The sequence below is a fragment of the Dipteris shenzhenensis genome, chromosome 3, assembly GCF_047967505.1.
Source record: "Dipteris shenzhenensis isolate YYH24624 ecotype China chromosome 3, Dip_SZ_1.0, whole genome shotgun sequence".
In the NCBI taxonomy this organism is placed as follows: Eukaryota; Viridiplantae; Streptophyta; class Polypodiopsida; order Gleicheniales; family Dipteridaceae; genus Dipteris; species Dipteris shenzhenensis.
The window spans coordinates 58,196,134-58,268,222 of NC_141598.1; the positions used below are offsets into that span (position 1 = coordinate 58,196,134).

Below are 72,089 nucleotides of genomic sequence, written 5' to 3' on the forward strand. Positions count from 1 at the left end.
GTTTTATAAGAATTTTTGGAGCTTACCTTCTCCTTCATGGAAGGAAAGTGTTGCTGCACAATATTTTCCCAAATGTATACATAAGGGCAAAATAAAGCTAATTTCTAAAGATATCGCAAAGAGGAATAAAGAAATGAGGAGAATAATGAGGACGATTCCTCATATAAGAAGGATGATTTGAAGCCCAAGCTCAAGAAGGCCTTGAAGGAATTGGGTATCCATCATAAACATGGTTTGAGCAAGAAGTGGTGTAACAAGTGTTCTTAGCAAGGATACAGTAAAGATAACTGTTGAACCAAGTACTACAACACCTCTACTAAATTTTGGCATGATGATTCCAAGTGTGGGTATGGTAAAACACACAATATGGTGTCAACTAGGTGGCATAGGATACTAAGCTCAAAGATGGATGCCTACCGAGGTAAAGGCAAAGGTAAAAAGGAAAAAGAAAAAAAAGAGAGACTACCATAGATCTAATGCTACTTTTGGGGAGAACACGGTCATACTAAGGCTAAGTGGAAATTATGGTTGGAGCACCTCAAACTACTCAAAAGAAATGTAGGATGAAGGGAAATTGATTTTGAGTTCCAAGCTATGTTGGTAGAAGTAACATACTCCCTCGAAGCCAATGCAACTACTAGGTCTTAAGGCCTAGTGGAGGGTTATGAGAAGGGCCCATCGAAAACCAAGGATATCAACTAGAAGGAGAAGTAATAGGTGGCATCCAAGCTTGTTAGAGAATTAAAAGGGAAGGCACCTCCAATGGACTTGCCATCAAACCCACACTTGGTCCTACAATCCACTAAGCTAGACAAAGCCTCATTGTGCACGCCCATGAGATTGAGTCAAGTATTGCCAAGTACCCAAGTTCAGAGATGATCCAAGCATGGGAAACCATCTATAGTATGAAGGTTAGCCTTAGGATTGCTGAAAATTTGTAGCTTGCTCCATGTTCTCAATCATTCTTTCTATAGAAGCTGTAAGCCAAGGAGAAACAACCCCAACATGTGGGTTCACTTGTGACCATTCTGGTCATTGATGCACATATAGTGGATGAGGATTTTCTAGTCATTATTTTTAGAATAAAAACATAGAATGTATCGGATATGATTGTGGATGCCTTGTGGATGGTGGCTTAGAAGTCAATATTGTCATCAAAGACATGTCCAAGTAGTTGAAGGTCAAGAATTTGAAATTTGATCACTTCTTAGTGTTAGTGTGCATTGGAGAGCAACCACTAGTAGAGCCCAAAAGTATGCTCTTGAATGTAGTCATCGATATCATTGGAATACATTACGCTATAAGTTTGATTGCCTTCTCAATGGAAATGAATGACTATCCAATTTTGTTGGGTGGACCTTAGTTTGAAGCTACATGCACTGAGGATCTTGATTGTGCAGTTCCGAATATCTTTTCATCAGAAATGTATTGAGATAGCATGGACAAATGTGACATCACTGCAGCATTGTGATAGCAAAGAGAATGTTGAAGACATCTTTACCAAACCACTCGGTAAAGAGCTTTTTGAGAAACATCGACAAGCTCTTGGTTTGACACAGAGGAAGGACATTCCCATTAAAGGGGTGTGATGGAATGTAATGCTCAGTCCTTCTTCGATTCTCCAGAAATCATCTTGAGGGAAGTCCTACTTTATGATGTTGATCTTGAGGGAAGGTGTTGAGAGACCACACTCAACATCATGTGATTACATGTGCATAGCACTAACACATATAGAGTGCTATAAAGGAAAGGGTTAGATGCCCTAACCCTAGACCTAAATGGGTTTGTATATGTGCATAGCACTAACACATATAGAGTGCTATAAAGGAAAGGGTTAGATGCCCTAACCCTAACCCTAAATGGGTTTGTATATATTCTACATTTTCAACTAAATCTAGTGTACAGTTAGTCGTACAGTTAGTCATTTGTGGTGTTCTCTCTAGTTGTGCCCTCTCTCCTCATCTCCACTCTTCTCCTCTCACCTCTTCATATTTTGTCAGGGTCAACATTATCTCAAATGAATTTCAAAACAAGATCAAGATGAGGCAATTGAAGGCTTCCCATTCAAGATCAACATGGTAGATGTAAGACTAGTTTTGACAGTGGGGATGCTCAAGGACATCTACATCAATATTTGAGGAGCTTACTTCATGGTGACATTCCTCGTAGGAAAAATCGAGCACAAAGAAGGGTAGTCGATGCTATTGGGGTAACTATGGCTAAAGGTTGCGAAGGTCCTTCTTGACTACGGCAACAAAGTCTTGACCACAACTTAAGAAGGAAAGGAAGTGTGTATACCCATGAGTAAGGGCATGATAAAGGAGTGCAAGCCAAAGTGTCTTGATGTTAAGGAAGACTATGACTTTGACATCAAAGAGAAGCCACTCACTATGAACATTGTATCAATCACAACGATGGATGCATTTAGAGTACTGGTACAATGGAGACATAAAGACAAAGAGCCACACATGGCTTTTCTTGAAGGTTTCACCAATGAGGAAGGCCATCTCAAAGTCAAAGAACAATCTGCTAGCCAAATCCAACAAGTTAGTGATCATGGGCGAGCCTTGAATGACATGTAGTTTGCAAAATTAATGTGGGATCAAGCAAGAAACTAAATGCAATTTAGATCAATGAAGAGCTTCCCTTTGAATCCCTCATAGTTGCCAAAGTACGCTTTCAAGAGTACAAAGTTTTATTCGCATCAAAATGCACGACCCTGAAGGGGATTCTGCCGGTCCTAATGCAAGATCAAATCCCACTCATCCTCCATGTGAAATCCATTTAGCAACTGATACCGAATGAATCCCAACTATGTGAAGTTTGTGAAGGCCAAGATAGACAAATTGCTCTTGAGGTAAGGTTTCTCTATTATAGTGATTGGCTATTCCCAATCGTTATCGTGCATAAGAAAAATGGCAAACTGTGAGTCTCCATCGACTACAACAATTCAATGAGTAGACCATCAAAGAGCCATTCTTGGCCTCAAAATGTATTCATTCATGGATGCATGCAATAGGTACATCCAAATAACCCTGGCCAAAGAATACTGGGAGAAGATGATGCTCATCACTAAATGGGGGCTGTATTCGAGCAAGCTCATGCCATTTAATTTGAAGAACATGCCATTGACATTTCAGTGCTTCGTGGTGGAGATAATCCATGACTAGGCCAACAAATTTTTTGCAATCTTCTTGGATGACTTTTGAGTCTTTAATAGAAAGTGGGCACACTTAGAGTGGAGCTAAAAGGTATTTAAAAAATATGGAGAAATAAATATTTCTCTTGGAACAGTTTTGGGAATATGAATGTGATCTGCCTATCGATAGCTATATTGCTTTGTTTCTTGGAAAAGGCTGCCAAGGTGTAGCTCTGAAGGGTTTTATAATTAGTTATTTGGTCACACTTCTTTGTTTGACAGGGCTCCCGATATTGGCAATCCCTTGAAGCCTATTTTTTAAAGATTAATGAATATTTATCATGACTGCAATGTATGGATCGATTTTCTAAATGTAGCTACAAAGCTAGGGGGACTGATGTTGAATGGATTACATGTCCTTTGGAAAAGGGTCTCCTTGTCTTACATGTGGGGGCAAGTCGGATTCTTGGCTCTAAGTGTGTGGATTTTATGGGATAGATCTCAAGACACTTTATATATTGTTGAGTTCAATCTAGTGAATGGGAAGGTCTATCTACAACAAATTTGCTCTGTTTCCTTCCCTTTGTTTTACTTGTGGGGTCAAGTAGATTCCTGGCCTTAAGTGTCTGTGGATTTTATGGGAGAGATCTCAAGACACTTTATATTTTTTTGAGGTCAATCTAGTGAATGGGAACGTCTATCTACAACAAACTTGCTTTGGTTACTTCCCTAATGAATGGGAAAATATGCCATTTTGCCAAAAACTACCTAGATAGAGCCCAATATGTGGCATTGGCACTTGAAGAGAAGAAAAAAGGCATGTAAAGGATGATGGCAATCTAAAGAAGTACTAGGGTATAAAAGCAAGTTCCATCAAAACCTACTCATGAGTAGGAGAGGAGCGACTTTTGCGAAGATCCTAGTAAGATATTTGGGCCTATTAAACATGAGTCATGGAAGGTTGTTGGAAAAAAAGAAGGCAAAGCTAGACTCAAGTAGGCTAATGTCAGATGTAGATTTGGAGTGATGGGAAAAGTTTGTGCTTGAATAGGGTCTTGTTGATTGCAGAGTTTGATATAGAGGGATTAAGTAGATTCTCTTGGAATGATCATGGGAGGGGGGAGGTTAGAGTAGGGAAAATCTATTAGTTCTAGTCCTTCGATGAGCATTGGTGGATGTGCGCTCCCATGGGAGGTGAGATTTTGCTATTATCTTGTATCTCAGATCATGTTTTGGTATTTTGGAAATTCTCATTTCCTCATAAATTGGGTGGGTCCTTTGATGCCCCATTCAAACTTAGTAAGAAGTATCTTTGTAGTGTGAAGTTTTTTCAGATGGTGCATAGCACATGGATGGCCAAAAGGTCCAAGATCAGTACCCCTATGCCAGATGGGATGCTGTAGTTCTGAGTTTGGGATATTGTGACAAAAATTAGGAAATGGGATGCTTGTAACCACTCTTTATCATTAAAGATGGATGCGATACTCACTTAGACTCAACAAGGAGGCCCTGATGGTTTTGCAATCAGATTCTATTGTGGGCCTAGTTCTAGTTGAGGTAGAGGATGTATTGCAGAAAGGGGAACTTGAACAAGGTGATAAGGCCCATATTCAAAGCAAAATGTCTTAAATACTATTTAGAAAAAAGGGAGTTCCATTCATTGCTTAATACCATGTGAGCTAATAAAAACAACATTGTCGCACTCAAAACACACGTTCCTCTCCCACATCCCCTCATGAACACACATTCTTCTTCTGCAAATGGGTTAGATCCATTATGGATCGTACGTAAATAATAGTTGGAGTTGGCGGCTCCCTTGAGGTTACCTCATCCGGATCCCTAGGGAAAAGGATCGAGCTGGATGTTGCAAACAACCTGATGGACTATCTCTCTTCAACACCCTGAGCACGATGTGGCAAAAGGAACTAGAATCCATGGACCAATCCCATTGCCCCCACCCCGTAGGAACTACGAGATCGCTCGGGGGATGCTAGAGGCATCCAAGGGTCATAGTTGTTGAAGCTACATACCCACCTTTCTCTCTACCCCATCTCTACAATGTATTGTGTCATATTTATGCATGTCACCCACTGAGTACAATGCTAATGCATCAACAACTCATACCAACTTGGAAATGGCTACTCATCCATTAAATCTCTCTCTCTCTTTCTCTCTCTCTCTCTCTTTCTCTTTATGCTTGTAATCCTAGCCATGTATTTTGGCACTGAGATAGCCTAACTTCCTTCAAATATTCCTGCTACTATGACTTCAACGAGAATTTCCATAGAGACTATTATTGAAATTCCCTTGTGACTTTCTCACCTGATGCACAAACTATTGCTCCTATGGCTCTATTATGCTTCAATTCAGATGATTTGGACTTTGGCCCATGGATTACTTCACCCTTATTTTGCTTTTCCTTCCTCACCTTTCAACTTTTCTTCATCGTTGGCTCCCTTCAATGTGGGGGTTCAATAATTGAAAGCTTCTATAGTCTTTGAGCTCACTAATAAGGTAGGAGCTCCTTTAGTCTATAATGAAGCACCCAAAAATTATCTCTTGGCTCCATAAGATGTGTGAGACTTGTAAGTGACTTCTATTCCACAACAAGCTCCTTTTCAAATGTTAATGACCTCAATATCTTCGTTGCTTCCTTTAGGCTATCCTCTTGAATTGTTGGAGATCTAACTTTTCCCAAACATGGTTTGCGATGATAGAGACCTTGGAAACAATAAAGAAGTTGTAAACATGAACTTGAAGTGGATCTATGGAAGAGGTCATGCATGTATTCAAGATTTAAAACATCAATGTGTAATGAAATTGAGGAAAGGTTTCCTGCAAGTAAGTTATTAGAGGCCTTTTCATTGTTTATTCTCAATTTTTAGAACGATAGGAGTGTAAGAAATTTGACTCTCTCTCTCTCTCTCTCTCTCTCTCTCTCTCTCTCTCTCTCTCTCTCTCTCTCTCTCTCTCTCTCTCTCTCTCTCTCTCTCTCTCTCTCTCTCTCTCTCTCTCTCTCTCTCTCTCTCTCTCATGTGCACATGCATGCATGCCCATATATAGGAATGTACATGAGTGCATGCGCACGTGCACACACACACGCACACACACATGTAAGAAAAACTTGAGAGAACTTGAAAACCATTAAAGTGTCAACCAATCATAACTTAAGATGTCAAATTATGGAGCTTTTTGGAGTAGTTTAGAGGATTAATCCTCTACAAAAATTATCTACATGATAATGGTGAAAGACAAGGCCTTGCAAATTGATTTGAGACCTCATCAAGATGAAGGGTGGGGTTAGGATTTGTACAATTGACCCACACACAATATGGAAAATTACATGTGAAGGAGTAGATGCAAAGAGAAGAGAAGACAATAATATGCTACTCTACACATTGTTTTATACTTTGAACAAAATGTGGAATTTATTTATGCCTTAATGGGCTTAAGTGATGCTCACATGTCCTTAAAAGACTCTTTTCATACGTTCTCTTTACACATAAACAAGAATGATATTGAGACTTGATTCCTCATCTGAAGGTAAGCTACATTAAACATATGATTCAAATGTGCATTGTCAAAGATAAGTTTGTAGACATTGGCTCATGATTAGAAGATCTAGAGTTTGTGGCGCAGATTGTGAGAAGTTTAATCCCCATACATTTTAGATGATCTAGAGGTTTTGGAGAAGATTGAGATAAGTTCAACCCCCTTTATTTAAGAAAATGAAGGTAGCAATCATTGATAGAGGAGAAAATTGCATCAAATGATCTTATGGCACTTTCGTCAACTCAAGAAGAACCCATAAGGAATGGACTTGTTAGTAGAAGAACAATAACTTAGAAAATTGTAAACCGAACATGATATGTTACAACTATATAAAAAAACGCTACAAGGCAAAAGATTGTAGGTCAAAGCCAGCGATAATCAATATGGCTTTTGGTAGAAGAAGCAATAAGCAATAATTATTCATTGACATGTGCACTCAAAGGTATGGCATTAGAAGAGACATGGACAAGAGTCAAGACAATGGTGAACATGTCCAAGTTTTTGGTTTTAAAGAAAATTTCCATATTCACAAGGATCAAAGATATTGCTTTGCCTCCAAGAGTGAGAATTGAATATTTGTTGAATACAGAGAGGAGAAAAAGAAATACAAATTGTATTGTAATTCACAACCAAAACGGAGTATAAATTGTATTGTAATTCACAACCACCACAAAGGTGTTTTACAATAGAGATGTCTGAACAAAGAAATGTATGATGTAGCTAAACATAGGAGAAGCAATCAAGTAGATGTGTAAGTTATAGGCAACTTAGAATGTTGCCCTAGATCAGCTACCATCTCAAACATTGGGTCAAGTAAGGCAACATTAACTCGTCTTCAAAAGAAAGAGAAAAACATGGAACGTCTTACATCAACCTCAAAACCTAGATAAGCCTATAGCCTCAATCCAAATGGGTTGGAAAAGGGTTATAAAGCTGGCAAAAGAAGGAAAGGCTTTACGTGGAAATCATGATCTATTCTAACTATTGTCAAATTTGAAAGAGGATTAGCCTCAATCCAAAGTGGATATGCCTACATTAACTTCAAAACCTTGATCCAAAGTGGATAAGCCGACATCGACTTCAAAAACTCAATCCAAATGGGTTAGAAAACTGGCAAAAGAAGCAAGCGCTTGACATGGACATGATCAAGATCTATCTATCTATTGCATGGACATCAAGATCTATGCTACTATTGTCAAATCTAAAAGAGCTAGCATCTTTTAAAGGTTTAGGCCATGGGGTAAGAATATAAAAGCATAATGGAGAACAAGTCATGGGAGCTTGTAGAACCTCATCTATACAAAAACATTACTAGTTGCAAATGGGTTTATGAAATCAACAAACTTAAGACAAATGGCATAGCAAAAAGATGCAAAGAAACATTGGTTTGCAAAGTATCATTATCAATCAAATCAGAATATTTTAAGGCAGCTTTTCACGAACAATTATAATGACAAGAATTAGATTGAAATTGCATACTTTAAATTTGTCAATCCATCAAAGTGATTTTTCTCAATGGAGATCTTCAAGACGAGGTAAACAGTGCGATAACTACGAGGATGTGAGGTGGAATGAAAAGATTTAATGGTGACATGAAAAGAGCATATGGTATACACATTGAAGAAAGCACATTATGGTTTAAAGAAAGTCCCAAGCTCTTCGTGCATCAAGTTTGATGCATGCTTCAAGTCAAATAGGTTTGTCAAAAGTGAATATTAGGAAACCCATATACAACTTTTAAACCCTCAACCTCATAAATTAGGAAACATATAAACCCTTTCCCACAAAGTTGGCATAGTAGGTTATGTCTTATCTCTTACTCTTGTACCTCCTTATGAACCATGGATGCTTTGACAAGTTTTGGAATCCTTTATCTTTCTTAAACCCATACCTTTGAAGGCAAGAGTCCCAACCTACACCTTATGAACCATGGATGTTTCGACCAATTTAGAATCATTTATCTTTCTTAAACCCATACCTTTGAAGCGAGAGACCCAACCAAGACCCATGCTACAACCATTAACGTGTGTGAGCCATCCTAATGATTCTTTTCCCAACTTTTCAACTGGATATGGTCCAAGGGTATATGTACCCACGTTGCATTATAAGCAACAAAAGTCTTGACATCACATAAGCATGAAAGAGGTATCAATTGATACGGCTTGTGAGATAGATACTTCGAAGTAGAAATGAATGCACCTACAATGCCAAATTTAGTTGCCCTTGTCTTCATCGTGGATTGACCCATTGTACCTTCTAATGGAGACTATATCAGATGATAGGGCTTCCCCTCCCAAACAAATGTAAATGAAGCTCCCCATCCAAAGAGAGAGCTTGAATGAGTCCCAAGGTATCAATCTCTTCATAGGTAGACTTGATCGAATTTCCTTTAACTTTTAAACATGAGACTGTTGTACTAAATTAACTCTTTTTTAGTATTTGTGATAGTTAGGACTCCCCTTATTGTAAACTTGGACATTGATGGTAGTGTTACAAAGAAGCTGATCAAAATGTTACAAAGAGTTATATTAATAAATCTTTCAAACAATGCGTAACACCTTGATGTGCAATATGACATTGATGGTAGTGTTACAAAGAAGCTTATCAAATTGTTAACAAGACTTGTATTAATCAATCTTTCAAACAATGCAAAACATCTTGATCTGCAATATGCTTCTACTTCACCCCAAAAAAGGTTGTCAAAAAGGGACATGTAAACCTTCAAGGTTCTTGCCAAGGATGTGCAATATGCTTCTACTTCACCCCCAAAAGGGACATGTAAACCTTCAAGGTTGTGAAAAAGGGACATGTAGACCTTCAAGGTTCTCGCCTAATGGGTGGTTGGTTCTTCACATTGTGGTGGGTACTTGTGCAATTCATTTCAAAAAAACTCATCATGGTAGACCACTATTCTGATGAGTTTTTGTATTAAAACCTTTTTTGCAATGGGAGTTGTCTTCTTTTAAGTATAAGTTTAGTTGTGGGAAATCAACTTTTGGCTCCAAGTGTGGACTCTAATTGAGTCCAAAGTTAATGTTAATTATGATTTATCTTCTCTTATACTTTGATACTTTAACTTTTAGCTTTTAGAATGGTGTTGGCAACCTTAATCTTTGTCAATGCATGTCACTCTTTTTATTACTTCCAATCGTCACCCTTACTTTTTCGAAGTGAAGTGCAATAATTTGCACATAATCTGGGAGTGGACAGGTGACTGACTGGAAGTCTAAAGGTTGTAGGTCCTTTGTTGGACATAAATGAAGTTTACAAGTGGATATGGATAAGATGTATGACAAGAGCTACAAAAGTGATCCAAGTGAGGTGTGCACTGGCCAAGAGCGCTTAGCCAACTTGTCATCAATAGGCTTTGGAGCCGACTTGGTTATTTATGTGGCTTTGTCCTTCTCACATAACCTAGGCCTACTTGAAACATAGAGAGAAGACTTTCTCATGATGATTTGATGAGTTTCCTTCACCATTTTAGTCTCCAAAGGGAAGGCCGTCTCTAGCAAATATATGCCATGTATGTAAGGAGCTCCTCTTGTAACATTGCTCTTTCTCAGATTTGATTGTCCTCAAAACTAAGAGCTTGTGGTTGCAAATAAAAGAAGGGAACCTAATAGAGATACAACAAAACTTGAATCCCAAATTACTTTAGAAGTAAGCCCTATGTGATTGAGATCTTGTGAGGTGGTATGACAAAAAGGGCAACTGTTTTCTAATGCTAAGAGCATTCACAGAAAACCTGCAAACTATGTACAAAGAACTTGCAACATTTTCATTTCAATTTTGTAAAATCTGCAAGATTGGTAGGCAAATAGAGTTAAGATGCAAGCTAAAAAATCTGCAGAATTTTCGTCAAAATTTTGAGAATGTTTTCTGTGCAAAGCACGTGAATGGAAGGTGGCCATGTGGGAAAGACTAAAGAAAGGAGGTTGCTAGTTGTCAAGGCAAGATCATATCAGTCTGAACTGTACTTGAAGCTCCTGGCTATGGCGGACCTCAACAATCTCAAAGCTCTGGCATTTCATCAAGCTCACTGTCATGGCTTCTATGGAATCCACAGTTGTCTTCTCACCATCCCTTGCCCTTGCTCAGCCCTCCCCTCTCTCCTGCTTTCCCCTCCCCTTCCTCCCTTCATTCCCAACTTTCTATTGCTCTCACGCTTCTTCGGCACTGGCAGCTCCCTCATGCCGCTTGAGCTCGACAATTTCGTTGCGAATTTCGGGTTTGGAATTCTCTGCGCGCTGCTATGCCTGTATCCGCGGGTTCGGAAGTCGGTGGAGTAGATTCTGCCTCCAAAATGCGTAGGTTGGTTGTAAGAAGCTCCATCGCCCGAGCCCGATTTCTGTGACTATGGCAAGATTGGGATTTGCGCCGAAAATGGAGTTTCCTCCGTACGGCTGCGGGGTACGCACGGACAGCAGCGGGTATGCTCAGGCCTGATCGGTGAGAATGCAAGGAGGGGCAATCGACAATTCCTTGGCGGATATGGAGTCGCCTCATGATCTGGCGAAGCAGGCCCTGGCCGCGACAGGAGGCAAGTCAACTCTGAAGGCCACGAAATGGCTGCTGGACAGGCGATCGGGAGCGCAGCAGCAGCAATGTCCTGCGGAAGAAGCCGAGGGGAGCGAGTTGGGTGGTGCGAAAGGGGGAGAAGAGGAAGAGCTCGAATCGCCTCTGTTGCCTATGGAATCTCTGCTTCCGAGCTCGTCTATTCGGGGCAACAGTCTGCTGGGTGGAGGAAGAGGAGGAGGAGAAAAGGCAGCCCCTTTTGGAGTCGGATTTTCGGTGGGAGTGGCATCGACCATGGAGAAACGAGTGCACAATTCGCTTCCCAGCTCCATGGACTGGCTTGTGTCAAGCGGGTTGGTGCAAGATGCTCATCACAAAAGGAAGCGGCAAGATGAGTCTGATACAACCAACGTGAGATTGCAGTCCACTCCCTCGCCCATTGCAGTTGGGGTCAAAGGAAAATGCCTGGCATCACTGGCGGAAAGGATGCGGCCGACCTCCATTGCTGAAATACTCGGCCAGGAGCATTTGCTCGGGCCACAGGGCGTCCTTCGTTACTTGCTAGATTCGGAGAGCATGCCCTGCATCATCTTTGGTGGCCCTCCGGGCACGGGAAAGACCTCTCTTGCCAGATTGATCGCTAGAAGCGCATCATGTAGATTCGTGGCACTTTCTTCGGCAATGTCAGGGACTACTGAAATCCAAGAGATCCTAGACGAAGCCAAGCACGCCAGAAAATTTGGGCAACGCACCGTCTTATTTGTTGAACAGGTGAGCAGATTTAGTAAATCCCAGCAGGAATGTGTGCTCCTTGCAATTGAAGAAGGCTATGTCATTTTCATTGGGGCTACAGCGGAGAATCCTGCTGCTGAATCAATCTGTACTCTGTTGTTGCGATGCCGTATTTTCACACTGAAGAAGCTGCAGCCAGATCATCTTTGCACGGTCTTGGAGCGGGCAATTTGTGATAAGGAGAGAGGTGTGTTAGTGTCAGTGGGAGACGTTTCTGGGATAGAAATTGTGACAACCGAGGATGAAGTCATTCAATTTCTTGCCTCGGCTGCACAAGGGGATGCCCGGGTAGCTCTGAGCGCTTTAGAAGCTGCTGTGTACATAGCTCTTGGCAAAGTAAAGGCCAGGCAGAAAACTGAGGCTGAATGGAAAACCACAGCACCTTTAGATGCTGATGAGATCCCTCACAAGGTGGCAGCTGAGAGGGAGAGGATCACCGGAAGCATTAGCGTCACAAGGAGAGATGTTCAACTGAACGTGTTGGAACATTTAAAGGGACATTTTCAGTTTAGTGAGGAAGAGTATGCCAAGCCTTTCAAGAGGTTTGAAGGTGGAAAACAGGTGACGTATGGCATAAGCAGGGATACAGAAGCACAAATTTCAAACCCTGATATGGACAAGGAAGGGAGAGGAGGAGGAGACAAAGGGGACAAAAGGGGTGTAGGTGATGATTTTGGTATGAGAACTGCCACTCAAGCAGGTGTTGGGACTACTTTAGTAGTGACTATGGCAGATGCCAAGGAAGCTGTTCAATGGCCTCTCGTGGTTCTTGAAAAGCTTCACGAGGAGAGTGACACAGATCTTATAACTGCCCTGCTGAAGTCCATCAGGGGGGGAGACGGCAATGCTGGCATATACTGGCTTGCAAGGGCACTGGAAAAGAGTGATGGGTCGCTTAAGGTAGCTAACAGCCTTTTGAAATTTGCCAGTGAAGAAATAGGCATGGCAGATCCTCAAGCTCTTGTGCAGGCAGTTGCTTGCTATCAAGCTTGCCAGTTTCTAGGCATGAAAGACTGCAGTTCACATTTGACTCAATGTGTAGTCTATCTGTCAATGGCCCCCAAATCTGTTGCCATGTCCCAAGCTTTCCAATCAGCACAGAAGGTGGTCCAAGACGGGCACAATGAACCTGTGCCTTCTCATCTGAGGTCTACATTTGCAGGCCTTGTGAAGGAGTCAGGCTACCTCCCCACATCTTTGCGGAATCTAACCTTTCTAAAATGACCAGAGAATTAATAACAAATGGGCTCAAGTCATGTTATAATGCAATAAGGATTGCGCGTTCTGGTTAGTCAACTGTAGTAAAGTCTCCTATGCTGGCCAATACAGAATGCCTTATTCAATCCCTTGGCAGAAGCTATTACTTTTTTTTGGTCATGATACCTACCTGTTTAATATCAGGAATTGGTTGTTCCATCGGCTTACACATGGATTCTGTTTTATTAAAAAACATTGTAATTCTGAGAAGCTGGCTTTGTTGGGCAGTTCTGGCACGTGGATGAGGTTTGTCTATGGCACTGCATCTTTTGATTGGAGCCAGGATTCTCTTCCCTGACAGTGTTCAGTAAACAGTTGGGCTGAATGTGAGAGATGCTGGCAGATTTCTGTCTGAGATGTCAAAGGCAATATGTACAAAGGCCGGAACCCGTATTGACATCAAAGCAACATACTATCCCCAACGATTTTGATTTACAAGTGAGCAAATATATTGGGAAGGACCTTGGGTGTTTGTTTTCTTTTGGAAATATTTGAGATGGAGTAGCCTAGAGCACCTCCCCAAGTAACACAAGCACCACCAGTTTGGTGGGAAGTTTTCCAGGCAATGCAAGTTCTGTTGTAACTAGCCCATTGATGCTACAATACTACCCCTAGGTAGTGTTAAAAAAATACTGGAAGAGGAGGGGTGACATAGTTCGAAAGGACATCTTTGACCACTATTTCAGATTTTATTTCACTCATGTAGCGAATTTGGAAAAATCGTTGTGATCTCAGGCCACCTCTTAAAAAAACCAGGTGTGCTACAATCATGTGGAGTAAAGATGGCTTTAGTGGCTTTTGCTAGCACTCATGGCGGGGAGGTGCTCTCTTGGCACATGGGTGGAAATAGGGTAGGAATGGAACTAAGTGCTCCCATTATATGCAAATGGTATTTCTGTTTGCCCATCCCACCATCATCTAGTTTTTGAAAGTGCAGGGTTGGGTGATGTGGGGAACGTCACATGGCAACATTTCATTCTTGATAGCGGGTGCCCTTCTAGTTGGTCTAGAGGCTAGGGTATATGGAATTGGAGGATAGTCCTAATTTAAACTTATCCTAGACCACTTATCTAGGATAGTAGTAGTAACAGGAGTGAGATTCCCATTATCTCTTGGTCATGCTTAGTTATGAAGTGGCAAAGAAATTCTTTGAATGAAGCGGAAGAGTAGAAGAAATTGCTCCACTTTGTATTGCCCATTGCATAGCCCATATTGGTGGTATGAATGCTGTCCATTTCTGGGCAATGTGGCATGGTTGAAGAGGCTGCTTTTGTACGACGTCCTATTTTGAAGTGGAGATCTTCGATTACTTGTCAACAACATGAGGTGCCCAGTAGCACTGCCTGTACTCCATTAACTTTTTATTAGCTACATGAATTGCATGCCTAAAGTGAAGACGAATGAGCATGAGTATAAGCAAATATGGTCAATGGTCTAAGAATGCAATATGTGAAACATATATATATGTGTGTGTGCCCACGACTATTGATAGAATGTAAGTACAGATGCTACATTAATCTTATGTATTGCTACGTGTGTCTAGAACATCCAAGAAAGGGTGCATGTATGCAGTCATGCATATGTCCAGTTGCAAAAATGCATCAAGAGACCTATTAAGTGTAATAGAACTCTTGTAGGAAAAGAAAGCATACTGACAATATGATTTACATAATCATATATATTATTTGAAAAATAGCACGATAAAAAGTGGCTCACTTGTGTGTCCGTTTTTTGGGTCAAGACAACATTTGCTTGCTTCTTCTCACAAAGTTTTATTAACTCTCTTTCTGTTTGCATGTGTTGCAACGCCATTGGCTTTATAAGAGTTCATCTTGCTTTTCCTTATTAACTTTTTATGTGTAAATGTGCATGTAATTGTAAGCTTTGAAAATAATAAATCAAGAAAAGCTGAGCGAAGAAAGTAAGCCATCTTAGAAAGATCTGGAAGAAAGACAACAAGAAACAGACAAGCCAAAAGCTAACAAAATAAAGATAGTAAGATGCTTACAACAATAGAATTGGTCCATAAGCTAGGAGTACATGAGACAAAGTAGCCTCTTCAGCAATGCCATAGTGCTTGCCTTGCACAAGAAAAGCAAAGAAGATGAGGACAATAGAGCTGTCTCTTATATGGTTGTAGGAATGTCAAAGAAATTGCATGGCTTTCTTATTTTATTTTGCTTTGGCTTGTCTGTTACTTGCTAGCTTTCTTGTAGATCTTTTGGTAAACATCTTACTTTCTTGCTTCAGCTTTGCTTGAATTATTATTTTCAAAGCTTACAATTACATGCACATTTACACATAAAATACAGTCAATGGGAAAAGGTGCAGTCAACCAAGTGTAGGACACGTGCTTGTGAAGAAAAAGTCAGAGAAAAGACAAGGACAATAGAGCTGTAGGAATGGAAAAAATGCACATTGAAAAAGAACTTAAGACGATCTATATCACATCAATTTCAGCCTTTAAAACCATGATAAAAGTGTAGAATGATGATTCACAGATCATCTACTGATGGAAATGAAGCAGTTGGATTTTTCAGATGTCAATTGGTTTGGGATCCTAGCACAAGGAAATCCACTTCTGGATGTGTCCTTGATTAGAGGTGGAGTAGTGAGTTGGTCATGCAAGAAGCAAGGATGTGTCGCATGAGTCTAGCACAGAAGCGAAGGAAATATTAGTGAGTCAAGCTGCTCATGAAGTTGTATGGCTCATACATTTTATTGAAATTTCATGCAACAACATGATCCTATATATAGGTAACCAAGAATCCCTTTGCTTTGTGGTGATGGACCATACCAAAGAACCAAGCACAGGAACCCCAAAGAACATGCTTTGCAAGTTTGATTCAAGAGAGAGTGATTGCAGTAGCAAAATGACGATCAGAGAATAATAAGTGCCGAAATTGAACCCGACAACCCACCAAGGGTGGAAGAAGCATTTCAAATGGCATTCTCAGATGACTCGGACATGAAAAGACCAAAAGATCGATTAAGGAGAAATTTGAAGACCACTATCATTGGTGGAATGAGCATCTTGGATCTAAGAAGAATCAATCGTCTATTGCCATTTAACCCCGCTCAAACAACAGAGGAAGGAATACCACCACAACCTACTAGCCTTGGAAGATTTGGATTACGTGGCCACTGAGGATTTTGAGGAGGAAGCAGAGAACTTGGACAAAAGAGCCACTGAAAAAGAAGAAATTTCAGACAAAAGATATGGTGTCGAGCATTTCCATAATTATGATGTAAGACATTGTTCCTCGTACGATTCAAGAGGGGAAAGACTCCCAATGATGTCCAGAAAAAGCTACAGGAGCTAGAAACTTTCAATTGAAGATTATGTCCAGTAGTAGTTCCAAAATTTGGATGCACGAGTGGATGCAGCTAAAGACCGACCAACGAAACATTGGCGGAATATTTCTGCAAAGGACTAAACCAAACATCCGGGCTGTTGTGGGGGACATAGAGTGAATGCACGAGTGGATGCAGCCAAAAAGACTGACCAACGAAACATTGGTGGAATATTTCTGCAAAGGACTAAACCAAATATCCGGAGTGTTGTGGCGGGCATAGACCTTCCAGTAGGTGCAAATCAGTTGTACAAAGTTTATTCTATTGCAATAAAGAGGGGGTGTACTATCTTCTCCTCTATCTCCCAGACGCCTCTTCTTGTGCAATTCACTTTTTTCTTAGATCTTCCACGCCTTCCCCTCAGTGATGCGTGGCTGATTCCAACACGGGAATTCTCTCCAATTATTATTGCGATTCATTTTCCAGCGCCCAGAGCCTGGCATGCTGCTGCGATTAGGGTTTCTCACTAATCTCCATGTCCAAAACTTGAGTGCCATTAGTACTAGGAGATTGTGATTTACTCCAGAAGGCCAGTATCAACTCCTATTTGATCCTAGTGTGCCAGATTGGATTGCGAATTGCCTATCAGAGCTCCTAGCTGTTGCAAATCTATACCCAGGTTCGATTTCACATCTTCAAACAAGTCCGGTGATTCAAGGGCAGCTCTTGCTCAAGAACTGACAGCAGCCCCTTCGACTGAAATCTAGGAGATAAGGTAAGTAAAAAAAGGAGCCATGGGCTAGATGTGTGTGAAATTCATTGCTTATACATAGCTTAGGATGTGTACTGAGTTTATTGTTCTGGACATGATGTGCTTACCAAGAGATATTGGGCATGGTTTGCTCTACAGTTCATCATTCTTTACTTGAAATTCATTGCACACTGGTATGGGGAAATCAAAACCAAGAAAATCTCTTACTGTTTGTGGTGGCATTGTGTTTTTGGGGATCATGATTCTAGTATTTGCGGTGCTAGAGGGTCAATGGTTGCATCTTCATCAGCTTTCTTCTTTGGACTATGTGCACATTGTGAGTTGCAGAGAGGCTATTAGAATTTAGGTCATCTCATGAGTGAAGGCTTCTCTATGGATGTGCCCGTCCTGGACATGAGGAGTATTTTCTCCAAGTTTGGGGCTTGTTTGAGGCTGTATCTAGGGATATTTTCCCAAGGATTGGGCCAGCAGGCTGGGGCTATAACCAAGCCACCAAGTTCGGCTAACCCTAGTTGAGTTAATCAACTGACCAAGGTCTTGTCAACCAACCTGACCAGGGTCAGGTCAACCAACCTGATCTGACCCTAGGTCGACCACTTGGTATCCCCAGGGTCGGCCGTTTGGCAGCCCTATTTATAGGTCCTTCCCCCAATGGAGGTATCCCATTCCACGCGCACACATACACTGTTTGTGCACAATTTCCCTGCTATAACCAGAGCTTCTTACCTCCTAAGTCGCAATTTCTCTTACTCTTGCTGTCTTGTGAAACATTTGACACGTAGTTGCTACCTGCCATCTGATTTTGTCAGCTGCTCTCATATCTACAAAGTACCAGTGGTGAACAACTACTTTTACCAGCTAAACTAATTGTTGAGATCAAGAAATCTGCTACTAATTGCACTGATTAGTGAAGGACAAATTGATGTAATGGGATCTACAGTCCTAAGGTCTAAGGTTGTGAGTGCGTGAACACATGGTGTGCCTAGATAGGTGTCAGTGGGTGTGATTGAGTGAATCTAGGTGTATGGTGTGTGATTGAGAGAATTATGGACTGATAGAGAGATTTGTGGATCTAGATGCTCTACTAAGCTCATGTGATGTCACTACTAGATGTAACTGGAGCCTATATATTGGGTCTGTCTCTCTTGAATAAACTCTCTTTTGCTTCACTTGCTCAATCCTCCTTGCAACTCCAACATGTGGTATTAGAGCCTTGGTTCACTCTCCTTGATACCTCCTTGAGTGCCATGTCATCATCTTCTTCACCATGAAGTTTTTGAAGCTTTTCTTTCTCTTCTTCCCACGAAATTTCCAAGTGCTTGTTCTCTTGAGCCATTGCTCCAGTCCTTTCAGGTGTAGATTCCCCTAGTTAAGGCGCACTTCCACTTGAGAGGAATTGAAGGATTATGCCAGCCTCTACAGCCCGTGCTTACACTCGCCCTATCCCGCACCATTTCTAATGATACAGCTTGCTGGAGCCACCATTTAAAAAACGGTCTGAGGTGCACTTAGGCGACCCTATGGGCTACTTGCTGGTGAATTTTGAGGGCAAATGGTCGAGGGAATGAGGAGAAACTACAGAAAAACCAGTCGGGTTTTAAAGAAGACATGTTTTTGGAGGCAGAGAAGATGCTGCTGCCCCTGGAGGTGTGAAGCTTCATTTGGTCTGAGACTTGCACTGAGTCTTCTACTTCCAAGTACCTTTGATTGCGCAGCAAATGCCCTCTACTTGATGATGCTTTGTGATGTGAGGTAGCAACCCTCCAAAGTTCCTCTGTTTTCTGCAAGCATTTCTAGACTATTTTTGAAGGTTGATGCTACACTGAGAACCACGAGAGCAATTAAGTTACGCCAATACCAATGGTGTGATTCCGAATACGGAATTCTATTTTGGTTAAAACATTAGATGAGTCACTGTCACAAGACATCAGACAACCTCCTGCCACGGAAACCTCTTACAATCTTACATGTAGCAGGGCATTACAAAGCCCTGTAGGCAGCCTGGATTGACCATGTCAGACCAAATTGGCAGCAAACCTGGTCCAGATCTTGGGCCAATCAGGCAGGTTTTACAGACAAGCCTGGTCTGCCAGGGGGCAGACCAGTCCCTAGAAAAGGGCCCTTTGGGGGAGGCATTCAATCAATCATTTCTGCAGTCCGTCTGTAGGCATTCGTCAGTCTACTAGAAATGCACACTGTACCACTTTCAAAATTTGATATTCAAATGATGCAGCTGTCAATACTATCAATATCACACAAACTTTTCAATTCGCTTCTCACTATGTTAAGAGACCAAAACCAGGAGTCTTACAAAAAGCAAGTAGACTTCAGAGCACAGAACCAAATTAATGCCACCAATGGGCTATTTCACTAGCTTACAAGTGCAGGCATTCTCATAGTGCCAATGTCATCATGAGTGTTAGCATATGTCATAAGAAAGCTGACAAAGCAACTGCCCCTATAACTATCTCCTCAACCCTCGGAATATAAAACTTAGTTCTGCTGCAGGCACAGAAACACATGTAAATATGCAGCTTCCCAACTCTGTGTGTTTGTGGATGACACAAACTTTCTTTGGACTCCATGATTGGTGTAAATTTCTCAGTATCAATGAGATTAGATACGCGGCTAGCCTACATGCCCAGCCTCACCATATAGTTCAAAACTTTGATTGAAGCTGCTTGTTGCCACATGTAAAATACAGGAACACACCTCCACCTACATGGCCGCTTTGGTTGTTTCTGTTATTCTTCTGCTCCTTCTGTCTCTGTTCCGTTTGCAATAGTCGGAAGGAATCATCCTTAAAGACTTCCTCGGTTTGAAACCTTCAAGTCACACTTCTTGAAACATATCTACATATTCTACACGACTATAGTTTACACCAGCCTAAGCTGACATATGTTGTTTACCCTGAGAGAACCAAATGTACACGTGCCACTGAATCAAAGATTGATTTCAAACTCCTTGCTTACAAAAACCACTCACATTCCTCAACGATAAACACAGCATACATTATAGTGCACAAGGCTCCGTCTTTTGAAAGACAAAGCTACATAAATCTGAAAAAAAGGACATTACAAACCGAAACCACATTGATGTAAATGGGCTATTGCAATGGCTGGAAGTAAATAGACTTGCATCATGCCACAATGTTGTAATGAGTGTCAACGTATGTTTCCACATCCCAAAGAAATCTGCCAAAAGTAACTGCCTCTAAGATTAGTCTCCTCAGCCCTGAGAAGCTTAACAAAATGATTTCATCTTTGGCCACAGCCATTGAGCCACCTCGAGTCATCTTGATCTCTGGCTTTCCAAAAAGAGCTTCTGTGTGTTTCTCGATGACACTCACGCTTTCTTTTGACCTAATAGTTGCAGATCGATGTAAAGTTTCAGCACCAAAAGACATCACATACGCCCGCAAGCGGCTTGCCTTCATGCCTGGTCTTCCAGCCCCAACAGAGAGTGGATCTTGCTTCAATGCACCTGTTACCACAATGGAGGAAATGGCAGTAACAACTTCAGCCACCAGGCCATCATGCTCGTTGTTTTCGTTACCCTCCAAGTCATGTGAATTTGCTTGATCTGCCTCAATCAAGTGTGGGGAAGGGACCTTCATACTCTTCTCCAACTGAAACCGTTGATCTACCCGTCTTAAAAAGTATCCATAAACTACTGAAGCTGCATATACACGTCCCATGCGCAGCTTACTAATCTGTGCCGTCGTACTCTGCTCAATAGCGTCAGATGCACCTCTTCCCCCCAGAACAATAACCAAGTGCTCCCGTATCATCTCAAGCACTTCATCTGAGTGTACAGCTTCAAGTTCTTTATCTTGCACCGGCCAATTATCAACTCGCTGATTTCCTGTGACTGAAGCAATTGTTGGGACCATGGAAATTCCAGCTTCAACGAACCTTTGAGAAACAATTGCATACATGATTTCCTCAAGGCTTTTGCGCCTTTCCTGGGCTCTCAGCTCTGCTATCCTCCTGTAAAAATCCATAATAATTTAGGCAAAAAGAAAGACATAAACATACAACGCAATTGTTTCCAAACAGCTTAAGTCTGACTTCTTTAGCTGTGTGAAACACTTTGCGCAATTGAATGATGGTAGCCACTTGGCAATTCTAGCCGTTCTTCTTCAAAAATTAAAAACTTCATTACAAGCGTGGCAAACCAAAGGGCCCAGGTGCTCAATCGCAAGCTTGGCGCCCAACTCGTAAATTCAAGAGCTACATTAACACTAATCTGGAGAACAGAGTTAGGTTTCCCTACTTATATAGGATCAGCTCACTTCCCAATGTATTGGATTGCTCTTGACCATTAGTAGCATCTCTATCTTCTGCTAGCTTCTCCAGCTGTTGCTCTGCAGCAGCAGAAAAGAGATGGGGATGACTCTGAAGCAATTCCACTAGAAACTGTCCACTCGGGGATTCCGGCTGTAGGGGTGCAATCGGTTTACTGCTGCCATTGGTTGTAGCATCTGCCATTGCAATGATAGGCCTGAAAACCCCTGTGGTCGTCCCAAGTACAGATTTCTCTGACAATTTTCTTTGAAGCAAGATGGTCTAATAGTACAGAAAGTAAAGAGCGTTAGGCCAACCACCCAACATAGCCGTCGACAGCAAACTCAGTATTAAACCGTCAGTCAAATGACACCTTTTGATGAAAGACGTGATTTCTGGAGGGCCAAAAATATGAGAGAGTTTGCGTAACTCCATCACGAAGCCGAGATACTGAAGCGGCTGTCGTAGCATTCAAGCCTGATGAGCTTCCTAGGGTCACAGCCCCCTGCATGCTTTAATCCAGCACCAGGCGAAGCTTCAAGAACCTGCATCACAGCCTTAGTCAGGAGATGTCAGGAATTCATTAAACTATGCGCATAAACTCGACGTGGAGCAAAAGCTCTGCGTTTCAACCTCAACTCATAACGACTTCCTAAACCCTCACGCAGATGAGGAATCGAGTTGAATCAATCATCTTGTGATTGATTGAATTGACGTTGAAAGCAAAAGCTCTGCGTTAAAAAAACAATTGACGAGGACACTCACAAGCCACCCTCGATTGACCCAATCCCTTCGCTCGCCCCAGACGTCTACTACCCGATTGGCTAGGGTCTCAAAAGCCCATAAACGAGAGAACCCTCAAATCCTATATCTCAGAGCAGCTCGCCAGCAGCAATTCATCCTAATAATTTTCTGTACCACCCGCGAAAAACGGAGCATGAATGAACAAGGCCAAGGCATTTCTAGACCAATTGTGAGGAAACGAACAAGCCCAGAGATTACCTAAGGAGGAAAGCTCAAACATGAAGGGGCAGGCGAGGCTATGGTGAGCCTGCTGCAGCTCCGCAGCTCCCGCAGCAATCCGGCTTCTTGTGAGGAAACGGGAGGCCCTATGTAAATAAGCCCTTCTTCTAGAAAGCCCTTCCAAGTTCCACCCCCTCTGTGCCACGTCAACCCACCCCTTCCAAGGGGTTTGTCTCTTTCCTCCCCTCGAATTTCTTCACCCAGCATCATTCTTCAATTGGACGCCCTTAACGCCCGGCTTGGGGCACTTTCCAACTCTTTCGTTCTGGAGCACTACCTTATCATTGTCCTGCTCCTTCTCGTCCACTCTCGGCATGTCATGCTCTTGCACGCCGTGCCCGCGCATGCACGTTCACGTGTGTGTAAGCGTGTGTTATAGTCGGATATAGCCATGTGATCAATTTAAGTCACATGGGTTAAAAGATTTTGCCTATAAGGTCATTGCATCATAAGGGCTTCTTACCTTGTTACTCTTACTTTTAGCCTTATCCATGTGAGTTAGCCACATCAACAACTTTGGAACAATAGTATAATAGGCGCATGGGTGGACCATACTAGCAACTAATGATAGGGCTAAGTTTGTGTTTTAGTAACTTGCCAACAAAGATGCTTGCTTTAAAGTTTTGCTTGAAGGCACTTAGCATCTTTCTTGTCTTATCTATAAAGAAATTTGTCCTCTTTTCTAAATGCATTTAATGTGCGGATAATATTTTCATTGCTGCTCACCATGTATCATTTTAGCTTTGATAATGATTGCTCTTTAAAGTAGTTTTTAAAATAGGCGTTATGTTTTTCTGAAGAATAATGGTATTTACAAAAAAAATCAGGTATAATAATATTGATAGTGTATTGGCCTCTTCTCTTTTTCATCTAAGCCATCTCCACAAAATTTTTAGATCAAATCAAGATTTGATGCATTCGAAGCTTTTTTTATTCACAATTGTAGATTTGTGACTTTATGAAACTATAATTACAACCTTTTGGAGTATATTTCTAAATTTTCAACCCCAAAAGCAATCGTTCTTATGCAATATGCAAATACTTGAACACGAATAGCTGAATGCCAATTCCAAGGCATTTGAGCAAAAAACCTATGCTTGCTAGAGTCATAAAAAGAATCTTAAGGGGGTTGGCAAAGAATCGCAATATGTAGACCACCAAGCTATGAAGAAGTAGTAATAGGTTAGATAAACTATTATCCTCGATCACAAAAGTTGGGAGCGATAGCTTTTTTGGAGTAGGGGCCTTGTAGGATGGTGATGCATAAGAGTTTTTTAGGGAATGCAAAGCACAGAGGGGAATCATGACTTATGGTTTTTTACAAACTAGGGCTTAACATCGTGTATCTCAATGGAGCCGATGTCTTTAATACATCATGCTTTTACAAAATTGGCTCAAATCTATTGTATCACTCAATTGGCACTTGAAGCAAAGCCTTTTTTATGTGTTTCGCATCCTAAGTTCTCCGAGCTATTGTCTATAATGAAGCTAGTAATGAGTGCTGGAAATACCACCATGGCAGTGTATTCATTGGAGTCATGCAATTTAGTAAGCACAGATGTTTATATAGAAGTTATACTTATATATTAGTATAAAATACTAGTAAAAGTTATTGAGCTAGCTTTTTCAGTTTCACAATATTGACAAAACATAGCATGAATTTAATAAGCCACATGGATTAAGTTAAAGAATTACTAACGAGGGTTGGATTCGTGTGCACTTCTAACCCTAGTTGGTGACAAAAAGTAAGTGAACTTGACAATGATTTATGTTTAGCTAAGTATCACCTATTAAAGCTCACAAATTAAAACCCTCAAATTCGTCCATATGTACAGTTTCTAATATTTAAATTACAAGATTTTTCCACTATGTACTTATATAAACATACCTTACTTATAACTGTATCCATAGAGCGCACATGTGCATGTGCACGCGCGCGCGTGTGTGTGTGTGTGGGGAAGACTTTTCAAAACCCCTTTTTGTAGTGAAATGAAAACAATTTAGGCAATGGATTCATAAGAGAAAACAATTGTATATAATGGAAAAGTCTCAACATGTAGGTGAAACCCCACCAAAGATGATAAAAAAGGTCATCAAGAGGTAAACATTTTGCAAAATTTTGCAGTATGCATAATTGCACCAAGGGTTAGGGTTAAGGTTTCTAACCTTTTCCTTTTTATCACTCTTTTGGGTTAGTGCTATGCACATATAGGTGCACCTCCATATAACCATCTCCAAGATCCCAGGGCCAAGAGTAGAGGGTCGGGGTCTGAGTACCACTGCAAGCCTGCTCCATGATCCACAAAGCCAGAATACTGACAAGCTAAAAGGCAACCTCTAGAAGAATATCATCCATGGATCTAGAAAGTATACCCCCATCCCCAATTTCAAAGACAAGTGCATCCTCCCCAACACTTCAAAGAGCGATCACCTGAAGAGGAACTATTGTCCGCGAGAAAGATCCCATCCAAGTGGCAGAAGTAATAGGCATATCAACTGTCCAATCCATCGAGATGGTTGCATCTATCTACTGAATCCTGCGTGCTACCCCTTTGAGGTGACTCACGGACTATAGTCTTCGATCCTCAGGTAGCCTGATAAATGCTTTCCAAGTGCCTACTGTGAAGGTGGGGCCTCTCTCCCATCTAGACCATTGCATGTAATGCAAAGTGCCTAGTGGTCTGCCATGCTCATCAAAAATACTATCATTCCAAATGACCGGTTGCCTATCATCTTCGAGGGTAGAGGGTAGAACCCTGCGAAGTGTATTCCTGAAGCTGCCCCAAGCTTTCAGGATGGCAGCCATGAGAGGAGATGCAAGAGATCTGAGAGGGGCAGAAGTAAAAATCTAGCAAGGGCTATCCACCCAATCATCTCCCAAGGTAGGTGTGCAAGCATGAATGCATCCAAAAAAGAAGTCCTTCCAAGGTTCCTGCCCAGGCATGAGACCCCACCTTACAAAGCAATGCCCTGCATTGCAGGTCTGCGTCAATGATATTAAGGCCCCCTTCACATGTAGAGAGAATAATGGTCTCCCAGGCCACCCTTGCTGCAACATCTATTGTGCCATCAAGTCCACTCCATAAAAAATTACCGATTGGTCTAATGAGCTAAGTGATGCACTCTCCAAACTCCGGCACCAGCATGAACACACAAACTAGGCACTGGCTAAGAGAACCTGGTTCACTACTACCACAACTCTAGTTGCAAGGTCAAGTTTGGCTGAGCTCCAAAAGAGAATTTTTTTCCTTATACTCTCTAGTACTAGGGTAAATTGCTGTGCTGGAGAGATGCCCAACCCTACATGGCATCCCAAATATCTGATAGGAACACCCCTTTGAATCTAGGAGAAGCCAATGTCAACTCCCCAACCTGGAGTGTCCTCATTGTCAGCTGATCCAAAAGCCAAAGGATTTATGCTAGTTAATGTGTGCTCCTGCAGCTAAGCAAAAGATATCCAAGGCTGTCTGGAAAGCATCCAGTGACTATGAGGAGGCCTTAATAAAAATGGCAGTGTCATCAGCCAACTCATAGTCCAAAAGTTCTTGCTCCTATCTCAAGGGCAATCTCAACCCATATAAACCAGCTTGAGATCTAAAAAAGATACTCATAGCTTCAGCCACAAAAAGAAAAAGGAAGGGGGCTAAAGGGCATCCCTGACGGACTGATTTAGAAATCTGAAACCCATCACCCCTTACCCCTCCAATCAAAACCTGGCTGTGGGCTGATCTATAAAGGGAGGCCACCCCTCTAATCCTTGCATCTGAAAATCTGAATCATAGAAGAGTGCCCTCAAGAAAACCCAGTCTAGGGGATTGACATAGGGTTCACTTGGATTCAAAGGGGAGTATCCACCATCATCTAGGATGCCAAGTTGGGGTGGGCATCTCTCCGGCACATCATGTTGAGATGATTCACCAAAACCTTCCCTCAAGATCAACATCATGAAGTAGGCCTTCCCTCAAGATGATGGTTTTCAGGAATCAAAGAAGAGCTGAACATTACATTCCATCAAACCCCTTTAATGGGAATGTACTTCCTCTGCGTCAAACCAAGAGCTTATCGATGTTTCTCAAAAAGCTCTTTGCTAAGTGGTTTGGTAAAAGTGTGTGCAACATTCTCTTTACTGTCACAATGTTGCAATGTGATGTCACAAACTAACACTCTTTCTTTGATGAAGTGCTCTCTGACATCAATGTGCTTTTTCTTGGAGTGATATACAGTATACTAGATTCTTGGCTAATGCTTGAGCTGATTGATTATCACAATATATTGTTGTTGGCTTTGATTCATCAAAGTAATCTGCTTTTGACAATAGTCTTCTGAGCCATATAGCCTCACAAACACTTGTTGTGAGTGCCCTATATTCTGCTTCTATTCAAGAAAAAGAATTAGTTGGCTGTTTGTTTTAACAACCATGATATAGCACCTTGACCAAGGAAAAATGCATATCCTTGTGTGGATCTCCTGGTCTCATGATCTCGTGCACAGTCACGGTCACAATATCCATGCAACCTTGAATGACTTCCTCTGTATTCTATTCCAAATTGTCTTGCACCTCTGATGGATCTCAAGACTTTTGGCTACATTCCAATGAGATTGTTTTGGATTTTCCATAAACTGTGCTAGTGAGCTTACTACATAACAAATATATGGCTATGTGATAGTCAAATATATAAGTGATCCGATGAGCTGCCGATAGTACTTGTCATTGACTGTAGGATTTTTTGGATCTTTGGTAAGTTTCAATCTCTATTCCATGCGAGTGGCTGTAATCTTGCAATCTTGTAATGTCTTCCCCTTGAACTTTGTAGTAGAGAGTATGATCTACATTGGACTTCAAAGTATCCCAGATTAGCAAAATACTTGTCAATTCTATTGTACCAACTTTTGGGTGCTTGCTTTAAGCTGTAGAGACTTTTCTTGAGATGGCAATGCTCTTTCCCTGGTTCAACTTACCCTGATGGTTGTTGCATGTAGACTTCTTCGTAGCTAACCATTGAGAAAAGCATTTTTGACATCTAGCTGGTACACATTCCATCTGCTAAGTGTCGCTAGTGATATCAAAAATATTATGGAATCCATCTTTGCTACTGGGGCATAAGTCTCATCATAAGGCTATGAAAATCTTTTTGCAATTAGTCTAGCTTTGTATCTTTGAATGCTTCCATTTGGGTTGTATTTCACTTTATAAACCTATTTCTTTGCTATGGCCTTCTTTCCTAGTGGAAGGTCGCATAATTCGCTAGTGTTGTTTTTGTACAAAGCTTCCATTCCTTCATTCATAGTAGTTTGCCATTCTGGTTTGTCAAGTGCGTCTTCAAAGTACACTATCTCTTTTGTAATTAGTTTGGCTATGAAAATCCTTTTGCAATTAGTCTGGCTTTGTATCTTTCAATGCTTCCATTTGTGTTGTATTTCACTTTATAAACCTATTTCTTTGCTATGGCCTTCTTTCTTAGTGGAAGGTCGCATAATTCCCTAGTGTTGTTTTTTTACAAAGCTTCCATTTCTTCATTCATAGTAGTTTGCCATTCTGGTTTGTCAAGTGCGTCTTCAAAGTACACTATCTCTTTTGTAGCCATAATGGTAGTCATAAGACCATAATTGGTGGTTTCAATCTGAATTGCTTTACCTTTCTGAGCATACGTCAATCTGGCGCTGGTCTGCTTTGCCTAGTAGATTGTCTAGGTTGATACTCTTCTCGGGGTGTCTTTGGCAATTCTTGCTCTTCCGCATCAACCTTTATCTAGCTAACTGAGTAATCGGTGTGATCATCTCCTGTGTATTTGATGTTTTCCATTTTGAGTCTTCATAAAAAATTACATCTTTAGAGATTATGACTTTTTGGTTGATGGGATTGTACAACTTGTATGCTTTGCTTTAAGCTTCACTATAGCCAACCATGATGCATTTATGTAACTTCACATTCAATTTTATGCGATGATCGTCATGTATGAGAGTATATGCTATGCAACCAAATATGCTGAGATGTCCAATGCGTGGCTTATATCCAGTGAATGCTTCATAAGGTGTCATACCCTAAATCCGTTTGGTCGAAAGTCGATTAAGCAAGTAGTTTGCAGAGGCAATTGCTTCCGCCCAATAATGCTTCAAATGATGCTTCTCACTAAGCATTGCTCTAGCACTGTCTGCTAAAGTACCGTTCTTCCTTTCAACTATTGCATTCTGCTAGGGAGTATCAGCTCATGTGAATTGTCTTCATATGCCATTACTTCTACAAAAGTTTATGAGCGCTGAAGACATGTATTCACCTCCTTTGTCAGATCGCATGACTTTGATCTTTCTGCCTATTTGGTTCTCTACCATAGCTTTGAATTCTTAACATCTAGAAAAGACTTTAGATTTCTCCTTCAGAAAGTAGACCCAATAATATTTGCTATAGTCGTCCGATGAAAGTCAAGTAGTAAATTGAAACATTGATGCTACAGGTCTGTGCATAACCCCATACATTCGTATGAATCAAATCGCAAAAACCTCATGCTCGAGAGAGGTGCTTCTGCCAAAATTGGTTCTCTTTTGTTTACTGAAGTAACATGCTTTGCAAACTTTTCCTAGAAATTGTAGTTTTGGAATTCCAATTGCCATATTCTAATTTCTTAGCTATATCAAGCTTTTGAAATTGACATGTCCATATCTCTTGTACCATACTACAAAAAGTGGCATCGGTTGTTGCTGCTGAGCTAACATGGTATGACTAAAGCTAGCATTGTGAATAAGCATTCTTCTTTGATTGCTTTTCATACTAGCTGATATCCTCTATATTTATCTTTGATCGTGCATTCATCCCTATCAAAGATGACTCTGTAGTTGTGTTCTGTCATTTGCCCAACTGACAAGAGGCTCTTGGTGAGCTTTGGAACATAGAGTACATCTTTCACCAATCCTTTCTCACCAGTGAAATTGCTCATAGGGACAATGCCTTTCCCTTGAATATGATTTGGTGTGTTATTTGCCGTGTAGATAACATTCTTCTGTCCTTCTAATGGTTTCATCTCTGTGAACCAATCCTAATGCTTTGTCATGTGAGATGATGCACCGCTATTGATGTTCCAAGGATCTTGATCTGCTTGATTGACTTGATAACTACATTCCCCTTTTGAATTGCAATCAATGACAAGATACACTGTATCAGTCTTCTGTGTATCCTCACTTACAAGATACATATTTTGAGGTTCATTGGAATAATGACTGTGACTTGGATGTCCACCATGATGACTTCTTCTTCCATGAAAATTCACTTGATTGCTGCTAGATTAACCTCCTTGGTTGTAGTGCTTCTTGTGAAAATCTCTTTCAAAGTGTTCAAACTTATGACAGTAGTTGCACTGAATGTTTGACACGTTGGTGGATGCATTCTCTCTTCCTTGAAATCTTCCTCTATTGGAATGATTTCCTCTTGGATGCTGATGCTATTGCTGCGGATGCTAATGTTGATGCTAATTTTGCTAATGATGACCACTTCTCTGAGATTCTCTACCTCTACCTTTACCTCTATCTGAAGCTATGAATGCCTGATCATTAGAATGACCTTTCTGTGCTAAGTCATGAGTTCTTCACCAAGTAACACTGAATGTAATTCTTCCAGTATCGAAATTTGCCGTTGAATGGCAATATTTTGGATTATATTCTCGAAACCTTCTCCTAGTCCATTTACGATGACTTGAACCATTTCTACGGGATTCATAGTCTCTCTTGCTACTACAAGTTGATTGTTGTAATCCTTGATTTTGATTACGTAAGCATGACCAGTTTCATAGCGATTGCAAAAACTCTGGTTAATCTGGTTTCTCATTGTGAGAATTCTGGATGTGTTCTTAGACTCGTAAAGAGCTACAAGCATATCCCATGCTTCTTTGGATGTCTTCAATGTGTTGAGTTGTCCTAGCATAACATCTTTTGATCGTTGCAGATGTGGACATCATTGGTGCAGGTGTAGACGCTTTGACTTGTGTTGCAAAAATGGTAGGAATTGCATCAGATGGTCTAGGTGTACATGTGCTTGGGCAATGGCAGGATCTACTGTAGATGTGGACATTGTTGGTGTAGGTGTAGACCCTTCAACTTGTATTGTGGAAATGGTAGGAATTGTTGCTAAACCAGTAGATGGTCTAGGTGTAGACCCATCGACATACTTCCATTTGTCTTGAAGTACAAGAATGGTCTCTATTCGTATTTCCATGTGCTGTAATTTGAGTAGTAGATGCCTCCAAATTGAGGTTGCTAGTGGTAGACATGGTGCAAGAAATGTACTCAAAGTGTTGTGAAAATCATTGACTAAATCAAAGTGTTGTGAAAATCATTGACTAAATCAACTGCAAAATGCTGTCTATATCAACTAAAATCTGGACTATCGGCAGTGAAGATAGAAATACAATATATATTCCAATATGTTACAAGGCTTTGTGGGGCAAATGATTCTGGAATAGCCAAGAGGCTTTACAAGGCTTGAAATTATGTGCACAAATGGCAAAAAATAGCCAATAGGCTTTACAATGGTGACATGTGAGTGCAACATGAACAAATGTGCAATCTACCCTCTGATCAATTGGCTAATGCCTTTGAATGCTCTGGACTCTCCTCACTGAACTGAAGGTGGGGTTTCAGGAGATGTAATGATGTGAAACCGCATGTGAGCGTATAAGGGACTGACTCTGAGTAGGAGCTATTTGGGATTTTTTCAGCATGACTTCGATTGATTGCTTTGAAGTTCTCTCCTTTAAAGGCGATATACTATGATCTAGATCTAGACCAACCATCGAGCGATGAAAAGCAACTAATAATTCCTTTTCTTCGGTTCGTTTTAGGTGCTGGGCTAGATGCCTCATATGTAGAGGCTTATGTGCATGCAAGAAGTGGATTTGACGACGTTGAGGCTAAAAAGTGTGTGACACATGCGTCAAAATGTGCGTGTGATGTGACGACTGAATACAGCGCAAAAAATTGAGCGTTTTTTCTTTTTGGAGCACCCTCAAATTCTTCCTGGGTCAAGAGATATGGCTTGATCTAGGTGCAAGGGCAAAAGAGGATGAAATGATGATGTGGTAGTGATGTGGCAATTGTGTTCACATGGGAAAGTGTGCCTGTGAAGGGATGTGGCTATGGAGCACTGTGCTTAGTGTTGAGGGGTAGTTTCACCACCCTGCCAGGTCATCATCTCGAGATAGACTAAGATAGAATAGAATATTCTAATACGCTATCTTGTGTGGTAGTCGGTTATAACAATTCAAAAACCACCACTTTGGATTTTGTCCCAACAATCATGTTGTCAGGGCCGATTGTTATCAGACTATTGTAATGTCTCTTGCTTCATTCAAGAAGGATCTTCTTATGTTTTCCAAGACAGAAAATGAATGAGAAGTTTTGTATGCAGCAGTTGCTGTAGTTTTAGACTCTCAAAATACGTGTATAGTTGTTCTTCTTCTATTGTCATTTCCTTTTCGATTATGTTCCGACTGAATACTTAGTTCTCAAGTTCTTATGGATTTCTATACATGGTATTATTAAGTATTATGTATTGTGCATACCAAGAATATATTTGGCTATCCTACTACATGTTCAAGCTCAGAAAGACGATGAACTAAAGCAAGAAGGTGACCAGACACAATATGACTCCTTTTTTACTCAAAGACCAACACAATTACTCAAGGAAATAGGTCACCGATATAAAGAAAGAAAAGACAACCACTAAAGAGCTCAAGGTGATGAAACATGCAAACAAAGACGTGACGAGCAATTCGACAGCTACAACAACAAAAAGACATCTTCAACAATATAGGAGGAGCTGATCATTAGATACAATTCAACCTGCCCCCAATGCATGACAAAGAATCATAAGAAGGTTGCGCCAGCTGACCTTGTCAAGCCAAGAAGGAAATCCAAGTCACGAAGACCATGAAAGAATCTGACAATACTTCGAGAATCGTCTCTGACAAAGTTGGTGGATGACAAAGCAAGACCATGACAAAAGACACAAAGAAGCAAGACTGAAGCTTGAGGATGTTGCCACAATGTGCCCAATGCACAATGGGCAAGCGAAAGAGATGCGAAGGTGCTAAGTATCTTGGGCCAATACTTAAAGAAAGAAAAAGAAAATAAGGCAAAACAATGTCCTACTCAGTAGTCCTCCAAGCCAAAAGTAAAGAAGCTCTCAAGAAGATCAGGATGGCAAATTCACCAAATGTTGGCGAACAAAGATGACAACAACACTAGAAAATCTTCTACCTGTGCAAGCCAACTATGCTATATGCAACTAGCATCGGCATATATGCTGTAGACTCAAGTTAAAAACATTCCGACACAGTCAATCTGGTTCATGGAGGCACTCCAATGAATGTCGGACAAAACTAAGTACCCACCATCACCAAACCGAGTTGGCTCACTATACAAGAAATAGAGCAAGTGATAAAGCTGAAAGTCAGAGAGATCCAGATGGTGATAGAATCTTTAAAGATCCTGACTACATACCAAGTGGAGAAATTTCGTCAACAAATTCAGCTCACAGCTCGAAAATCCAAGAAGCAACAAATGAGCTTGAGTGTAGAGTGGTTCAACATTGACTGAAACTTTCCTACGAACTACACTCAACACACATTTAGCTACAGACATATACATCACTGCTCAAAGACAACTGAACTTCAATCCCTTGCCATAAAGGAGAGCACCTGTTCCACCACCTGTTAGATGTAGGACCCTTTCGTCAAAGTAGCAAAATTAGATGGGAAGAGAGGACTAAACCTAGACAACCATGTCGAGTAGTTCGACCCGTTGAACTGCTAGCAGATTTGGGGCACTACCTAATGCAGTAAAGAAGAAACAATTCGCAGCTACCTTTGAAGTTAAGGTAATGAGTTGGTGGTCTTGCTCATTTTGTAGATTATGATGCCTTAAAGACCTCATTCTTGAGTAGATTTAGAAAAGAAAAAAACTCTAGAAGCAGTGCTTAAGAAGATTCAGAATATGAAGCAGAAAGACCTATTGGTGGAGGACTATGTATAGAAGTTCAAGAATTTGAACCAGAGGCTAGTTGCCCCATAAAGGCCTACTCAAGAACAACATGGTGACTACTTTTGTAAAGGACTCAACAAATAATTGAAGACTGTAGTGACAACACGAGACCAGTTGGCAAGAGAAAATGACTTCAACAGCTTGGTGGAAGCATCCCAAGGAGCTGAGAGAAGATTTGGCTCTAACAAAAAATCAAAGAGAGGAAAGAAGAAGCAAGAGAAAATGACTTCAACAACTTAATGGAAGCATCCCAAGGAGTTGAGAGAAGATTTGGCTCTAACAAAAAATCAAAGAGAGGAAAGAAGAAAAAAGCCCATGACTCTGACATTGATTCAGACACAAAAATTGATTCTAACGTAGAGGACGAGGATAGTGAAGACTCACAGATAGATAGCTCTGATGAAGATTTTGATGATGAAGAATCTAGCAAAAGCAAAAGCATAAAAAAAGACAAGAAGTCAAAGGCCAAGGAGACGGAAAAGAACAATAAGAAAGAGGACAAGAGCTCAAAAGGAAACTCTATATTGGAACAAATGATAAAAGAGCAATTGTAGAATATGAGGTTGTCACCAAATAAGTTTCTTGTGAGTATTGTGGCAAAGAAAATCATGACAAAGATGATTGTTGGTAAAACCCAAACTTCAGAGGGAGGGTATCCCATCACATTCAAGTAGCAAACAATGCAGTCCCACACCTGTGTCAATCAGATTGGAGTGGGAGGACGAATGCAACAAAGGTTCAATAATATTACACCAAGAAGGTAAAATAGCCATTATTGGGTAGCTCAACAATGACCCAACATGAATCAAGCCTGTAATTATTGTGGTTTGGATGGTCATAGACAAGGTCCACAATGTGAAATATGGTGTTAGCATAGGGAGGAAAGAGGCATTCCAATTTTGTAGTACAATGCACGAGGAAACCCAAATCCCCCAGCACAACCATCAACAAGAGTTGATATGGTGTTCCTAATGGGCATTGAAGAGTGTAAAGAAACTATGCATCAAGAGACTATTCAAATTGTCACAACAGTCCATACCACAAAACAAAGCAAATCATTCCCCGAAGTGGAATGTGAAGAGGAGATTATTGAAGCTCAAAAGGATGTGGATGCAATGGCAGTAACAAGATCAAAGGGAAAACAACCAATCCCAGGTTTGGGAGAATCTCCCAAGAATGCAATTAAGCCAATTCATTGGGTTGAACAAGAAGACATTAGAAACAAAGTCCTAGAGCAAATTTTGCAGATCAATGCAGCAAAGGAAGCTGTGATACACAAGAAAGGGAAAGCAAAAGTAGATTAGACTCCAAAAACATAGTTTTTGGCTTCAAACTACCAAAAGTGTTACCACAAATCAATGAGAGTTACAGATTCCTATCAGAAACACATTGCACAGTAATCACAGAGCAGAGAGCAATAGTAGTAGACAATTAGCAAAGGATTTGCAAGACGATATGCCTGACATGCATGGCAAATCTATGGTCTTAAAAGGAGACAATGCTCACAAGGCAAAAGGACATGGTTGGCATGATGCTTTCTTCAAAGAATTACAACACTCAAAGGTACAAATTACCTTGGATCAATTCTTGAATCTCGTACCTACATTCAAAGAACAATTATTTCAAGGTTTATAGGAAGACAACCTACATAAGGCACCTAAAGAAATGCTTGAGGAGGAGGATGAAGAAGCTGCAGAAATCTATACCTCAACTATGGAAGAAGTGGATTATAGAGTACCCACAATTGATGTGGAATACAAAAGACAAAGAATCCTTGATGTACTTGTTGATGGCGGATCTAGAGTAAACATATTGTTTGAAGAATTGTTCAAGAAATTCTACTCTAATGAATTAGCTCCAGCACCCTTGCAAGTGAGAATGGCTGATCAAAGAAGGATAGAGACACTTGGCATTCTCAGAGGCCAAGAAATCAATGCATGGGGATTAGGTTTTATTGGGACATTTTTGTTGTTCTCCAGATGGAGAAAGAGATAGCTCGTACTCCATGCTCCTAGGTAGACCTTGGCTCAGGGATGCAAAAGTGAAGCAAGATTGTGGAGCTGAGAGGATTACAATCAAAAAGGGCAAGAAAAATTTCAAGATCTCCCTGATGACAAAGAAGAGTTTCCCTAGACACATGCAGCCATTAGAGGCAAAAGGAGTCAACATGCTGGTTGAACTAGAGGAAGATGAAGAGGAAATGTTCCTGAGAAGGAACCCATCAGTTATACCTCTATTTGTGAAGCAACACATCATTATAGAAGGAAAATCACAAAATTCTAATCCGATTGTGGAAACTTCACAGACACACAGAATCAAATAGAAGTCGAATGCAGATTCTATCACTACACAACATAATGATGCAAATGAGTCAGACAATGAGGATACTGCATTGGAGGACAATCACAAAACACGTGTTCAGGCCATCATTGAGGTATAGCAACAGTTTCAAGAACATATGAAAAGAAGTGCAAGAGTAAAAGAGGATGATCAAGAGGAGATGAATCTTGGAGACCCTAATGACCCAAAAACATTGCTTATGAGCACTAGACTTCAAGATCCATTCAAAGAACACCTCTAACAATTGTTGATTGAATTCAAAGATGTGTTTGCATGGCATTATACATATATGAAAGTAGTAGATCCTACATAATGTCAACATAGGATCAAACTAAGGAAGGATGTAGCTCTAGTGATCTAGCATAGGTATAGAATGAACCCCAATTATGCCAAATAAGTAAAAGAGGAGTTGGATAAACTGCTCAAAGTTGGATTCATATATCCATTGGATCACGTGACATGGTTGTCACCAATTTTCATTGTTCTAAAAAAGAATGGAAAAGTGAGAATATGTGTGGGCTACAGAAAGTTGAATGCTACCACAATTATTGATCCATTCCCAATACCATTTTGTGACTCAGTCCTAGATGTTGTTGCAGTCCAAGATGGATTCAGTGGCTATAATCAGATTAAAATGTCCCTAGAAGAAAAGGACAAAACAATAATTGTGACTGAGTGGGGAGTCTTTGCATATAATGTAATGACATTTGGAGTCAAGAATGCACCACCAACTTTCCAAAAGTACATACAGGAAGTATTTGCAGAATACTTAACAACGTTCGTGAGAGTAGTTTTAGATGATTTCTAACTCTTTGGAAAAATACATGATCACCTTAATTAGCTCAGACTATGCTTTGAGAAATGTAGAATGGCTAGGCTCACCCTCATAACCCTGGTAAATGTGCATTTGCTGTAAAAAAAGGAGCCCTTTTGGGACATATCATCTCAGAAGAAGGGATGGAAATTGATCCCAAGAAAGTCTCAGTGATACAAAAGGCAAACCCTCCAAAGATTGTCAAACAATTGCAAAAATTTGTTGGTCAAATCATATGGCATTATAGGTTTTTGAGGCATTTATTAGAAGTATGCTTCCCACTCACCAAGCTGACAAGGGAGTCAAAACAATATCTATGGGGAAGAGAGTAGCAAGAAGCCTTTGATATCTTGAAAAAGATGTTGGTCAAAATACCTATACTCCAGCCACCTGATTGGACATTACCCTTTGATGTTTTCGTGGATGCATCAACTGTGGTTGTTGGTGTAGTTTTGATGCAACAAAAGAAAGATAAGTGGTTCAAACCAGTGTACTATGCAAGTAGGATTTTGTCCAAACATGAGAAGAATTATGTAGGCACTATCTACTTTAGCAACAAGGTTATCTTCCATGTGGACCATGAAGCACTACTATATTTAGTTAATAAACCTCAACTGACCAGTAGACTTGCAAGATGGATGCCTTTGCTATAGGAATTTGATTATTCAATTGTGCACAAACCTTGAAAGAACATGCTCTTGTAGATTATTTCAACAGATTGACATTGGGAGAAGATCTAACAAGAATACTAGATGAATTGCTTGATGTGGGAATATTCATGATTCGAATAGATAATCCTCCAGACTGGTATGATAAAATGTTTTTCTTTCTTACTTATGGTTTTATCCCTAAATCTTTGACCAAAGATTAAAGGAAAAAGCTTGTTTTGCAAAGCAAACCATGCTTAGTCATTGTTGGAATTCTCTACAGGAGGGGGATGGATCAAGTCATAGAGAGATGTGTACAAAGTCATGAGCAAAAGGCTGTCTTGGCAAAAGTTCATGGGGATCAGTAGGAGGATACGTCTCAGGTGAAATTGCAGGAAGAAAGATAATGCAAGCAGACCTATGGTTGCCAATAGTGCTCAAAGATGCTCATAATTATGCAAAGTCTTGTCTGACATGCTATAGAGATGATAGGCCACACGATGATGATAGAATGCCACACTAGCCCATCCTTCCATTTGGACCATTTCAAAAATGGGGGCTAGATTTTGTAGGTCCCATCAAGCCAAAATCAAAATACACAAAAAACCAATACTTCCTAGGTGCTTTTAGATTATTGCACAAAGTGGGTAGAGGCAATGGCCCTCAAAGACAACAAAGAAAGAAGTATTGCATGGTTCCTATACCACAATATTATCACAAGATTTGGTGTTCCTATTGAGATTTTATCAGATAGGGGTACACACTTCATCAATAAGACAATTAGGAAGGTCACAAAACTACATATGATGCTCCACAAGAAGTCAATAGCATACTACTCACAAGGGAATGGTTAAGCTAAAAGTATTAAAAAATCATGAAGAACATATTCAAGAGGACAATAACTGACAATCCTACAGGTTGGTATCAAATTTGGATTCAATCTTATGGGCACTAAGAACAGCCTACAAGGTAGCAATAGGTCTGGACTAGTTTATGGATGTGAAGCTATAGTTCCAATGGAATTTATTGTAGGAAGCCTAAGAGTGGCTATGGAACACATACTCTCCTTAGAAGAATCAATCAATTTCAAACTCCAACTATTACAACTGGATGAGGATAGGCTACAGAGTTCTTACAATGCTGACTTCATTCAAAAAAGAAGAGCTGCTTGGATCACTAGAAACATCAAGTTCAAACTCTTTAGAAAAGGTGATCTAATATTAATGTTCAACACAAAATTAGGAAAAAGTCTAGGTAAATTCAAACTCAATTATGATGGCCCATTTATAATTATGGAGGTGTTTGATCAGGGGACTTTCTAGATAGCTGATCTTCATGGAAATGTCTTTGACAAACTAGCCAATGGATTTAGGATAAATCCCTATGTGGGGCCTGATCCATTAGCACCAAAGATAAATCTAGTGAGTATAGATAGTTACACTAACATGTATCCAGATGTAATTGTAATCCATGTGATACAGGTACCAGAAAGAAGCAAAAACTGCATTTGGTAGTTTGCTGACACTGCCAAAGAGCAGAAGATTGAAGAAGATTTCCAATCTACTCCAAAATGGTACCAACAAAAGCTTCCACATAATGAACAATAGCACAAGGATGAGCCTCATGACTAGATTCCCCAACCCACATTCTGATCCGATTCTAGGAGGTCGAAGAAGAGATGCATTTCGACTACGACAAGAAGCAGTTTGACAAACTACAGACCCTCTTCAGTGACAAATAATAGTCAAAAGCCACTTAGCAAGCCATCCGATTGTGGGAAGCAGTAGGGAGGCGAAGGTCAGTTGGACAATGATCCAACCACCACGTGGAGTCAAACCCACCAATGCGACTACAATCGGGCCCACGATCATCTATGCTTCACCAACAAGCAAAAGACTCAACAAATTGAATACATACATTGGCCACAATAGATCTACCAAGTGCAAAAGAAGCTCAATTTATGCACCTTGATAAAGATTAAACTACCATTGCACCTTTTTACACCATAAGAGCGGTACTACCTAATCACATTAAACTTGCAATCGATAATTCCATTAATACTAAGGAGATAGATATTACTCCATATCAACTTTGGGTAGAGCTATCATCAGCAGGTGCAACATGCTGAATACAGGCTTGGTAGATGGTTGAGCAAGCAACAACCTCATCTCTTGGGAAACATTAAAACATCCTGGCTAGGTACTCCTTCAAGTCTATGACTCTAAAATTTAATACCTTAATTAAGGTCGTGGGCTTTTTAATGCTGAATATTTCCATGCACAATCACCTTGTAAGGATTGTTTGGGATGAATCAACCTGTCAAGGTGTACCAATCACACACCAATCAACCCAACATTCAAGCACCAACATCAACATCTACTTCCATCTCTCAAGAGCCTCACTGGTAAAGAAAACAAAGAAGAAGAGCACCGAAGCAAGTGTGAGTCCAAAAGGATCTACTAGACCAAGGGTACTTTGAGGGTGAATTGTACATTTGGATTCTGGCAAAACCTCGACATCAAAAGCCACCCCATCATGGAAACAAAAAACTTCGACATCAAAGAACATAATAAAGCCATGTATGATACTGTTGGGTTCCCACAAGACTACTAGAGACACAAGGATATTACCTTGGAACCACTTATGTGTGGGTACCCAAGGTATTAGGTGTAACAAGATTGCCTCCATCATCTTCAAATAACAATGAGAATGTACTCATTAAAGAGCACAAGAAAGATGGAGGCCAAAGCCTTTAAAATCATCATCAACAATAAATGAGAGGCAAACATCAAATTCAAGCCTACTGATTATGAAAAATCAAGGCTAAGATTGGAGAGAAGAGTGACAAGAGCTTACCTTGAAAAAGGTAAAACCACAAGAACCTACTCGCAAGGACAAAGGAAAAGCACCAATACAAGAGGATCTCACATAAAGAATATCCTCTACCTCCTATCAAGTAGTTACACAAAGAACTTGTCTCCAAAAAAAAGATAGTAACACAAGAACCTACTCGATCACTAGTCTATCAAAAAGCCATTGAATTCATTACATCATCTTCAAGGCAAATGGCCGTTACACAAGAACCTATCTCCAAAAAAGAAACGGTAACACAAGAAATTGCCATGAAAAAAATGAAATCTACTTTGGGAGCTACATGAGATCCTTCCTTAGTATGAAATTTGGCATCAAGCATTATGATAGCTATACATGTCACACCAACCATGCCAAACATAGTGGAAGTCACACAAGGCCTTCCAATGAGAATGATGAATTATTTTCACTAGCAAATTTCTCAAAAGCAAGTTGGGCTCAACAAAAACATAAGATCTTCAACACACTACAATCCTACTCACATTTTCTCCAAAGGACATATATCACTTTATAGTTGAACAAGGAAGAGGATGTAATTGGCAAAGGCACCAAAAAGATGGTATCAAGAAGGAACTAGTGCAAGCTCAAGGATCTTACGATGGCAATGTGTATCCCTAAGTGTCATCAACACGGTATCCCACCTTCTAGTGCTTGTATCACAGTCAAATTTACCCCTTTAGAGCCATAAAAATCGAAGGAGAGACCTATTGAGTCTACATCACCAACAATGAAGCATCCTATTGGTAGTAGCTACATAAGAACCTGCTCCTAAAAAGGGAGTAGTAACACAAGAACTTACTGCAAGGTCCAGAAATAGCAAGCCAATGATACTTTAAGGCCTTGATGGGTTTTTCAACAAGGAAATACAAAACCACTCCATTAGTGCAACATTAGGTCCAACCCATAGCAATTGGCCCTACACAGCTCCTCAACAACAAAGGGTAAGGGGGCAAGTCAAAGACAATCAACCCTTGGTATCCTAATGTACTCCTCCACATATTGAACCTAAGGCACTCCTCCACATTTTGAACCTAAGGCACTCCTCCACACATGGAACAACAAGTGATCCTAGACCAAAAGCTCTATAGGATGAGTTTGATTGCAGGGTGAATCTATTGACATCAAAATGGAACTAGAGTTTCTTGTAATCCTTAAAGATTTGTTTTCAATTTCATTTACTAACCCCATCCTTTCAATGGATTTTGGGATTAGAGTTTGTACACATGGCGATTCTGTCAATTTGAGAGAGAGAGAGAGAGAGAGTCTACTCCCAACCTTTTCTCTAGCCTTAAAACTCACACTACATTAATTTAATTGGAACTCACAAGGATTTTGACTTTTTCTTGACATAAGGGGCATATTTGAGTCTATGCATGGAGATTGTAGTCATCCGCATTGTTTGAATTCAATTGGTAAAGACTTTTTTAGTATGACTAAAGTAATTCCTTTTACTATCCCATGCACTATGATGTAGATGAAATTTATTCAAAGCACCCTAAAGGAAAGTATGACTTGGAGCATTGGGTTCTTTGTGATTGCTATGCAATTGTGATGATCATAGTAGATATCCATAGCTTCATCACTTTGGACTACATGCCTATCTTCTAAGATCTAGCTGAGCCATAAAGACTCACATGATGCCATACATGTTGGTCGATGCTCTACTTCAATCAAAGACTAGATGGATTCTTGCTAAAGTTCTAGCTCCCAAAATGAAGCAATATCTAGAAGTGGATCATGGTGTGACCATGTCTCTAGATCACAATCCAAATCACAATAGCTAATTTTGGTATGCGATTTCATATTTGATGGTACTCTTTAAATACTAAAGCACATAAAGATAAGCTTTATAGTTGTGTTCATTAATGCAAATGCAAACTAATAAGGCATTCCTACAATGAATGCAATGCCATGTATTCAAAATGTAGTCCCACAATGAATGCAATGTCAAGTATTTAGTCTACCAATGGCTGAGTATATTGGTTGAGTAGCATCTTCAATGCTTAAATTCACTTTGACCTTCGTTGGAGGGAATTTAATCTTGCAATCCTCCATCCAAAGTCACTTCAATATATACAAGGAGTACTTCTTCTTTGAGATTGGTGTGCTACCTTTTTTATGCCAAGAAAGTAATGAAGTAGATCATGGTCTATCATATCAAACTCTAGCATTAGCAGTCTTCACATATATAATCTTATTTTTGTGACTCCTAGATGCAAACTTATACCTCCATTTTGAGGAAATTTAATATAATCCTATACATATATGATCTATGGAGTAGATTAAATTTTCTAAAGTAATCATGATCCTTTGGTGCCATGCTCTTGGAGCTTATTTCAACCTGTACAATACCTTTTCAATTGGAGTTTGCACAGCTTTCACCCTATTTCTAAAATCTGGGTGGCTATTGCATGTAGACCTCCTCCTTAAGATCTCTATTAAAAAATGATGTCTTTATGTCCATCTACAAGATGGACTCCTACGAATGCGATGCCACTATGATATCATGTCCATTTGAATAGTGGGAGCAAATGTCTCTTTATAGTCAAGACCGCCAATTTGTGCAAACCTTAGTAGAAATTTCTGTCAACTGACTCATTAGCAAGCTTATACTTGCCTTATGTATCCACTTCGTCTATGATGTTGCACCATGCTAGTCTCATAACTACGTTCAAAGTTTTTTTTTCTCTCAATAGATTCTATTTTTGTTTCCATAATAGATCACCAATCCAATTTGTCCTTTTCTTCTTTTAAAGGACCTTAGCTCTTTGATCAATTGACCAAAGCCCTCATATCATCATACATTGTTGATAAATTTTGAAGTCACCTTGATATTTGTAACCCCTCAAAGCTCTTGACTACACATAGCTATCGAGAGCTTCATTATAGTAGCTATTCGACTACATCAATTGTGTAAACCGACAATGACTAACATGTCATGGGGATCTTGCAAGAATGTCGATGGAGTACTCCTCCAAGATACTCTAGGTTGAGAGCAATGCATGCAAATTCCATCCACTAGTGTCACTCTAGTGACTCCCGGCTTGTTGTGATCGAGTCCATAAGGAGGATTACTCCTCCAAGCTACTCTAGGTTGAGAGCAATGCATGCAAATGCCATCCACTAGTGTCACTCTCCTCCTCTACTAACACTAACACCTACTAGGTGAAGTGGAGAAGAGAGAGGAGGAGGAGAAGAAGGGAAGAGGAGAAGAGAACATGGCATTCACAAAAGGCACTATGAGGGAACATGAGACAACTCCAAGGATGAGAAGGAGAGCTTGTATTCCCATGTGTGCAATCAAGAAGTGAAGATCAAAATCAAACATTTGGACTTCTATACATGCCACCTTTTGAAGGGAAGACCAACCCTATTTCCTTTATACCACTCTCTTTCCTCATCCTTTACAATTAACTTGGGCCTATTTGGCTCCAAGGCACAATCCTAGCTCTACGGACTTGCTAGTATCCATTGACTGACATTGCCAACTAATGTAGTTAACATTCCCCCCTTCTTGTCCTTGATCCCCAATCCCCTGGATCATGCTAAGGTCATGGTTACTAGAGCATTATCGATGAAGATCATTCCTTGTGTGCACGTGTGTGAAATTTTTCTGTTAGTAGTGCTTTGTAGGTCTTCACTCGTTCCTTTGTTTTTTGGATGGAGTGGAGCTAAGTACTTGTGACCTTGCAAAGAAGGAGAAAGAGAAACATACAATATAGGGTCTAAGTTAGTAGGAGGAAGGTGTTAGGAGGCATTGATGTAAGATCCTTGTGGTGTTAGTGTTAGTAGAGTAAAGTACCAATGTATTATCATTCTCCTTCTAAAGTCCCATATTTGCTTTGAGTGGGACTTTAGTTGGATTCTTGTTAGACTATGTCTTTGCCATGGCATGTTTGTATGTCCAGAGTTGTGCATGACAATTTGTCTTGTGTCTTTGCATAGAAGTTCTTTTAAAATCCATTTTATGGGGGATTTCTTGGAACTATTTGGGCCCAATAAGGTTGTGGCACCATCTAGAGCTTTATTTGTCTAAGTCATCAAATTAAGAGGAGTCTAATAATACGACATACAAATGCTTAAAATGAGGACTAGGTTGAAGAGGTTTAGAGCATCTTGGGTTCTGAAAAAGTCCTCTAAATTAAAAGGTGAAATGATCAAAATTGCAAGCTCTACGCATTCTTGTCCACTACCTAGCCTATATTACATTGGGAGGCTCAAACGGTTAAGTGGGTACTATTGTTAAGCATAAAAAAGAAGACGAATAAGGAGAAATAAAAAGAGGAGGGGGAGTTGGAGTTAGGTACTAATGAGAGCATGGCAACAAATGTGTGTAAGGAAGTCATCCTCTTAGAATAATGAGTACCTATAGAATCGCTTTTGCATGCCTTATTTATCACCCTCAATCAATCCAAAAGAAGTGTTGGCATGTCATGAGTGAAGTAGATTAGGAGTAGATTGCGCTAGCTTGTTCCCTTGTTATTGCCTATATAAGTTGAATTTGTATTGACGCATATAAGAGATATAAGAGGAGCACAAAAACCAATATGTATGGAATCATGTGAGTCTTTGTGGCTCAACTTGATCCTAGAAGATAGGCATGTAGTCCCAAGCGATGAAGCTATGGATATCTACTATGATAATCAAGGATGTGTTAAGAAAAACAAGAAGAGAGATATAGGAAGCAACTAGGAGGGAACAACAGTCACCTCCACAATCAGCTCATATTCACCCCACACAATACAATTAAACACTATTAAGGTCACACCCATTCATAGTAGATAAGAACTAACTATGGTTGAGTCAGTGTGACTCACTTATTCACCTACTCACACAACAGGAACAATAACCGAGAGCTTGATTCCCAACACTCCCCCTCAAGCTCAAGTATGGAGCATAACACCAAGTAGCTCTCTAAAGTATGTAAACTTATCTCTACCCAATGACTTGGTAAAGATATCTGCAACCTGATCTTCAGTCTTCACATGTATGAGATCAATCTTCTTTGGTAACACCATCTCTCTGATGAAATGGTAGTGTACCTCAATATGCTTAGTTCTAGCATGATAAACTAGATTACTTGCCAACTGCACACTACTCATGTTATCACAATAAAGTCTGACTAGTTTTTCCACATGCAATCCCAAATCCTGCAAAAGCTTCTGAAGCTAAGCAATCTCACATGCAGCCAATGCTGCGCCTCTGTACTCTGCTTCTATATACTAGACAATGCCACTGTGGGTTGCTTTTTGCTACTCCAGTTAACCATAGCAGTTCCAAGGCTGAATGCATAACCACTGGTGGATCTCCTATCATAGGCACATCCTGCCCAATCTCTGCATCTATGTATCCAACTAGTTCTATATCCTTTCCATACTCATAAAAGAGTCCATACCGATATGTTGCCTTGAGATAGCACATAATCCTTCTCACTGCATCCAAGTGAGGCTTCCGTGGCTTTTGAATAAACTGACTAATCAATCCCACAGCATATATTAAATTAGGCCTGGTAATAGTCAGATAAATCAAGCTTCCAACCATCTGCCTATACATGGTAATGTCATCAATCTCAGCTCTAGAATCAGCCATCATCTTTAAGTTTTGATCCAAGGGAATATCCATTGGTTTGCAATCCTTCATGCCAAACCTCTCCAACATATTCAAGGCATACTGCCTCTGCATAATCCAAATGCCATCAGGTGTTCTCAACACCTCTCTGCCAAGAAAGAACTTCAAGTCCCCTAGATCCTTCATACTAAATTCCATTTTCAGCTTGCTCTTAATTTTAGCAATGCCATCATCATCACTACTAGTCAGAATTAGATCATCAACATAAATCACAATCACAACATATCCAGCAATTGTCTTCTTTGTGAACAGTGAATGATCAGCCTTCCCAACTACAAAACCAAGCTCTTGCAGGTATCTATTGATCCTTTCATTCCATGCCCTAGGTGCTTGCTTCAGCCCATAGAGATCTTTCTTCAACCTGCAAACATAGTTGGGATAGTTAGGGTGCACATAACCCTCGAGCTGAACCATATAGACTTCCTCCAACAAGTCACCATCTAGGAAAGCATTCTTGACATCCATTTGTTGCAATTTCTAGCCATTTGTAGCAACCAATGCTATGAGAGTTCTCACAGTTGCCATCTTGGCAATAGGGTTGAAAGTTTCCTCATAATCTAGCCCATACTGCTGTGCATACCCTTTGGCAACCAGCCTTGCTTTATACCTTTCCACTAATCCATCATACTTGCATTTGACTTTGTAGACCCATTTGCAACCAATAGGATTCTTGCCTTCAAGAAACTCCACCAAATCCCAAGTCTGATTAGTGGCAAGGGCATCCGTCTCCTCATCCATGGCATTCCGCCAGTGACCATGTTGCATAGCCTCACCAAAGATAGTTGGCTCAGTATGTCCCATAACTTTTGTCATATATGCATAATGCTGAGTAGCATGACCACTATAAGTTAACCTAACTCTCTATGACCTTCTCACTAAAGTGCCTGACTCTCCTCATTCATGAGGAAGTATGTACCTGCTTCCCTTAACTCCAGGTGTAGACATAGATGGTATACCCAGCTCACTATCCAAACTGTCACCACATGACAAATCATAGCCACAATTTGATGGCCTAGGGACATCATTTTCAGCTTGCAAAAGCACCTCAACAACCTTGACTTTCCCTTTATCTCTCCCCCTCACTGACATAGCAGTGTCAGTGGAATTGCTTAACCTACCAGAGACTAAGGATTCACTGTAGTAGAACCAGTAGATGCAGGCCCAGATATGGATGTACTAATTTTTTGATTTTTATCATATGCACGAGCAGATGCATCATTTGGAACAACCACTTTTGGCTTGCCATACCAAGATTCCAGCTCATCAAAAACAACATCCCGACTCACCATAGTCTTCTTGGTCGATGGGTTGTAGCATTTGTAACCCTTCCGGTTCTGTGCATAGCCAATAAACACACACCTTTTAGCATTGGGATCCAACTTCCGTCTCTTTTCATCTAGTATATGCACATATGCCAAGCTGCCAAACACTTTTAAATGACTGACATCAGGCTTCTGTCGATATAATTTCTCATATGGTGTGAGCATATGAATGCTAGCAATAGGAGTGCGATTCAGCACATACATTGCACTTGCAAGAGCTTCTACCCAATGATAATCAGGTAAGTTCTTTTCATTCAACATGGCTCTACCAGATGAACCAATCACCCCATTCTTACGTTTAGCCAGTCCATTCTACTGTGGTGTATATGGGCATGTAAGCTCCCATCTAATCCCATGATAGGCCAAGAAGTCATCAAATTCATTTGATAGATATTCACCTCCATTATCTGATCTCAAGCATGTGATATATGACCCAAACTCCTTTTCACAAACAACCTCCAAAGAGCTTGGCGATGATGTTTGAAGAGACGTTTTTGCTTCTTACTACTGTATATACCTCTTGCTTGGCTCAAACCAAGTAGTAGTTGTTCAGAAAAGAGATAAGCTCCGTTCTAACACACCCAAATAGTAAAAACGAGTTGTGTTTTGTCAAAATACATCTCCCACGAGCAACCTATGGGTAATAGCGATCTCCCCTTAGCAAGAAGACATCAATTGGACAGCTCTCAAGCCAAACACAAGCTGGAAATTGCTACTTCAGTCCAAAAAACGAGATCTCTTCTCATCACTTCGAAGCTTCAGAGTAGGAGAAGCACTCTCGCAAGCTTCCACAAGTAGTGGGCAACCAAAAGGCAAGGAATGGTAGCTCTCATACCATATTAAGAAAAACAAGAAGAGAGATATAGGAATCAACCAGGAGGGAGCAACAATCACCTCCACAATTAGCTCATATTCACCCCACACAATATAATTAAACACTCTTAAGGTCACACCCATACATAGTAGATAAGAACTAACTATGGTCGAGTCAGTGTGACTCACCTTATTCACCTACTCACACAGCATGAACAATAACCAAGAGCTTGATTTCCAATAGGGTGCATAGCAATCATGAAGGACCCAATGCTCTAAGTCATACTTTCCTTTTGGTTCTTTGAATGAATATCTACGTTGTAGTGCATGGGATAGTAGGAATTACTTTAGTCATAGTAGCAAAGTCTTCATCAACTGAATTCAAACAATGATGACGACTACAATGTCCATTGCATAGACTCATATATGCCCCCTATATCAACAAAAATTCAAAATCCTTGTGTATGCATAGGCTCAGTTATGTCCTATATCGACTACAATTCAAAATCCTTGTGAGTTGCAATTAATTATTGTAGTGTGAATTGTAAGACTAGAGAAAAGTTTGGGAGTGGACCCCCCTTGTTGAGAGTTGTGGTGCCATGAGCACATGTAGAGCAAAGGTATGAGTAAAGGGCAAGCTGCCACATGGCATGGAGGAGATATCCCACATGTGAGCAAGCATACGGATGTAAGTACCCTCACCTATAAAAGGGAGGTTCATTTGAAGTAATATCAATCAAGCACTTTGCACTACCTCAAGATTCTCTTTATGAGTCCAAGCTAATCTATCTTGGAACCTAATTGACTTGAGGTGCATGTCATGAGCACTCTCTTCATCATGTTTCCACATAGGTTCCATCCACCTTAGAGTGCTCCATAGATCCTGAGGCGCACATGTTTTCTCATGGTATCAGAGCTTAAGTCTAGTCTCCTAGATTAGTTTTTGTTTTAGATTGAAAGAATTCCGTCCATTGAATGAAAATTTCGTTCATTGCTTTGAGATATTTCCGTCATTCCTGATGAGAGAGAGAGAGAGAGAGAATTCATTTCTTTTAGAGATCGATTTTGTGAGTTCTTCTTCTTAGAGAGAGCTTGTGAGAAAGAGAGTCTCTGATTGTTCAGTTTGTTGAAAGCTTTGAGAAAAGTTTCCTATCTATTGTCATTCTAGTGCTCCAAATTGACTAGTCGACCGGTCAGCAGATTCTAGCCTTGAAGTCACCAAGAGCTATCTCTACAAGCTCAATCTCCACAAGCTAGCCTCCATGGTCGTCTAGCCCCAGTAGTGACTTCTATTGTAGCACACATCCACGAGCTACTGCAGAAGGTTGACTCCAACCTCCAAAGGCCAGCAGAAGAATCCTTCTACACTCCAGTGCCTCCATTGATGACAAGCCTCCACCAACGAAACTGCATAACTGCGTCAACCTTGTAGTGCCATCTCTCAATGATCAGCTCCTTCACGGGTAGCAGCAAAGCAAGAAATGAGCTGCAAACCCGTAGCTCCTCAGCCTCACCCATCGCAATCACTTAGCTCCTTCAAGCTTCTACACATCAATGATCGGACGCCTCTAGCAGGCTTCACGTGCGAGCAAAAAGCAATGTAGCTGAGTAAACAGTGGCCTCCATCACTTCTCTGCCATAGCCTAGAGCAAAACTCGACCATGACAAGCTTCCATAAACCACGGACTCTACAATGAGAAGAGATGACACAACACCAACGCATGGCCGACAGACTCCCTCGGTGGGAGGAAACTCCCATAGCAGCTACACAAAAGACCCTCCAAGATCTCCACGACCTTACAATAGTGAAACGCCAGCCGCCTCCCTAGTCTCCAAACGATCCGCTCCTCCACACCAAGGGTGATTTGTGACGTGCCGTAGCTCTCAGCCTCTCTAAATCCACTACAGAAATCCAAAGCCACCAAGGTCACCACCATTGAGTGACACATGGCAGATAGGACTTGTCAAGTCAACCCACACTAAGCCATGGTTAGGGGTGGTTAAGTTAGTGAGGTTAGGTTCAGTGCTTGGACCATAGTTAAGTTTGATTACCTTGGGTTAACTCAGTCTGGTTAGAAGACTGCCAAATGGCATAATGCCACCCAAGCACAGTACCTTTGTAAGCATAGTTTGAATTCTGCATGTGAATCCCTGTGCCACATCATCAAGACCTCTTCTTCACATAAACTTTGACAAGCCATAACTTGCAATCCAAGAAGAATTTCCACACGCTCCAAAAAGGAAAAGTGACTGTCTTTTCAAGCTCTATGCGCCTATCAAGTCAAAATCATTGCATGCAATTAGACACTGCCAATATTGAAAGCAATCAATTGGTAAGACCTTTGCAACAAATGGAAAAGCAAAGCATGAATGCAAACATCAATGTCATAAACATGCCGAAAGCACAAGTGCATGAGATGACCATAGCACGAAGCATGGAAAAACCAGGTAGTGGCCAATAATACCTAGTTCATAACCACAACTCTAGATGTAAGGTCAAGTTTAGCTAAACTCCAAAAGATGCATTTCCTCCTGATACTCTCCAACACGAGAGCGAACAAAATAGAAAGATCACTCTTTTCTTTTGGCTCTCTATTCATGGAGGGATTGTAGAGTGAACCTATGGAGATCACGATTTGGGGCTGACCCTACTTGCCCTCGTTTTCATTCTGTAGAGGAGTCAGTGCGACATTGCCTTTGGGATTGCAGTCAAGTGAGGATTGTTTGGAAAGAGGTTGCTCAAATACTCAGCATTTTTCATACCTCCCCCTTTCTTCATGACTTGGGGCTTGGTCACCTGGTCATCCCTTACTAGGCCACGGATGTTTTATGAGGGTGAGCCTTCTTCTTGGACACTCTCGGTCCATAGGCAGCACGTGATAGAGACCTACTCTCTTCAGGATGTACCATTTACTCCCTTCAGAGCTTCTCATGCTTCAGTGGACACTTCCTGGGAGATTATGGCCAACATTTCCTCTTAGCACATCTGGAGAGCTAGATGTACAGAGGCCCTAGGTGGCACCCAGATACACCCTTCACAGGTGTTCATGGTGGGTATTTGGACTGACACAATTCATAGTTTGATAGCCATTCATGCAAGGCCCTTCACAGGTAGCCTCTTCTACGAGGACTGTATTCCTACAAGTTTGGATGCGTTCTCCCTTTTTCTCGGAGGGTTCCACAAGATTAAGATGGCACTATTAGCCCCAATCCTTTCTTTTTTGCTTTTGAGCTTTTCATGCATTGCATGGTGTATCCCACATGGAACTTGCTCTAACGGTTTTTTTTAATACTTAATAGAAGTCTCTTTTTACAAAAATAAAAAATAAAATCCTGGAAACTGGAGTGTCCTCATCACTGATCCAAAAACCATTGGATTTGTTCCAATTAATATGTACAACTACCGCAATGCAAAACAAATCCAATCCCATCCTGAATGAATTCAGTGTCTGTGGAGTGGCATCCCAAAAAACAGCTGTATCATCTGCCAAGTCACTGTCTAAGAGCTCATTCTCCTACCTTAGAGGAAGCTTGATCCCTACAATCCTAGTTTGAGCTCTAATGTAATTTCTCATAGCCTCAGCCACACAAAAAGGAATAAAAAGGGGGCTAGGGGGCATCCCTGACAGACTGATTTGGTAATCTCAAACCTATCCCCCCTGACTCCACCAATAGGAACCTGGCTATGGGCTGATCTGTAGAGGGTTGAAATCCCTCTGATCTATGCATCTAAGAAGCCAAAACGAGTAAGTGTGCACTCCAAAAGGCCCTAGTCTACCCTATCATAAGCTTTCTCTAAGTCCAAGAGTAGAATGGCCAACCTGTGGCCATTATGCATGGCCCAATCTGAAGCCTCCCAAAATGAGAATCTTGCCATGCACAAAACCCTTCTGCATATCATGGATAAGATCTAGTAGAAAGGGCTACAGACGAAGGCTGATAGCTTTAGCTAGAATTTTATACAAGGTACCCAGCAAGGTAATTGGTCTCCACTGAGACACTAAATTCCGACAACCCCCTTTCAAAATCAAATGAATGAGGCCCTTCATAAGTGAGTTTGGCATCTCACCCAAGTCCCATACACCCTGCAGGGCTGAGGTAATGTGATCCCAAAAAGTAATAAAAATAAGGGGGTAAGTCCATTTGAACCTGGACACTTGCCCTTGTGAAGGGAAGAGAGAGAAATCATGAACTCTATGTTGGTGAAGGGTGCATCAAGTGAAACAGTCATATCCCTTGTCACCAACTCAGGTAAGTGTCACCAAATAACCACTCTAGCATCATGTGTGGCCTGAGTGTCAAGATTTGCTGTAAGAAGGGAGGCATAGAAGTTGGTGGCAACCTACAAGATGGCATCTGGATGTGTCTAAAGAGCTCCACCTGAGTCAACAAGCTATGAGATGCTCTCCCTACTATGTCTGAGGCCAACAGTAGAGAAGAACTTCTTGTTGACCCTACCTCCCTTTTGTGCCCAGAATGACTCTCTGGCATGAAAGGCATACTTTGCTCTTTGATCTAAGATTGACTGCTACTGAGCCCTCGCTAACAGCAAGGCACTCCTTAATCCAAGCATTTGTAGGCCTCTTCTGCTCCTCCCTCTAGAGGGCAGCCAACTGCTGGCGGATACCTATCTCACGCCTGAGGATCTCACCCCTCGTGATACAAGCAACTAAAAGATAAAAGTCACTAATATCAAAGAGGGCTGCGGGGGCTAAGTCTGAAGGAGAAAGCTACCCATCTTACAAATGAGATACCCAAGTCCTCAACACTATCTTTGTAAGGCCCTCCTCTAGATAAAAGGAATCCGAAATCCTAACACTGGGAGAGTGGCACCTCATATGGGGATTTGAGACCATCAAAACCACTGGAAAATGATCCAAAGTGGACACCCCAACTGCAATGCAAATAGTACCACCTCTGTTAAGAGCCCAATCATCCACATAAAATCTGTCAATTCATGCATGTATAGGCATCTGTAATCTCCTATTTAACCAAGAAAATAAGAGAGAATGTGGCTAAGTGTGAAAAGCATCATCATGCCAAGCATCCCTGCCACTGTACAGGAAAAGAAAGGCATCCCATGCTGCTCTCTCTAGGGAGTGAATGCCACCTTCCCTACCACCCCTTTTGTCTGAGGGCTTTTCAACCATGTTTAAATCGCCCCCTATAATCCAAGAATCTGCAATATGTGACCAAGAGAGTAGTTCCTTTCAAAAAAGAACACGATCCCCTCTAGAATTGGGTGCATAAAGGTTTAAGAGGCCAACCCTATGCCCACCAATCAAAAGTATAATCCACTAAGCTCTAGAAGGGACTATGATCCCATGTCCAATCACCAAGGGGAATATAGAAGAAGAAACAAAAATGCAAGTACCTCCCCTAGTGCGCAAGGCGGGTGAGCAAAAAGTATGGCCTGAAAGAAGCTTACCCAACTTGGCACAATCCTTCATATCCAATTTGTGTTCCTAAATCATTAGAATGTCAATGGGACCCCCAGTAACACTTGGATGAAGTTGGTTATGAATCAATTACCTACGGCGGTGGTGAAGTACACCCCCTACGCCTTGAACGTTCCAACTGACAATCCTCATTTGCAAGAGGAGGAGGTCAGATGGAAGATACCTTGTAGCAGAGAAAGCCCTCTCAAGAAACCTGGTAGCAGAGACTTGGTAGCGAAAAGTTCCTCCTATCAAGAGGAGAGAATTCAACTAGGGAAAGCACTCCCACACCTATTGAGGGGGAAACTCTATCCACAGATGTCTGAAAGATGTGCTCCCTGAGCATAGAGTGTACAAACTCCTCCTCTACCTCAAACTCTACCAAGTCTGATAGAATTGAAAATGAATTCTTGCGAAGTACCTCTGGCATAGGAGTGCGAAGGAGTACCTCTGGCGTAGGAGTGCAAAGGAGCCCTACGAGAGGAGTGGAACCAATAACCCCCTTACCTCTATCAGGTGTAGATAGACATGCAAGAGAAGAAGGGGGGTGTCATTGCATGACCTCAGCCACCATGACTTTGGCATTGTTCTTAAGTAAGTCTCTGGAGAAAGGTTTTCCCAAGATGAGTGCTCCTGTACCTGGACAGGGGCAGGAGTAGTGTCATTTGCACATGGAACCAGGATAGGAATGTCTCCTACCTAAAGAGATGGGTCTGCAGCCACATCACAATGGTAGCATGAGGTACTAGCTCCCTAACTCTGATAGGCACCCAATGGGGAACGACTAAAGTAGGATGTGCTGACTGTCCTATCCACGCTATAGAAGTACCAAGATGAGAGGTTGATGGTCCTAGATGTGAAGTCGGTTTAGCAGTGCCTGAAGTGATAGGAACTGGTCGTGAGGAAGGTCTAGGTTGGGTGAAGCTATGCCGTGGATCTTTTAGGTCTTTTCTTTTTCCTTGGGCAATCTCTAGCAAAGTGCCCAAGGGTCTTGCAAATCCTACGTTGATCCTATCACCTTGTAATCTCGACTCTCTATTTGAAGAAGGAGCCATTTGGATGCTGAAGCATAATGTGGTCATCTGATATGTTAGGGTCAAATAAAATCACCCTAACACACGGTACCCCATTAGACCTCACTACCTTTGCTAAAGTAGGCATCTCATGGAGAGGGCGAATCTCAGTAACCACTCCAAAGGCGCTCTAATGGAATGTAGTAGTCGATGGTACACCTCAGAAAGTCCTGGAAATCTGATGAAGAGTGATGTCGTCCGGCTGTCTTCCTCGACAGGATCAAACCCCAATGAAAGAGGGGTCAAAAAAATCCTCCTAGAGCCTAATGCTAATGGGCTAGTAGCCTGAAGCACTGTACATGCTACCTCTGAGGAGTCAAAAACAATCTGGAAGAAACCTCATGCAAGCAAACGAACATCTGTGAACTACCCTACGAGGCCTCCACGTAGAGCAACGAGCATCCAGCAGTCCCTTCTTACCTTGAATCTCCTCTTTTGTTGTATTTTGGAGCTCCTCTTCTCTTTCTTACTTGCTTTCTCTCCTCTTCTCTTGTATTTTTGGAGCTCCCCTTCTCCTACTTATTTGTGGCTTGCTTGATCCTTTATGCTCTCCCTTATTCTTTATATGATATAAATGTAAGGAAATTACTATGTTACTTTTGTAGGTATCTATATCTATTTCTCTATCACCATGTAGGGATGCTAGTGTCTTTCTCACCTATGTCCTTTAACTCATGTCAAGTTTTTGGAACTAAAAGAATGGTAATGTATGTGTAACTATGTTATCTCGTAGGTCATCTGGGTCAGAGTACTCTCACTATTTTTGATCCTGTGCATCTCAAGTGAGTACCAATTAGCTTGTAGATTTCTCTAGGAAAGTGGGCTAGTAATGCCACTAGCAAGACAAGGCACCCACCTCTACTACATCACGTGCCATGACCGTAAGAACACCAGGCACTATAACCTTGGGAAACTGCACACCATGACCTCAGAACAATTGTGTAGTAGGACCCCATGACACAATCACCAAACTAGAGCCACTAGCCACACTGTAGATGGCCTTGAGGAAACCATCATGGACACCTAATCCCTTAGGTCTCACCAGATCATGGATGCAATAAATCATGACCATTGTCTTTGACAATGAGGACCTATTCAATAATTGGCAATGTCAATTTGTTGCTATGACATAGATGTGCTCCATAGAGAGTATCTTATGCTAGAGCACCTATAGGTTTGTTGGCACATTGACCCAAGTCACCCCTCATGGCATGTAATTGACTATATGAAATAATGAAATATAAAGGCTTGTGTGCCTCATGGTCCAACTAATGTAGTACACACAGACTTGGGGATATTAATCCCATATGCATTGATGTGAAATAGAGGACTTTGGACATATCACAACTTGTTGACGACCCTCCTCTTCATCCCTTTGGCCTTTTTTTGGGGTGTTTAGGAGGTTATCATGGCTATGGGGTAGAAGATGGGGACCCTTTGCACCTTATGCATCTAGTGTTGATAGTAGTAGTTCCTCTAGGTCACTTATATGGTATCTAAGCACTTAAAGCCTAAGAACTATGGAGATTGGATTGGAATGTATGCTGTGTAGCTAATAGCTATTATGGAAAGAGAAAGATTGCAAGGATGCACCTATGGGATGTGACTACCAGCATGTGCCTTGATTTGTGATGCACTAGAATTTTTTATTGATGCGTGACTTGTTTTGTATCACAATGCGTGTGTTGTTTGACTTGGCCCTGCGCGGGTGGTCACATTTAATAGCTAGCCTTGCCCTATATGGGCAGTTAGATTGATGTTTAGCCAATGGGGCATATTGTTGGACATTGGCCCCTATTCCTCATGGCATGCAATTGAATATATGAAATAATGAAATGTAAAAGGATTGCATGCCTTTGGAAATGTTGTACTACACATGGAATTGGGGTGTTATTCCCATATGAATTGATGTCAAAAAGAGGAATTTGGATATATGGGCTTGTTGTAGCACCTTCCTATCTGCCTTTTTTTGGGTTGTTGAGGAGGTTACCACAACTATGGGGTATAGTAGTGGGATCCTCTACAATTTGTGCATCAGTACAAACATGTGGCCCATTTGGGTTGATGGTAAGCTTGATAGGAAGTGGATGCTTAACCTTATGCATAAAGTTATGGTTTGCCATAGAGCTAAGATGTGAGATGCAGTGATCCAAAAGAGACCACGGCCTCCTCATGTATCCCCTTAGGATTGGTGTTTTGCAAAAGAAAAGGCTTTGAAAGAGCCCAAGAGGTGGAACCAATAGTGAAAGGTAGTAGAATCCTAACAAGGTAATATCAAAAGTTCCTCCTTGGGAGAGGCTGCAAGGTCACTTAACAACATCTTATATAATATATTCATAACTTGCTATTTTGTCATTTCTTTTAAGTTATGTATACCTATTCTTTCCTTATTTTTTCTCATGGGACAAATCTTGTTGTTGTAGACTCTTGTTGAAGGATAAGTATAACTATGCTTTTGCTATTTTGGTGAACTTCCATCCTCTTTTCAAATTATTCTTTAATAGAACATCGAACAATGAAAGCCTTGAGCAAAGCCACCAAAACGGTTGATGCCAAAATACTTCCCTTTGCTAAGTCCGAAAGTACTTTGACTTTGCTCAATGTTGAAGAACTGGATCTTTACATTAGGCTCTTTTTTTTGCTTGGTTGGATGTCAATCATTCTAACCTCTATACGATAAATTATACCTATTCTACATGTGCTCATACTTATAGGAATAACACAAAATTTCCATGTTCTACTAGAATAACATTGTGCTTTGATTGCTCTCTCTCTCTCTCTCTCTCTCTCTCTCTCTCTCTCTCTCTCTCTCTCTCTCTCTCTCTCTCACACACACACACACACACAATGCCCATCCCCAAGCTTTTGTTGGAATCTTTTTGCACTACCTTGATAAAATAGGGGGACCAGGAAGGAGTGGATCTAAGTATGTTGCAATAAAAAATATATGTATATCTAGATATATGTATATTTATGGATACATATATAATGATGGTTGTGAAAAAGAAGGGCCTTCCAAATGACTATATTGCCTCAACTCTACAAGGTGAGCATGAGGCACCCCATACCCTGGATTTATGAGACAAAGTGATGTCATACTATTTATCCATACATAAAGGATTTAACACATTTGGTATGGGTTTACTGAGTTGGAACCTTGAGTTGGAGCCTTACACAGGGAATCATTTAGAGGGCTCTAGAACTAAGATACCCTCACAGGTGCCCATCGTGAGTAGGGGTTACTAATTAAGAGCCTTACCAATTACAGGTTGGGCACTAGCTAAGTACTATGGAAAGAGGTCCTTTATTCTCATTACCATAAATTCAATTGGGGAGATTCCCCATCAATAATATTAATGGCTATGGTAATGTTGTAAGCTTACACCTCCTAGGATTGGTCCTCCCTCTTAGGTTTTTCATGGAATGGACGGGGCGTATATTCCAATGGTGACTCACATGTCATGGGGATCTTGCAGTAATGATGATGGAGTACTCCTCCAAGCTAGTCTAGGTTGAGAGCAATGCATGAAAATGTCATCCACTAGTGTCACTCTAGTGACTCCCAAATTATTGCAATAACAAATGCATAGGGATAAGAGGAGAAGAAGAAAGAGATAAGAGAGGAGAACATGGCATTCATGAAAGGCACTATTAGTGAACAAGAGAGAACTAATTCCTTAAAAGAGAACGAGAGCTTGTATTCCAATGTATAGAACCAACAAGTGAAAACCAGAGTCAACCATTTTGCCTTTTATACATGCCACCTTTTGAATGGAGGGTTGGCAAACGTATTCCCTTTATACCACTCTCTTTCCACATCCCTTATAATCAACTTGGGCTTATTTGGCTCCAAGGCACAATCCTAGCTCTAGGGACTTACCACTATCCATCGAATGGCATTGCCAACTAATGTAGTTAACATGCCCCCCTTTCTGTTCTTGATCCAGTCCCCTAGATCATACCAAGTTCATGGTTCTTGGAGTGTTGTCAAAGAAGATCATTCCTTGTGTGCACATGTATGAAATTTTCCCATTTGCAGTACTTCATAGGTCTTCACTGGATCCTTTTTTGTTTTGAAATTGTTGTTGGAAGGATGGATATTCCACTATAATTAGCACGACATTGCCTCGGTGATTACAATGTGGGTGGATATATTGGAGCCAAGTACTTGAGACCGTTCAAAAAAAGAGAAAGAAAAGAAAAATCGAAGGTTTAATTTAGTAAGAAGAAGGTTTTAGTAGGTGTTGATGTAATATCTGAGTGGTGTTAGTGTTGGATGAGTAAGTACCAGTGTATTATCAAGCTCCTCCTTAAGTCCCATATTTGCTTTGAGTGGTACTTTTATTGGATTCTTGCTAGACTATGTCTTTGAGATGCCATGTTACTAAGTGTGAAATTTTGCATGACATTTTGTCTTGCTTCTATGCATAGAGCTTCCATGTAAATCCATTTCATGGATTACATTACATTGAGGGTTTTGCTTGGTAGTCCCTTTTATCCCAATAAGGTAGAGGCAATCAGGAGCTTTATTTTTCTGAGTCATCAAATCAAGAGGAGTTTGATAATACACCATATCAACTCCTAAAATGAGGACTATGGCTGAAGGGGTTTATAGGATCTTGGATTCTAGGAAAGTCCTCTAAGTTAAAATGGATATTACATTGGGAGGCTCAAATGGTTAATTGGGTACTAATGCTACGTAGATGAAAGAGAAAGAAAAGGAACAAGGCAAAAATAAAAAGAAGAGGGAGATTGATTGGAGTCAGCTAATGAAGGGTGGGGTTAGTAAATGCAAGTGAAACAAAATGTTTGAGGATTACAAGAAACTCATCCAGATAGTCATCAAATTCACCCTACAATCAATCTTATGCCTTGGAGCTATTTGTGTAGGATATTTGTTGTTTTGTATGTGGAGGAGTGCCAATGGACACTGGAGATTGATGTCTCTTTAACTGGCCCTAGACCTTGAGGAAGTTATTAGGGTTGCGTACACTTTTTTGGTAAAGATTTCCTTACCACGGTAGTAACATTTTGTTAAGGTCTCTTGTTTCTTCCATTGCTGCAGCAAGTTCTTGTGAACCTACTCCATAGTTAGGAGTAGGTTCTTGTGTAGCTACTACCAATGTATTATCGGTTGTCATAAGATCAAACTTTTAGGGCCTCCACTCTGATTTTTGTGGATCTAGTGGGGTGAACTTCACCATGATACAAGCATGAGAAGGTGGGCTACCGTGATGATGCTTACAGATCCGCATTTGAGTGTTTCCATCATAATGTCCCCTTGATCCCAATCTTCTTGTGCCTTTATCGATTATATCCTCTTACATCTTCAAAAATCATTGTATCATCGTAATATATAAAGTGATATATGTTCTCTGTAGAAAAATGTTAGTAGGACGGCAATGTTTCGGAGGTCTTCTATTTTTGTTGAGCCCAAGTTGCTTTTGAGAAACTTGCTAGTGAAAATAATGCATCATTCTCACTAGAAGTTCTTGTGTTACTTCCATGGAATTTGGCATGGTTGGTGTGACGTGTCATAATGTTAAATTTCTTACTAAGGAAGGTTCTTGTGTAGCTTCCAAAGTAAATTCCATTCTTTTCATGGCAGGTTCTTGTGTTACCTTCTCTTTTTTGGAGACAAATTCTTGTGTAATTGCCCTTTGCCTTGAAGATAATGCAATGAATTCAACTACGTTTTGATAGATTGGTGGTTGAGTAGGTTCTCATGTTATTGTCTCTCTTTTTGAGACAGGTTCTTGTGTACCTACTCATCCAAAATTAAGATCTAGTAAAGTCTCTATTTTGGGGACTCAGTTGCCCTAGGTTGTACAGTAAAGCCATTCTAAAAGCCAAGTTCTTAGTTTCAATCAAGAGGATACACTCTACCTCATAGATACAAAATAAGGTGAAACCCAATCATTTTCTCATATGTGAGGTTGTGGAACCATTGAGCCTGTCCGGCCTTTTGGTCCCAATCTCAAGGGTGAGAACCCATTCTTCTTGTGGAAGTTCATAGGACTAGATTTCTCCTCCCCACTTGTTTATTTTCTTTCAATTTATAGGGCATGTGACAACCCAACGATGACGGAGAGCTGCTCTAGTAGCCCCTAAATGAGATCAGCCTCATGAAGCGAGTGCCCCAATCCATGACAATTTCCGAGTTATAAGGTGTGATGGCCCAATGGATGATGGGGAGATGATCTACTAGCCCCTTAATGATATTGTTCAAGAAGTGGGTGTAGTAATCGATTACAATTTTCTTAAGGTCACAAAAATGGTAGATCAAGAATCTATAAAAAAGTTAGTTACTATGTTCGCATAGTAGGCAATGCCTTGGACCACTTAGTAAAGTACTATGTTGTCACTGACATATATGATGTTTTAGAAAATGGATGAGGAGATAGGGACAATGAAATCAATGCCCCATTTCTCGACATAAATTGGGACTAGATGTCGAGTTTTGTTCCCCTCAATTTTCCTGATTGGCAACAAGCATCCTATGTATCCACATAGGTGTGGCTATCTTTTATAATTGATGGTGACACCTAGTACCCAACATCTAAGGGTCTTATACCTTGCAAAGTTGCATCTGCAATATAGGCTTTCTTCTACCTTGCAAAGTGGCCTCTGGAGTTGGAATCATGAAATTCTCGAAGACAAGGGGGATCTCTTTGGAGGAAATGTACCTTGAAAGGTACCTTCTCTCTCATGGTTTTTTGAGTCTTTCATGTTCCTACCCAAGGTTCTATGCAACCTTGATCTTCATTCATACACAATAAAATATTATTGGCTAAGAACCAAACTTTCTTCTCCCCAAGTTACCTCTATGGTTGACTTTAGGCTAAAATGAGTTTATGCGATGAACAAGGGGGTAGGTTAAGATCCAAGAATGTTTTGTAAGGTAAGTATCATTTGGATAACATGCTTGGGACTTAGTAGACTGGGTTTATGTTAAGTGCAACCTTGGAATGGCCTATGAGCAATTAATCTTTTCTAGAATGACATTTTTTGTGTTCCCATCCTGAGGTTTTCTCAAGAATAGAAAATATTAGAAATGGATCTCAAGGACTCAAAGTGAGTTAAAACCATAAAAATTCTTAGACATAAAGTATTAGTGGGTCATGTGTATACCCTTGGTGAGCTACAAGGCCTTAAAGTTGCATTCTAGCTAATTTTTGGACATGAAACAAGATGGTTCAAGATTTCCAAATTCAAATTTGAGTGTTTAAGCCCTAGGGTGCCAACTCAATAAGTAATATGTTACTACCCTCATCCTAAATCGAGGGTATGGGGGGACAAGGTCCATATATAATATGCAGATGCATATGCATAAGCTCCTTCTTTTTTTTCCGCATGAGCATAAGCTCATGCTTATGCTCATGCATGAGCATGAGCTTATGCTTAAGTTTCCGCATAAGCTATGCTTATGCATGAGCTTATGTAGAAATAGAGAATGAGAGAAGCTTATGCTTCTCTCATTCTCTATTTCCGCATAAGCTCCTTCTCTTTTTATGCATAAGCTCCTTCTTTTTTTTCCGCATGGGCATAAGCTCATGCTTGACAAGCTTTCTAATTTGACATCCGCGAGCAAATTAGGGTGGAACTAGAATTATTTTGCACGATCTAGAATATGAGTAGCCATCCCGTAGGGAAGGATTCGCAAGGTTTGAGGCCTTATGAACTGTAGCCCATCCACATTACCAGAAGCATGCACATACTACACACACCCACCATAAACCTATGTAGCCATCCTGGCATCATCATTCTCATGCAGAGACACAGTCTTGATCCAATACAATAGGCGCACACACACACACACACACAGAATCATAAATGCAAAGTTGTGATAATAACATTTCATTGTGATGCATTTGAATGATGGATGTTAGAGTTGATTCGATAGGGCAATAAAGGAGAAAATGCATCACTTGAAAGAAACATTGGGATCCTCTACATTATGGAAACGGTTTGAGGATGCCGCTAGTGCTATCAAACCTATTTTATATTTGCTTAGGGCTTTGGACTCAAAGTCTCCAACAATTGAAAAAGCATGGATTCACTTTTAGAGTATTGAGCAAGCTCTTATTGTGAGGAACCCCCCTGCTAGCCCGAGCCAAGAGAATGAGAGAAGACCATTTAATGCTACAAAATGCAAGGAATTGTGGCAATTGTTTAGGCTGCAATGGGAGAAAACCATTGCATAGTGTTGGGTACCTTTTAGACCCCGAGTGGTGGAATATGAATCCTGAAGAGATCCCAATTGTTATGCTCATCAAGAGAGATTTTCTTCCCTCACACTTCAAAGCAAAAACCAAACAACAGTGGGACACTTTTAGGCAGTTCGATAAGGAAACGATCTCCACATATACTGATAGATTTTGGCAAACGTTGATCCAATTACAATCCTTGGAGAAAGTTAATGAGCGAGATCAACGCAAAAAGTATGTGGCAAGTCTAAGTTGAGAGTCAAGATTAACATGTTTCATCCTCGCTCACTAAGCTATGCAATTTCTCTTGCAATGAATTGTGAAAGGAAGGAAGAATGGGATCCCAAAAGAAGGAAAAGATTCGGAACGGCATGTACCCTTCAATAAGAAAAAGAGATTTGATAAAAAGCCCTTCTTTAAATCTAAAAATGGTTTTGCTCCACAGAAGACAGATTCTTCTTCGAAGCCGAACGGTGGGAATTTTCCAAAGAAAGAAATAAGGTGTTTCAAATGCAACAAAGTGGGACACATAGCCACTGAGTGTCCCGAAAGAAAGAAGACCCTGACGGCGAAACTGCACATGATTGACGATGAAGCAACCAAGCAAGAGGGAGGTAAGTATAATTGTCATGCTCTTCTAAAGATGAAAGGTTTCATTAAGATGATGGAGGATATTGAAAAGTTACCTTAGGTGTCACTATGGTAGAGCAACTAATGCAATTAGTGACTTATATTATTCATAAGCCACATGCGCTAGCCCTATTTGGAAGTGGGAGCTTGTGAGATTGACGAAGATACGATTTGGCTACATCTTTTTGGTTGCTGGCAAGTATGATTCATGAGTTATAATTTATTAATTATGATTCTTGAAATGATTAAGTGCTCTTCTATTGGATTTTGGAATAGAGTAGATCTAGACTCTAATGTCTACAGTCTATACTACTGCAAAATCCAGATTTCAAATTATATTTTATTCTTGACTTACAAGGGCTTAATTTTCATAGGTTGGTAAAGACCAAAGGGACTCTTTGTCGCATGTTGACTAGTTTAGATTGATTGGATCAAGGTTAACTGTCAGACATAACATGGAGGGAATTACTTTTAACAATCGTTTTTGGCAAGAAGCCCTCGGCATTCATTTTCCATAGAGCCCTTGTACTTCGTGCTTTGTAGCTTTAGCAATGAGGGTTGTACAATGGGTCTATTATATGAGATTATGTATAAGCTTCGAACGATAACACAGGATTGCCTTATTCTCAACCAAGCAAGTTTACATAAAAGTTTTATAACTTGCAACTTTTAAGTACTAAGTTCTCTTGGCAATTTCTCTAGTACAAAGAGACAACGGGATGGTTGCTCTTACTTACAGGAGATTTTTTGGGATTTTGAATCCTTCATTGCAGAACCTAGCTTGTCGCATCCTCTCACTAGATTGCACCTCAAGTCCACCAGCTGAGAGGATATGGAGCATATGGACATGTGTATGAAAAAGAAGAATAAACAAGTACGTTCTTAGTTTGTACCTCAGGTCGAGACTGAGGTTATGTGCAGACATACACGAATAGAAGAAATACCAAATTTGGGCTAAGGAGGATGGAGCTTTGCTCCACAAGTGTCAAGACAGTAGCGAGGGAGCAGATGGTGACCTCCTAAATATGTGGTCACCCCCTAGTGCCAAGCTCCACTCTCTCAATTGTCTTGTTGTGTGTGTGAGGCCCACAATTCTACCCACGACCACCTTGTCCTAAACTAAACTACTTGCTACACCTGTTGCTTATTAGCTAGAGAAAGAATGACCTTAACGGGCTATGGGATTCGAGGGAGATGCCATAGAGCCCCTCTAGCCAACAGACCAAGGGTCACCACCAAGATTTGTTTTCTTTGAAAAAGCACCAAAACTCCCGCTATGAAGAAGGGAAAAGAAAAAAGAAGCCATCTAGAAGGTGGGCAGGCAAGCTGCCTCACCCCCAAGAGAGGCCGAGGAGAGCCCTTGAAGAAAGAGGCACTTCAAGAAGCCTCTATGACCCCAACCCAAACACCCCAAGGCCCAAGGGTCGATGGAGTAGTCGAGAGAGGGCTGAAAGGCTACAAAGAGGTCCTTTGGAAAAGGAAAAAGGGCCCAACCTACTTTCTAGGATGGTACGTGCCCACACATGGGCTATGAGCAATGTTGGTTACTCACTAAGGTAGCACCAAGAGTAGGTTGTTGCTCCAAGGTACATGGAGCCTTGTAGGCAGCTCTAAAGCACCACCCACAGGCCACAAACCAAGGCAATAGGCAGCGTAGAAAGGACAAAGTGGGGGAGCAAGAAGAGCATGGGAGGGAGGCGAGAAGGAAGAGGCAAGAAGCAAGAAGCCACAGGTAGGAGGAGAGAGAAGTGGGTACGGAGGAGATGAGGGGGGGAATGGTGGGGAAGGAGGCAAGGAGGAGGCAAGGTGAGGCAAAGAGATGGCGGGGGAGAAGGCAAAGATGAGGTGGGGGCAAAGTGGGAGGTGGAGGGCTGAAGGAAGGAGGGAGAAGGTAGGGGAGGAGGCAGAGATGAGGCAGCGAGGAAGGTGGGAGGAGGTAGGGGAGGAGGCAGAGATGAGGTAGCAAGGAAGGTTGGGAGATGGCAGGGAGGAAGGCAAGAGATGGCAAGGGAGGAGGCGGAGATGAGGTGGGGAGGAGGGTGGGAGATGGTGGGAGATGGCAAGGAGGAAGGCAAGAGAAGGCGGGAGATGGTGGAGAAGGGATGAAGGAAGGAGGGAGATGGCGAGGGAGCACAGCAGGAGCAACCAAGAGCTTGATATTTCTTTTGATCGGTGGAGTCTTAGGAAAGAAAATGATGACTTAAAAAAAGGGTAAAACAAAACTACAAACCAAATTTGTAAGTCTTGTTTATCCTTCCAAAGGTATTTGGTGCTAGTGATGGGTATGCTTTTATTGGCTAAAATCCACTTGCACTCAAATACTAGTTGGACAAACTTAGTATTTTATTTTTTTAGTTGCATGAAATATTTTAGTTTGTAAAGTAGTTACTTTAGATAAGATTAGTATGTGTAGTTTGTTGGTTGCATGAAATGTTCTAGGTTTTAACATAGTTAGTTTTTAAAAATAGTTGCTTTTTGAAATATTTGGTTATATTTTCCTTTAGTAGAGTAGAAATATTTATATATATGCAGGTTTTTGTTTAATAAAAATTCAATGTGTTGGTTGGAGGTTTGCATAATCTGACTTGTAACAACTCGCTCATCACTGATAAAGAATATTAGTCCATGTGCCACTTGGGGGTTCACTAATGCCAGTCCATAATAACTCATAGATGGATATAAAGTAATAACTCATAGATGGATAACTTGGGGGTTCGCTAATGCCATCCCGTAATAACTCATAGATGGATATAAAGTTTATGTCATACTAGTAGTAAATTGCAAAAAAGGACTCAAGAGTGTAGAGAGAATACTTGACTTTGAAACGATTGTGGAGCTCATAGTTGCTGGCTCATAGCAACTCATAAAATTAAGTCACATGCTTGTAGACAGTAACCAATTACAATTCATAGATTATAGTATACACACGCTTACAATCCATGGTTAAAGGTTTCTATATACTATTAAGTGCAAACTAGCCCATGACTCCATAGGACTCCATACTTGTTTAGAATAGATACTGGCAAGTTTACGGCTTAAAACATACATTGGCTTAGAGCTTAGAGGAAAAAATTGCATGGTAGTGCTCATGTAGTCCATGATTAAAGGTTTCCATATACTATTTAAGTGCAAAAAATTAAAAATAGTGATGTTGCATATGGTGCAATTTCTAGCCCATGATTCCACTCTTGTTTAGAATAGTCTATAGATACTGGTGGGTTCACAGTTTAGAACGCACACTAGCTTAGAGTTTAGAGAAAAACATTGCATGGTAGTGATCATGGTGCAGAGAGATGCTTACTTGAGAGAGAGAGGGACGTGGGAAAATGTACTGTGCCATCCCATGCCTATGTTAATAGGTAGATTACCACGTTTATGATCATCCAATCATGTCGAGAGGATGATTTGTCTCTCTTGAGGTCCAGCAAACTTGCATGAATTCCCCCAGTTAGTTTTGCCACTTCTACTTTTTGGATTTGCAACAACTGGAAATAAAACCAAATATTGTTATTTGTCTTGACTCCTAAATTTTATGTTATAGACATAAACATAGAAAGATAAATAGATCACTCACTCCAATTTGCTAATGTTTCTCTTATAGCCTTGCAACAACCATGGATTTAGAGAAACGAGGATGAAATCCAAGGCTTGGGATTATGTTACAATGTTAACTAGTAAAAGGTGGAAATGTAACATTTGCCATGAAGAGTACACAGGGTCTACCACACGAATGTAAAGGAATTTCCTACGTGATCCTCAAAAGCAAATTGGAAAATGCAAGGGCCTAGAGTCGAGATAATTATAGCCATTCTACTGGAGATGTAACTAGAAGCTAGAAAGTCAAGTGGATATATATAGAACGTCAACAACCCCAACCCAAATTTGCTAATATAATCACACCTCAGAGATCCCAAAATGTGGAGTTTGCAATTGTGGATTCTTTGCAAAATGTGTCACCTCGTAATAGAGGTGTAGGTTTGATGACACAAACAACAAGTTGCTTCATGGTGTATGTGGAAACTAGACAATGCAACAATGTGTCTTGTCCACAATCATGTGCACAAGTACACCAAAGATCATTGGAAGCCTCTTTAAAATAGCAACATATAGAGAAATCATAGCAAGATGTCTTTGAGGCTATATGTCATAGTGGGTATCCTCTAAACATGGTGCAAGACTTGCATTGGAAAAGAGCCATGGTGTTTGTAACAAGGGCAGGTTTAGTTTTGCAATGCCAAGTTAGCATGCCATCTACAACAACTAGGATGCATATTATGAGAAGATGAAAGAGGAGATGCAACAAGTTGGATATGATGGTATTTAGAGAACATGTTGTACGATTGTCAATGATGGGTGGAAAATCATTGCAAAAAGTCCTTTGATCGATATCATGGTTGTAATGTTTAGGGTGAGTCTTTTTGCCAGTCCTTTGACACAAGTGGTCATGACAAGACAGGTGAATACATTGCTGAATAGCTAGACAATGCAATTGTGGATGTGGGGCCCTTTATTGTTGTTCAAATAATCACTAATAATGCAAAGAACTATCAAAAAGTTGGGAAAATTATAAATAAAAAATATCCAACTATTTGGGCATTGCTATTCTCTTTCCATTGTCTTGATCTTGTACTTGAATATTGATGCAAATCACCAGAGCTGCCATGATTCAAAGAAGTTATGGATTGGGGTTGCAAAGTAGTGTTGTACTTTGTCAACCAGGAAAGATTATTGGTCATATTTAGAGGCTACCGACCTGTATAGAATCCACATGAGTTTTTTATGCTTGGAGAAACATGCTTTGGAACTAACTATATAGTGTTGGAGAATTTGCTCAAGCTATAAGGGGTTGTAACCAAGACATTGTATAGTGTAGAAGTAAAACTAGTGGATAGTTGAGTCAACTTCACAAAATGCTCATACTAATTTCAATGAAATGAAGGTGCTCTATAACATCCCCATATTTTCAAAGAAATTAGAGAATGTGGTGGATGCAATGAGACCCATGTGGTTTGCCATCAAAAGGCTAGACGTGAAAGGGTCAACCTTGGGTAGTGCCTATATGGCTTGGTGGACTACTGAGTGGGATTCGTTGAAGGCGAATGCAAGCACTAGCTACATTGTTGCTCATCACGCTCAATGCCACATAAGAGCTTTCAGAAGTGATGGGATCATGCTCATAACACTCAACTATGCTAGCCATATTTAAGATCCAACATGGTGGGAATATTTCCTTGAAACTATTGTGTAACTCTAGCATGACCTCTTGGTGTGATTCTTTGAAGATAATGTTGAATATGCTAATATTGTTAGAAAATTTTCCACATTTTTAAATAGGGAGGGGTTATTTGCATATCCAAGAATAAAAGAGCTAGTGAAAGAGATGATTGCATAGAGATGGTGGGAAGAGTGTGGGTCATCAACACCTCATTTGCAAACCTTGGCCATGAAATTCCTATCACGACCTCTTAGAAATTCCTCCAGTGAACGAAATTGGAGTAATTACAAGTTCGCACATTCTGTCAAAAAATGCTTGAAGATGGATAGAGCAGAGAAATTGGTGTATGTGTATGCAAACAGTAGAGTTTTGGAAGATGTCAAGGGAAAGAGTAATGATGGAGATATGGCAAAGTGGGTATGTTGCGATCTCTTGGGTCCCTTGTAAGCTAACACAAGTTCTGGTGACACCCAGGATGAGCTACCATGTGATGTGTGATGTTATCATACTTTGAATAATATTCAAATTTCTATTAGATATCAATGCTCCACTCTCGTGTAACTACGCGGGAACCAGCTAACTCTACTTGTAAGCCCCCCATATGAGGAGAAGGCATTTGAGTAGCTCGGTTATCTGGTAGGTCCTGGTTTGGACACCAGATGGGGGCCATGTGTGGCCTGATGGCTGGATGGCTTCAGATAGAGTTGGCACACTGCCAACTAGGCTACATGCAAGTGTGGGAAGGCATCCCTTGATTGACTACACTGAGGGTAGATGGAACATTTCCCAGGGCAGCCCACTCTCGGGTTGCGGGGCTCGTTTGGAGCCTCAGATGTGATCCCGGATGGCTCTGGGCCGAACGACGACCATAGGTCAGTTGCTCTATTTTGCACATCGGTTCTATCGTATGGTCGGTGGCCTATTTGAGGACCGACCCCCAGTCAATCGTTTTGGGTAGACTGGGTCGGCCACCCAATTGAGCATAGCTGACTATGATTGGTGGCTATATGAGAGCAAGCTCGTGAAGCCCATTTCATCAGTGGCTATAGCAATCGTGATTCCTTAGCATTCAACCTCCGTCTTCTACTATTTCCAGCATGCCATCGAAGCTTCTTTCATAGGAGTGCATGGTTGGGAGGCAGCGCCATCTATTATATCAGTTCTACAGTAATCAAAATTTTGATTCTCCATACTATCTTGTTTTCTCTTTTGCATACGAGATCTTGTTATCTATTGAGCATAGACGTTGTATTATTTTCTTACATGGTATCAGAGCCTGGACTCTAGCAAGAAAATTTGGTAGTGTGTTTTTGTTTGCGAGCAGATTGTGAGAGATGGCCCAGCCCACAAGACTGCGAATTCCACCATTCAAAAAAAGCAAAAAGTTGGACGGCTCTAACTATCCACTCTGGAAGTTCAAGATGAAGACCATCCTAAGCGCATACGAGCTTTGAGACACTGCTACTGGGGTGGACGTGAGGTCGGTTGTGAGACCAGATCTAGCCAATGCAGGACAACAGATAGTACCAATTGCAGATGAGATTCTCACGTGGACAAGAAGAAATGCAGATGCGTTGTGTTCTATTGTCTGCAGTGTTAGTGATTCCGTCATGAACACCTATTTCATTAATTTTGGACTTTTTCTATTGTTTTTGGATGAAGCCCAAAAATCCTTTCCAAATGAAAAGTTTACTTTGTGAAAATATCCTTCCCAAATCAAAATTTTACTTTCTGAAAATATTCTTCTCAAATCAAAAGTTCACTTTGTGGCACTATCATGTTCACATAAAAATCTGGTTTTTTCAATCTATACTTTTGCACCAACATGCAAGAATTTGAAATAATCCTATTTTAGAAATTCTAGCTATACCTAAGTTATTTGTTAATTTAATTATTTTCAATATTTTTCCTTGACGTGATAAATTTATACATCCATGAAAGGAGACTTAAATTGAACCAAAGAATTATAATAGCAATGATAGCTATCATTATATGTTTACATTGAGAGACATTGCTCTCAGCTAGAGTCCTTGTATAAAATGATATAGATTGAACATATGTTTATAATTTAAATTGTTGCCCTTAAAGAGCCTCAATTCGTGCCATCTACATAATTTGACTCCCCATTGTCTTATTGCTCAATGTCACGACAATCCCTTGTTGAGATATCGAGCTCCACTCGTGATATGCCAAGGTGACCGTTGTGCATTTATGTCATCGACTTCTTGTTAGCTGCAAATGCGGTTGGTACACCGCCCATGACTAATAGCTGGATGACATCTATCCTTATGTACTCTAGTTTGTGGCTCAATTAGTATGCCACCTTAGTTAGCTGAGTTTGGTTTGAGACCCACATATAGGATTCTTCTATTTCTTTGTACTAGAGTTCTTTTGGCTTTCACAACTAAGAAGAGGAAAACCGTTTTCATTCTCCACCTTTGTGTGTATTCCCCCATTGTGTATGTGAGAAAGCCGCAAGTGAGACTCCTTCCTTCTCTCCCACTATCTTCACATGGTATCAGAGCCTGGTTCGTGGTAAGGAGTGCAAGAAAACAAACCAAGTTAATGTTGTCATGGTAAGAGGACTAGCGTTGCTTTCCTTTTTCAAGTTTGGGAGCAAATCTCTGTAGGTAGTGCAGCCGGAAAGTGCAAGAGTGCATTGTCTCAGATTGAGACACCCTTCGCGGTGTGACGAGAGGGCAATATATGCTACGGGAGAGGGCGAAGCCTAGTGTGACTTTATTTTTCTGATTTGAGGCCATTTCGGAGCCCATTTTGGAGGCAGAAGTTCTCCGCAAGCACTGAGAAAAAGGCACTATTTTTGCTGTGTGACCATTGTTCTGCAGGTCGGTGAAAAGTTACCATAGAAATTGCATCGTATGCCTATGTGTAGAGATATTGGGAGTTACAGAATCATCCTTATTGCCTGTTCATGCAAAATCATCACTAGGAAGTGATTGTGTGGTCAAATACCACTTTCATCAGTTTTGCATATTTGCCCTTGTGAGGTAGAAGCTATGTTTTTTGTAGTGACAAAATATTTTGTAGTGTTCTATAATGGCGTCTGATTCTCTTTCACAGATTGTCACTGAAAAGCTTGACAAGAACAACTTCCAAGCATGGAAGTTTAGAATGACAAATTTCCTTATGGGAAAAGGCTATTAGGAGTTCATTACAGGAAATGAAGAAGAACCAATTCTTCCTAATATTCCCAATCAACAGGAAATGTAAGCATTAAAGGATGGCATGAGAGAGCCAGAAAAGTTATGTACTGGCTGTCTATCAGTATTTCAAAATCTATGATTGTGCATATTCAGGATGCAAGTACGCTAAAGGAGGCATGGGATACTTTGGCAAAAATGTACAGCACAAATATGCAAGCAAGGAAAATGCAGCTCAAGTAGGAGTTGCACAATGTACAGAGAGAAAATAT

General features: G+C 40.7%; 2 protein-coding genes across 3 annotated transcripts; one reads left to right on the forward strand and one right to left on the reverse strand.

The window, feature by feature from the left end:
• The first annotated feature begins 10,562 nt into the window (after window positions 1-10,562).
• On the forward strand, window positions 10,563-13,734 carry LOC147904072 (uncharacterized). The gene is made up of 2 exons (XM_087370375.1): window positions 10,563-11,977; window positions 12,125-13,734. The coding sequence occupies exons 1-2, from the start codon at window positions 11,147-11,149 to the stop codon at window positions 13,220-13,222; spliced, it is 1,929 nt and encodes a 642-aa protein (XP_087226501.1). The 5' UTR covers window positions 10,563-11,146; the 3' UTR covers window positions 13,223-13,734.
• Window positions 13,735-19,687: 5,953 nt separating this feature from the next.
• LOC147904073 (UV-B-induced protein At3g17800, chloroplastic-like) lies at window positions 19,688-22,762 on the reverse strand. 2 transcript variants are annotated; one of them, XM_087370381.1, is made up of 4 exons: window positions 22,610-22,762; window positions 21,981-22,152; window positions 21,597-21,889; window positions 19,688-21,310 (listed from the first exon to the last, which is right to left on the reverse strand). In XM_087370381.1, exons 2-4 carry the CDS (start codon window positions 22,116-22,118, stop codon window positions 20,461-20,463), a joined length of 1,281 nt encoding a protein of 426 aa, XP_087226507.1. In that variant the 5' UTR covers window positions 22,119-22,152; window positions 22,610-22,762; the 3' UTR covers window positions 19,688-20,460. The 2 variants fall into 2 exon arrangements, with proteins under 2 accessions (XP_087226507.1, XP_087226515.1); XM_087370389.1 differs by having other exon boundaries at window positions 21,981-22,164; window positions 22,610-22,720.
• Window positions 22,763-72,089: the final 49,327 nt, after the last annotated feature.

Coding starts and splice junctions, on each gene's coding strand:
- LOC147904072 (XM_087370375.1), top strand. CDS start 11,147: ATGCAAGGAGGGGCAATCGACAATTCCTTGGCGGATATGGAGTCGCCT. Junction 11,978..12,124: donor CCGTCTTATTTGTTGAACAG/GTGAGCAGATTT, acceptor TTCACACTGAAG/AAGCTGCAGCCAGATCATCT.
- LOC147904073 (XM_087370381.1), bottom strand. CDS start 22,118: ATGCAGGGGGCTGTGACCCTAGGAAGCTCATCAGGCTTGAATGCTACG. Junction 21,890..21,980: donor ATCACGTCTTTCATCAAAAG/GTGTCATTTGAC, acceptor CTGTACTATTAG/ACCATCTTGCTTCAAAGAAA. Junction 21,311..21,596: donor AGTGAGCTGATCCTATATAA/GTAGGGAAACCT, acceptor GGATTTTTACAG/GAGGATAGCAGAGCTGAGAG.